At 45.3% G+C, this 58,089-nt stretch overlaps 1 pseudogene; it reads left to right on the plus strand.

Annotated features, from left to right (window-relative positions):
* Positions 1 to 32,263: 32,263 nt before the first annotated feature.
* On the plus strand, positions 32,264 to 32,380 carry LOC146039281 (5S ribosomal RNA; annotated as a pseudogene).
* The last annotated feature ends 25,709 nt before the right edge of the window (positions 32,381 to 58,089 follow it).

Here is a 58,089-nt window from a genome sequence, read left to right on the forward strand (position 1 = left end):
CGAAAAACCTATTGCTACTGGAGTTGTTTCCCATCATAGTCGCACTGGAGCTATGGGCGGACAGGCTTCGCGACTCCAGCATCATATTCTGGTGTAACAACTTGGGAGTTGTGCACTCGATTAACAGGCAGGGTTCAGCTTCCATGCCTGTAGTCCGCCTGCTTGCGCGCCTGGTGCTTAGATGCCTGCTGTTTAATATACAGTTTGTGGCACAACATGTTCCCGGAGTAGAGAACTCCGTGGCAGACGCATTGTCCAGGGCCGACTGGGATAAGTTCCGGGCCCTGGCTCCAGATGCATCCCCTGTTGGTGAACGCTGTCCCTCTTATATTTGGCAGATGATCAGGCCGGAATGGAGGGGCTAGCCATGCGGGCTATTGCACCACGGACGCTCCATTGCTATCAGGCAGGATGGCAGGAGTGGGAGCAGTTCCGGCTGTCCGCCTCACAGACAGGTAAGACACCTGAAGCGGCCATGGCGGCCTTTGTTTGGAGTTTGTACTCTGCTGGTCGCTCTGTCGCCTCCGTGCGCAGGTCTTTGGCAGGGGTGTCTTTTTTCTCCTCACTGCAGGGTAGGGCGGACCCGTCCCGGTCATTCTTGGTGTCCAGGGCATTGCGCGGTTGGTGGAGGGCTACGCCGGCTCTCCCGGACTGCAGGCGCCCTATTGATATGTCGTTGCTCCCAGCATTACTGGGCGCCCTGGGGGACATTTGCTAGCCTTATTATGAGGTCCTTTTGTTCCGCACGGCATACGCGATGGCCTATCATGGGGCCTTCAGGATTGGGGAGCTGGTGGCTCCGTCAAAGCGAACTACCTCACCACTGTCCGTGGACGATCTGGTGGTCCAAGCTGACTCGGTGCTATGTCACCTGCGACGCTCTAAGACGGACCAGGCTGGGAGGGGGCGGTGGCTGTCCTTGATCCCGTGCACAGTGGAAGGGGCGTGCCCTGTGACGTTGGTCTCGGCCTTCGCTCAGGTGCGCCCTGACCTACCCGGCGCATGGCTGATGCATGAGGATGGGTCGCCGCTCACCAAGTACCAATTTTGTCACGTCTTGGGGCGGGCGCTGGAGGCCATGGGCCTCGATCCAAAGGAATTTGGGTCTTATTCCTTTAGGATTGGGCTGCTACCTCGGCGGCTGCGGAGGGCCGCTCCGACGCAGAGATTCTGTCTCTGGGTCGATGGCGCTCGGCAGCATTCCGAAGGTACATTCGGCCTACCATATCTGTCATTTTTCACCATGGCCGACTGGACGCATAAGCGCTCGCCAACTTCCCGTGGGGGCCTTGAGGTGTGTTTTCACATCCATCTGGGGGCACAATTTGGCTTAATTTCAATCTGGCATGGCGTACTTGTTAGTTTACTCCAGGCGGTGTGTTTTGTGCCTCAAGAGCTGGTCGGCCACGGTTTTTTCATTCCTCTCTCTAACAAGTGTGATGTGTGTGCGGTGTGTCAGTTTGTCGACAGCTTCCTAACCTCTCTATACATATTTCAGGTCGACAGGACGTTAAGTCCGTATGGATGATGGGATATTCGTTTGTCTTTTGGGCTTCTAGGGCGGCCATCGCCTCTGATGTATGTGTGTTCCGTCAGGCTGGGGAGGTTAGGTGGCTGGGTGAGAGAGGTATGTTATGGAAGGGACTGCAGGCTGGGCTGATTCGAGCCCTGCAGAATTTTGGGGTCCCGAGAGTCATCATATTCCACCTGGGTGGCAATGACTTAGGGCGGGTATCCGCTCTTGAGCTACGCTCTGTGATTGTACGGGACCTCTATCTTATTTCGCAGTGTTTGCCAACGTGTAAGTTGGTGTGGTCCTCCATTATATCGACGATTGTGTGGAGAAATGCTGTGTCCTGCCCCCGCCTGGAGCATTCACGGAAGAAGGTGAACGCTGCAGTTGAGAAGTACCTGCTGACCAATGGCGGGGTGTTATTCGCCATGACGCCATCAGCTTTCAGCGGAGTGCGCTATATAGAAGCGATGGCGTTCATCTGAGCCCGGAGGGCGTGGCTCTGTTTTTGGGCGATGTTTTTAGCTGGTTAGATACACAGTGCTGAGCGTTTTCCTAGTTGGTGGCGGTGCTGCGGCTTAGGGCCTAGCTGTGGCGATAAAGAACGGTCATCCTTGTAAGATCTTAAGGTGTGTGTGTAGATAGTGGGGTGGCGCTCTCCCCTGGCATCTATGGTCATCGGCCATGCTTCCGCCCGGGGGATGGTCACCACTAGCACGAGTGGATGAACGGGGAGAGTGATCACCAGCGATGGTGTGTATGGTAGACATCTTTAACCCCACTTTCCTATAGTGACCGTTCTTTGGTGCCGCCACCATTATATATAGTTTAGTTTTAATTGACAAATAAATTTGACATTCATTTTAAAACGCCAGCACTTGTGTCTGTGTCTTTTTTATTAGATAAGTTTAGTCGTTAAGGTTTAGGTTAAGGATATGGTGAGTTGAAAGTGTGGACCTGGGGGATACCTGATGGGGAGTTTATGTCACCTCTGCAGAACTGTCTCAGCATCAGTCACACTCACACCTGGAGACACCTGGTGGTAGCTGCACACATGTTGTGGGGTCTCTCTCAGTACATGTATGTAATAGGGGCATGTCACTGATCATTATACAGTGCGTGACTGTTACACAGCATGTGTGACATACACAGCAATGACACACACTGTGACACTGTCACCTCTGCAGAACTGTCACAGTGTCAGTCACACTCACACCTGGAGACACCTGGTGGTAGCTGCACACAAGTTGTGGGGTCTCTCAGTACATGTATGTAATAGGGCCATGTCACTGATCATTATACAGTGTGTGACTGTTACACAGCATGTGTGACATACACAGCAATGACACACACTGTGACACTGTCACCTCTGCAGAACTGTCACAGCATCAGTCACACTCACAACTGGAGACACCTTGTGGTAGCTGCACACATGTTGTGGGGTCTCTCAGTACATGTATGTAATAGGCAGCATGTCACTGATCATTATACAGTGTGTGACTGTTACACAGCGTGTGTGATATACACAGCAATGACACACACTGTGACACTGTCACCTCTGCAGAACTGTCACAGCATCAGTCACACTCACAACTGGAGACACCTGGTGGTAGCTGCACACATGTTGTGGGGTCTCTCAGTACATGTATGTAATAGGTGGCATGTCACTGATCATTATACAGTGTGTGATTGTTACACAGCATGTGTGACATACACAGCAATGACACACACTGTGACACTGTCACCTCTGCAGAACTGTCACAGCATCAGTCACACTCACACCTGGAGACACCTGGTGGTAGCTGCACACATGTTGTGGGGTCGCTCAGTACATGTATGTAATAGGGTCATGTCACTGATCATTATACAGTGTGTGACTGTTACACAGCATGTGTAATATACACAGCAATGACACACACTGTGACACTGTCACCTCTGCAGAACTGTCACAGCATCAGTCACACTCACACCTGGAGACATTGGTGGTAGCTGCACACATGTTGTGGGGTCTCTCAGTACATGTATGTAATAGGGGGCATGTCACTGATCATTATACAGTGTGTGACTGTTACACAGCATGTGTGACATACACAGCAATGACACACACTGTGACACTGTCACCTCTGCAGAACTGTCACAGCATCAGTCACACTCACAACTGGAGACACCTGGTGGTAGCTGCACACATGTTGTGGGGTCTCTCTCAGTACATGTATGTAATAGGCAGCATGTCACTGATCATTATACAGTGTGTGACTGTTACACAGCGTGTGTGATATACACAGCAATGACACACACTGTGACACTGTCACCTCTGCAGAACTGTCACAGCATCAGTCACACTCACACCTGGAGACATTGGTGGTAGCTGCACACATGTTGTGGGGTCTCTCAGTACATGTATGTAATAGGGGGCATGTCACTGATCATTATACAGTGTGTGACTGTTACACAGCATGTGTGACATACACAGCAATGACACACACTGTGACACTGTCACCTCTGCAGAACTGTCACAGCGTCAGTCACACTCACACCTGGAGACACCAGGTGGTAGCTGCACACATGTTGTGGGGTCTCTCAGTACATGTATGTAATAGGGGTCATGTCACTGATCATTATACAGTGTGTGACTGTTACACAACATGTCTGACATACACAGCAATGACACACACTGTGACACTGTCACCTCTGCAGAACTGTCACAGCATCAGTCACACTCACAACTGGAGACACCTGGTGGTAGCTGCACACATGTTGTGGGGTCTCTCAGTACATGTATGTAATAGGCAGCATGTCACTGATCATTATACAGTGTGTGACTGTTACACAGCGTGTGTGATATACACAGCAATGACACACACTGTGACACTGTCACCTCTGCAGAACTGTCACAGCGTCAGTCACACTCACACCTGGAGACATTGGTGGTAGCTGCACACATGTTGTGGGGTCTCTCAGTACATGTATGTAATAGGGGGCATGTCACTGATCATTATACAGTGTGTGACTGTTACACAGCATGTGTGACATACACAGCAATGACACACACTGTGACACTGTCACCTCTGCAGAACTGTCACAGCGTCAGTCACACTCACACCTGGAGACACCAGGTGGTAGCTGCACACATGTTGTGGGGTCTCTCAGTACATGTATGTAATAGGGGTCATGTCACTGATCATTATACAGTGTGTGACTGTTACACAGCATGTCTGACATACACAGCAATGACACACACTGTGACACTGTCACCTCTGCAGAATTGTCACAGCGTCAGTCACACTCACACCTGGAGACACCTGGTGGTAGCTGCACACATGTTGTGGGGTCTCTCAGTACATGTATGTAATAGGGGGCATGTCACTGATCATTATACAGTGTATGACTGTTACACAGCATGTGTGACATACACAGCAATGACACACACTGTGACACTGTCACCTCTGCAGAACTGTCACAGCGTCAGTTACACTCACACCTGGAGACACCTGGTGGTAGCTGCACATAGGTTGTGGGGTCTCTCAGTACATGTATGTAATATGTTGCATGTCACTGATCATTATACAGTGTGTGACTGTTACACAGCATGTGTGATATACACAGCAATGACACACACTGTGACACTGTCACCTCTGCAGAACTGTCACAGTGTCAGTCACACTCACACCTGGAGACACCTGGTGGTAGCTGCACACATGTTGTGGGGTCTCTCAGTACATGTATGTAATAGGGCTATGTCACTGATCATTATACAGTGTGTGACTGTTACACAGCATGTGTGACATACACAGCAATGACACACACTGTGACACTGTCACCTCTGCAGAACTGTCACAGCATCAGTCACACTCACAACTGGAGACACCTGGTGGTAGCTTCACACATGTTGTGGGGTCTCTCAGTACATGTATGTAATAGGCAGCATGTCACTGATCATTATACAGTGTGTGACTGTTACACAGCGTGTGTGATATACACAGCAATGACACACACTGTGACACTGTCACCTCTGCAGAACTGTCACAGCGTCAGTCACACTCACACCTGGAGACACCTGGTGGTAGCTGCACACATGTTGTGGGGTCTCTCAGTACATGTATGTAATAGGGGCATGTCACTGATCATTATACAGTGTGTGACTGTTACACAGCATGTGTGATATACACAGCAATGACACACACTGTGACACTGTCACCTCTGCAGAACTGTCACAACGTCAGTCACACTCACACCTGGAAACACCTGGTGGGAGCTGCACACATGTTGTGGGGTCTCTCTCAGTACATGTATGTAATAGGGATATGTTTTGTCAGGGAAGTCTGTTTCTCTTTGGTTAAATTCTTATTTAACAAAAAAATAAGTATCCACCCTGAAAACAAAATATATACAATATTATTCAATGAAATATAACTTACTCTGTGACAATACAATATATAAAAAAAGAGAAACTTACTATGTGCACATAGAAAATAAAAATTTTAGACTGCTTTTGGTGCTCTCCATAGTTCTGGAATGAGCAGATATTAGTCCTCCGATAATGATGTCTCCATCTTGGTAATACTTATACTCAAACACAGACTTATGTGCAGTCAGGTGACACTGGGCGGCTGAGACCGGCATTACACCCCCATAGCATGTTACCGGCAGGATAAGGAGGAACAGATAAGAGGCAGAGTGTACAGGAGACCAGTCCATGGTATACGCAGGATCTTCTCATACTGTGATGTCACTGGCAGAGATGCAGGTCCTCAGTACAGGAGAGGAATACAGAAACCAGCAGCTTATATACTGTATCTGGGACTGATATAGACTTCAGTATCACAGTAAATAACAATTGACATAATTACAATTCTCAAAAATACAATCTATATTTGTTTATGGTAACTGTACAATCAGCCGTCGTTCTTTCTTTAATATCTCTGTTCTGTTCCAGATGCATTTTAGACATTTCACTTAAAAAAAATTAAAAGGCTACAGGCAAAATGTAGACAATCAGGTGACCCAATGTCTCAATACAATAATTCAATGCAATAATTCAATGCAGCTACTTGGCCTGCACAGCGTGACCTCTGGGCCTCATCACGCTGCGCAGAGCCACAATGCTGGGACGGGAGTAGCCGGGCAGCGTCTGAGCACTTGCTCAGACGCTGCCCGGCATTACACTGCGCATGCGCAGTCTAATCCCGAAATCCTATTGAAATCCCGGCGTTTTAGGGGCCAAATCCTGGGATCCCGCCGATCCTGATCCCGGGATTGGCCACCCTAGTACGGACGATCCAGTGGCCCATGCTCCCCTTTGTCCAGGGGGGGGGGGTATCTGTATCTGTGCTGCACACTGGCTTCCTATCCTCTCGGTGGAGGGTATTGCTCTCTCATCTGGGTGGTGTGATCGAGTGGTGGATTTTCACCAGCACCGCCATCTTCCCACCCAGCAGACCAATCCTCTGCAGTAGACCTCAGCAGCTAATTAGTGCAGGTCCCTCACAAGCAGAAGACTCCAGTTCCACTCTTTAAAATTCTCTGCATTGGACATGTCCTGTGCTCCTTCCAAGTGTCTTTACATCTGATGCAGCTTGTTTCTTCAGTACTTGTCCACTTGTCTTGTAATCCTCAGGATTAATACTCCTCAGTCTTCAGTTCCAGTTCACTCATCTTTTAATTCTCCAGATATTATTCTCCAGTCTACACTCTTCACCCGGATCCAGTTTTCATCTCATACCTACAGTACATATACTCCGATGGTTTGTTCCAGCTTAGTCAGAGAGCCCAGGCAGGAGGCCATGACCTGCAAATTTGGGCCTCTAAGGATCACACCTTTTTGGTGTAGGCCAGCCAGCATGTTAGACTCTTTGCCCCTGTCCTGTGTCATGTCAATCTCTTTCACTAGTTCTGTTAGGAACCATGATTAATGGTTCAGTTATGTTTTGTGTTCTGTTCAGTTTGTGTTTGTTATTTGATTCCCTGGTGGCCTAGAGTGGTAGGTCTGTGCCATTACAGCTCCATATTCTGTGAGCTTAATTTATTCACAAGTCAGCGAAGTAAGGATCTCGTTATTACAGCTTGGGAGCTGTCTGGATCTCTCTCAGCTTAATAATCACCTGAGCTGTTCATAGGGCATTCTCTCTAGCTCTGCCCTGCCAGTGATAGCTTCTAGTTTCCTGTTTGCAGTTTCCTGCTACTGTTGCAGGGAGATGCACTCTTTGGACTTCCTTTTGGTCACCTGTCAGTTTATTGTTCCATACAGAGTGTGGGGTGAACTTTGTTGTCTTGGTCCTGCCATGGTCCTGTGGAAGTCCTGTCCTGCTGCAGTCTTGGTCCAGTCTATGCCCAACTTCTGTCCAGACGCTGTCCACCTGCCTGATCCCATCTGCTCCTGTACCTGTCTGCTGCTGGGAATCCTCCTTGGTGGTCACCTCTTGGTTGGCAGTCCATTCCTGGTACTGTAAGTTCCCCCTCTGGGGACTTGGTTTGTTGCTTTTTGCAAGTTGCTCTCCTGGGCATTTTTCCTTTGTTTATTATCCCTCCACTTTGCTATTTAGAGGGAAATCTCCAGAAGTTGCTGTGTTCTCAGTTTCCCCAGCATGGGTGTTCCCAGTCGGGGTTTATTCTGTGTTTGTGGTGTCTGTGTGTGTCGTTCGTTGTTTGCTTTTTGGTGTGGTGTATTTTCAATTGTGTATGGGACATGGTCGCAGTTGGTGGGTGACTAGGTCGCTGGCGCTATTAGACGCGTTAGATAGTTACCGCAAGTTGCCTCTTTTCTTTAAATCACAGTTAGGCTTTTGTAGTTATATAATCCTTTTGGCTGTACCCTGAGGGGGTCCCTGGTTCCTTGTCTGCACATAACACCTGGCTGCACCGGAGCTATGGCGGGCTTAATTCGCCTGTTCAAATGTGGTGGCTACAGGCGAAGCCTAGTTCCTGCATGAAACGGTCACCCTACTTGGGGGGGTCAACAGAGTTAGAGTAGGATCCCGCCGTGGCTGTCCTAAGCAGCAGACCCAGCTGTGGGTGCATACCCGAAACCTAACAAGTTCCAGGCATCCCTACTGTTGATGTACAAGTGCTACACAAAGCCTTCAATACCCCAGCTTCCAAATTTCAATTTTGTTAGAACTCAAGGCTTTTAATCGTGTCCACAAAAAAAAACACCTTACTTTACAATTCAATTATTAAAATTGCTGTTATTTTTTTAACACCTGCATATTCCATTCCATTGCCCTTTACCGTTAACACCAAAGAATAATAAATCCCTACTGTATTGTTCTATGTATTGTACTGCAGCTAAGAATAATAGGCCTTGGCTCACCATGGCTATCCAGAGAAGGCTGGCTGAGGAAGGCGCATAGTCATAAGGTGGCATATTGTCACAGCGTGGCGCATTGTCGTTCAGTGCGGTATAGGAAGTTGCGGGTAAGTTAAATGCTTTTGTTTGTTCCCCAGATGTCGCTTTGGAATATCACCATTACACATGCATGGAGTCTCCAATGAATACAGTATAGTAATATAGTGTAAAATCTACTTTACATCAATTTAAATGCAGTAAACAGGTGTGGCAGCAGACACACAGTGATACCGTGGTATATAGATGAACACTGAGCTGTGGTATCACTGAATACAGACCATGCACAGTAACTAGAAACTTAAATATACAGTATATGCTGTACAAGGGCCAACTGTCAATTTCACCTGCCTTCCACATGATGCCAGGCAGCAGGTCGCATTATAAATGATCTAGGGCAGGGGTGTACGGCTCAGCATTCAAATTGCCCCAGCGCTGCCGGGACATGGCAGTGGGAGCACAAAGAGTGACCCGGCGGCTGGCACATGCGCTGTTGAGCTAGGAAGATGTCTTTCTTCATCCTGTAAATGGTGCTGGAAGACACTGATGCCAGCATCCTCCTCGCGTGACATCGCATGTGCCGGCCCCTGGGTCACTCATTGTGCTCCACCTCCCACTGCCGTGTCCTGGCAGCGCTGGGACAATTTGAACACATACGTCTGCGGCTTCTACACTGCGTGCTGCACCGCTGCCTGCCATTCTGAGCCCTCCGGGCTGTGTCCGTGGTAAGCAGGGCTCTTTCAATTCATTAGAAAGAAAAGGTGTTTGTGTGTGTGTGTGTATATATATGTGTATATATATATATATATATATATATATATATATATATATATATATATATATATTATTATTTTTTTTTTTTACATGTTTAGCCAGTTTCATCTATCTGGCCAGCATGCCATATCTTCCGTCCAGGGATACACAATTGTCTTACATGTACGCGCATCCCATTCTTGGTGAACAGCGCGTGAGACTGAAAGATATGGCACGCTGGCTGGATAGATGAAACTGGCGTATCGGCTCTTTGTCTTACAAGAACAGGTTTTTCGGCTCTTCACCGCAGATTGGTTGGCCACCCCTGATCTTGGGTCATAACTATGAATATCATCATAATAAAATATTTTTTTGTGGAGGGGTTGTAGCGCTCACCTCCAAGGGACTCTATTGAGACTATGAAGCTGCTGGTCTCCCAAGAGGGGGCCAACCCTCTAGAAAATAGAATTGCAAAAGGGATGAGGGGACCTGCGCTAATATAGTCTCTAATAAGTCATGTGCTACTGTATTGTACCTTATGACAAATAAGATGAGACAGGTGTGTGCTGCAAACAATGAGTATGGTTTATTGCACGTATCTAGTCAATCACTAATAGATGCATACATACAAAATTGCTTAGTGGGGCTTGTGCAGGGTGGGAACGGATTATCCAGGCAAAGCCACGTGGCAAACGGGGGTGGGGGTATGCCAAATGCCGGATAGTCTCTCGGTGTATATGGCAGAGATACACTGCTGGGGTCACGGAGCAGTGTGTTAATCCAATGTCTGTGAGTGTCTGGCGGGGTGGGCAGGTGTGGGTAGGCACAGGCTGGTGGTGCGGGGGGCTGGCGTCCAGTCCCCTCCGCAGTACACCTCTCACCTGTGCTTCCCGCTGATTCTTCTTCTGGTCCTCCGTCTGTCCCTCTGCGTCTTAAAGGAATCCAAGCCGCAGCTTGATCGTGCAAGCGCTGCACAGATCTGCCGGGCTCTACAGGGATGTATAAAGACCGCGACTTCCGGGTGCTGGTCTCGCGAGAACCGAGCGCCCGGCATCACAGTCTCTCCTGCAGGCTCTACTCCCAGCCGGGAGGAGACTTAAGGTGGTCGGTGATGCAGTTGTAAATGGGCTGAATGTAGCTTCAATGTAGCTCCAATGCGTATCGACCACTAGGTACTTCTTCAGGGAGAGTCGCCAGCCCCCCGCACCATCAGACTGTGCCTACCCGCACCTGCCCACCCCGCCAGCCACTCACAGACATTGGATTAACACAATGCTCTGTGACCCCAGCAGTGTATCTCTGCCATATACACCGAGAGACTATCCGGCATTTGGCATACCCCCACCCCCGTTTGCCACGTGACTTTACCCACCCACAACCAGGACTGAGCCTGGTTACCTGGATAACCCGTTCCCACCCTGCACAAGCCCCACTAAGCAATTTCGTATGTATGCATCTATTAGTGATTGACTAGATACGTGCAATAAACCATACTCATTGTTTGCAGCACACACCTGTCTCATCTTATTTGTCATAAGGTACAATACAGTAGCACATTACTTATTAGAGACTATATTAGCGCAGGTCCCCTCATCCCTTTTGCAATAATAAAATATTTGCTTTCCCTATTCTGTTTCAGTATCCGGGGTGCCCACAGCCAATAAAAATCACTGATTGTCACTGTAACACTGCAAGTTATCATTACCTGTCTCAGCGGCTGCCTTGGATTAGTGGGTTCTCCATAGTTACCATGACGTTCCTTTGGGTTTATTTCCCACAAAGCAAACAAGCAGGGCTGGATTTGTGACTAGCACGGGCCTAGGGGTGGAACATATTAGGGGCGGCATGGCAGGCTGGCTGTGAGTCTATCATCACCAGTTGAAGTGCACCCTCTTGAAGTTTGTTTTTTTAAGTTTCCCCCCTTCCCCCGGCAGAGACTGTGGTCTCCTACCCTTTCCTACTGCTGGCATTTGTAAATGGAAGATGTACACCGCCACCAGCGCATTGGCTGTAGCGATGATCTTTTTTTTTTTTCAAGGGGCTTGTTTGGGAGCGCGGCAATCAGCACTTCATATACGAAAGTTGTTTAGAATCTGGAGTGGTCTGTCAGTAGGCTTACTGAACAAGGACGTTTCTAAATGATTACCAATTTTTTTAATAGTAACGTCAAGGAAATTGACTTGTGAGCTGTCAATACTGTAGGTGAATTTAACAGGGTGAGACAAGGAATTATGCTCATCAATCACAAGGCTAAATTCTGCTGCGGTTCCACCCCATACAATAAACAAATTGTCTATGAAGCGAAAAAATGCAATAATTTTGTTTGCAATGTTTGGAGAGTTAAAAAACACATCCTGTTCAATGGAGAACATGATGGTGTTGGCGTACGATGGGGCCACGGCCGACCCCATCGCACACCCTTCACATTGTAGGTAGTAACCTCCATCATGGAAAAATTTATTTTTAGTTAGGACCTGCTCTAATAATGTCAAAAACAGTTCAAGAACGGGACCTTTATACAGTGGATTATTGGTTAGCAAAATACTAACTGCACGTAGGCCCATAGAGTGGGGGATACATGTATACAAATTTACAACATCCACTGAACACAGCAAACAATCTGGAGGAAGATCCTGTAACAGACGCAAAGACCGCCTTTGTCGGCCTGTCTTATAACGATATCAGTGTAAGAGGCCAGAGATTTCAAAGCAACTTTTTCAGCAACAGGTAAATTCCAATATTTGGGGCAAGAAGTGTCCACATCATTACTAACACCATTGTCTAACATGCGCGTAAAAGTCTTAATGGATGGATTGTAACTTACGGGTTCAAATGTGGACTTTCTCTGAAAGCGCTGCAATTGTGGGGGCACATCATTGGAAAAAGAGGGGGCATTGGCGAAATGTTCTTTAAGTTTAAGACTCCGATTGAGTTTGTACATTTCAACCCTCCACGTGTGTTTGTCAAAGGGGACTGTTGGCACGAATGACAACCCACGGCTCAGAACAGCTGTTTCTGCAGGAGAGAGAGTCCTATGTGACAAATTGAAGATTGAAGAAGTTCTTTATTTAATTCAATGGGGGCTTGTTGTAATTCTTTTTTCTCCCTCTTGCATTGACCACCACGGCGGGTGGATTTGGGTCTGGCCCCCGTTGTTGGGTGCGGGTACGCACTCCTAAAGGGAGCGGACCTTGGTTGCGGGAATGATTCTTCGGGCGGACGTCACTATCGCTGCCGGTTGTTGCCATCTCGTCAGATGAAGTAAATCTGTTATGCCTGGGTTAGCGTAGAGTCCGTCTGAACAGGGGGCGACAATCATCTTTGTCGTGGGCACCAGTCAACCAGCTGTATACTCTCTGATGTTCATAGTCCAAGTTGACTTTTTTCTTTTTGTCGGCTTTAAACTTTATGAGATCATTTTTTTATTTGTCCAGCTGGGTATTTAGTTTGTTCAGCCAATCTCCCTGTTTATCGGCCAGTAAGTCACCCATGTAGGCAGCATTGAAAGAGACAACTTTGTCTTTCGCCAATCCCATCTTTCTCCTTGATTCCTGGATGACTAATAGAAGGAGATCAAACGAGCATTTATTTAAAATAGAAGTCCATTTTTTACAGAAGTCTACATTAAAACGCCCAATGGTTGGTGCGTTTTTTATGCGGAAGCCGCGTGGAATTTTCTTATCCCTGTAATAATTGGACAAAGTCAGTCCATGGTAGAAAAAGTCCATCTCTCTTTTGCGCAAAGCAGCGATTTCATGAAAACGGTCCAGGAGCGTTGACACAGGTGCATGATCAGTGATGCATTCTGTGAATAGTATGTTGTCAGCTTCTGATTCCGAATAGCTAAACAAAGCTCCAGCTTCCAACACAATGGGTTGGTGAAGACCTTCGGTCATGGTTGACATGGTGTGTCGATACTTCGGAAAGGCACCCGACAAGTACTCCCCCCATGTGTAACTGAGTGTCGGTCATCCACAAGTCTACATTGGTCCTATCTCAATGTTGTTTCCACCTGCAGTGGTCGACACACTAAATGGACATTGACAAGGCACCTACCTCACAAACCGCATTAGCGGTATTATTTGATTTGTTGTCTCGCAGCTACCTATCCCTGTGCATCCCACAGGTGTGAAAGCGTACTCCTCACGCAGTGAGTGGAAGTGCGCTGTACAAATTCCCTTTAAAAAATACAGAATACCTTTAAAAAGAGCGCTTCCATTAACTCAGTTTCTGCGGGCACTTGTCCAGTAGCCGTGAGGAGGGTATTGGGCAGATCGAGGTGATGCGGCAGAAATTTTCAGACCATGGCTATGATAAAATCCTTTTGGATAAAGTTGAAACACAGGTGTTAGACATTCCTGAACAGCAGCTGCATTCTGCAAGACCTGCCAGAAACAAAGTGAACCATCATGTTTGGGTCAATAAATGCAATCATTTTACCCCTAAAGCAGTCAATCTAGGTAGGGAATTATGGCCCATAATCACCACTGATAAAGAGTTGCAAGTGTTAAAACAATCAAAACTGATGCCTTGCTATCAACGAGGGTCCAACATCAAGGACCTCGTTGTTAGAAATGACATCAGAAAACTCACTAAACTTGAGGGTACATCTTTTCTTGGCAAACCCCGTCTAGGATGTATTAAATGTCCCAATTGTACTACGTGCAGCTTTCTACAAACTCAAAGTACTTTCCATCATCCATTCTCTGGCAAGGTGTTCTTCATTCATCATTTTCTAACATGTTCCACCAAATTTGTTGTTTACACAATCACCTGTCCTTGCGCATGTACTTATGTTGGCAAGACAGATGTCACCTTTAAAGAAAGAATGGCGCAGCATCGCTGTGCCATTAGAGCTGCGTTGATCTCAGGGTACAGTGAGCAGCCGGTTGCTAGGCACTTCGCCGTTGCGAAGCACAGCCTGGCGTCCCTTAGATACCGGATCATCGACCACGTACCTCCCTTGGTACGTGGCGGTGATCGGTCCAATCTCTTGCTTAGATTACAATCCAGGTGGATCACTCGCCTTGATTCTCTGGCCCCGACAGGGCTGAATGAATCATTAGGCCTGCAATGTTATCTTTAATGTATTTGATTCTTGCTACAATATGTTCCTAATATTATTGCCTACTTTGCGCTACGGACCTGATTGGTCCAATATATTTGAAAGTTGGATGGTGTGTATATGTATCCTTCTTGATACCAATTTGGTGTCTAGCTCTGTATTATTTTTATGTATCAGCACACCGCATTCTAATGCGGGGTGGTGTTGATCTTTGTTTTTGTATGTGTCCATTTGCGTCTGTTTTTATTTGTATTTTTTATGTTTAGTATGGGTGTTAAACTTTGCAATCAATGTAATTAGATGTAGCTGCTATGATGACTTCACCCCCACCGGCTGCGTTCCGGAAATGGGAGGTGGTTGTCTGAATGCTATTTAATGTCCGATTGATTACCTGTTCATCATTGCTTGACAAAAAGTACAATAAAGTAGTTTAAACGTTGCAGTTCAACAAGGTTTCCAGTGGTCCTTTTTTGATACCTTTGACCAAGTCCGGAGTGACGCCGATATATATATATATATATATATATAGAAGACAGGGGCGGGCACTCCTCGCTTACAGGGTAACAGTGGCCGGGGTGCAGCGCATAAAGAAATTTGTAGACAGCGGGAGGCTGCGGCACTCTCACGGGCTTTGTTCAAAGAAGAAGCTCACACAGACAAGCAGGCGCCCGGCCGCTGGAGTGAAGACAAGAGCAGGCCGAGTAAAAGACAACGACCCCCTAGCCGAGGGGGGCAGTGCCGCAGACTCCAGAGGAAGGGGGCGCGGCAAGAGGACCTGACATTTAATATCTCAAAACGCTCTCTGTCCATTACAGAGGTCAGGGTGTTAAATAAGGGCTTATCTTTTGTGCCCACCACCCAGTTTGACCATCTAAATTGGAAGATAGAGACTGCGAGATTAGATAGAAGCCTCCGCCTACGTGAATTTTTTAGCAGAGAGGACATCATCTGCGTTCCCAAACAACCTTCGATTTATGACACATTTAAAAAGAAATCGACGTTCGATCCAGCCTCCAGTAATCAGGCCATCAGAAGCTTTACAAAAGTGTTAGAGTCTAAAGTTGGCATCACATACGAGATGAATAAGAAAAAATTGCCACTATGTACTCCTAACCTAACTAAAGCTGAACGCACAGCTCTACATGACCTCAGCACCTACGGCGATGTGATGATACTCCCTGCAGATAAAGGGGGAGGGGTCGTCATTTGGGATATTGAGAATTATAAAAATGAAGTCTACTCACAGATCAACAATGATCAACTATATGAAAGATTGAGTAGCAACCCCTCTATCACCTACAAAGTTGAATTTGACAATGTCCTGGCCACTGCCGTCCGTCAGGAACTTCTGCCAAGCACAGTGAGAGATTTCCTGACCACTGAGAATCCACGGGTCCCATTGCTGTATTGTCTGCCGAAGATCCATAAAAATCTAGGATCCCCACCGGGTCGGCTGATCATTTCGGCAAGGGAGTCCTTGTATAGCCCTATATCAAGTTTTCTTGACCACTTTCTCCAGCCGCTTATTCAACAACTTCCCACATATCTCCAAGACACCACTGCACTCCTCCAGAAATTGACCCAGCTGGGTAAGATTCCAGCAGCTACTTGGCTTATCACGCTCGATATCAGCAGCCTATACACGAGCATTCCCCATGAGGCGGGTATCAGTGCCATGAGAGACCTGCTGACAAATGATGTCAATTATATTGGCCCTGACATAGATCTGTTCATATCTCTGCTGACATTGACTCTTAAAAGAAACTTCTTCATATTCAATAAACAGTTTTTTCGCCAACGCACCGGGTGTGCCATGGGTTCTCCCGTGGCTCCATCCTTTGCCAATGTTTACATGTCCTCATTAAAGCAAACTCTGTTCTTTAAAGACTCCATCAAATCCAATATTGCCTTCTATACTAGATATATTGATGACATTCTGCTACTTTGGACCGGTTCTAAGGATGACTTCATTGACACCATGGAGAACATCAATACACTTGACTGTCCAATTAAATTTACATTTACCATGAGTCAAGATAGTGTCAATTATCTAGATGTCAAGATTTCAGTTGAAGAAGGCCGGCTCAACACGTCTGTCTACTCCAAAAAGACAGACAGAAACACCTTGCTACTGGCACAGAGTTTTCACCCACCTGCATTAAAACAAGGCCTGCCATTCTCCCAGCTTTTGCGGGTAAAGAGGATCACCAGCTCACCTGCTGCATTAGAACAGGACCTTACCAATATGCAAAATAAGTTTAAGGAACGTGGTTACTCTGCTGAGATTCTGACAAATGCAAGGAATAGAGTCGATGGAGTCTCAAGACATGATGCTCTTCAAAGGAGCAACAAAAGTAAAAAACTTAATCGCATTGGATGGGTGCGAGCCTTTAATCCAGCTGATCCTATTATCAAGTCCACTGCCAATTCACTTTGGCCTACAGTCCAACATGACAAGCATCTCAAGCAATTGAAAGATACCAGATTGATGTCTTGTTATACTCGTGGGAAGAACATACGAGATTGGGTTGTACGTACTGATATATCGAAGAGATTACCACCAGGCACCATGAGCAGACCTGGAGGATGCTATCGCTACACGGGGTGCACCACCTGCAGCTCCATGATCCAAGCAAAAATATTCAATCACCCCCATTCAGGTTTTGAATATAAAATCCGCTATCCTCTGACATGTACCAGCAGTCACGTGGTTTACATTATTAAGTGCCCTTGTGACCTTTATTATGTAGGGAAAACCATCCGCGCTTTTAAAGAGAGAATTGCTCTGCATAGAACTGCCATACACGCTGCTCTTAACAACAAACCTAACGAGCAACCAGTAGCGAAACACTTCACAACCCAGAAACATAGCCTTGCAAGCCTCAGATATATTATTATAGACCAGGTTCCGGAAGATTTGAGAGGTGGTGATAGAGGAAGGAGACTTTTGCAATTGGAAACAAAGTGGATATTCCACTTGGATACCGTCAGACCCAAGGGTCTGAATGAACAACTGACTTACAATATGTTTCTTTAAGCCTATCCCTCTATTTACCAGTAATTTAATCTGTCTTCATAAAAAGCCTGCTTGTCCCCTCTGGTGCCCTCAGCGATGTTGTCATACTTTTGTATAGTCTGTTTATTTATGCACATGCACTTGATTGTCACTAATTTTGTTTTTGTGTCTCCCCGGCAGCCTTAATGTCCCCTCAGCGTCGGTTTTGCTAGGCAACCGTTACCTCCGAGTGGGAATCCGGATGTGAGACGTCCCTGAGTCCTGTCATGTGACTGACCACTCAGGAAGTCGAACGGAAGCAGAGCCAGCCGGTGGGAGGAGAGTCATGGAGGTGGTCCGGCGTGAACACATAAAGGTATGTTTTGTATTGTGTTTTAATGTCCCTGCCTTGAAAACGGAATTAAATCTGAAACGGCCACCTGCTTGTCTGTGTGAGCTTCTTCTTTGAACAAAGCCCGTGAGAGTGCCGCAGCCTCCCGCTGTCTATATATATATATATATATATATATATATATATATATATATATATATATATATATATATATATATTTATAATTATAATCCAGATGGATTTTCCGTCTGGACACCCTGCGCCCCAAGGAGTTAAATTATACATTGGGCTTAATTAATTTTATCTAAAAAATCAATTATTTACACCTGATCATGTAATTACACATTTTCTGGAAATAGATTATATATGCGGCCCCCGTAGCCGGTCTGGGTGGCCCTTCCACCTGCCCGGCGGCTTTGCCGGTAGTCAAGTACAGAGGAATTCTCACTTGAGGTCGGTATTTCTCGCGAGATTCCTCTTAATCAGCAGCAGCTGGAGACTGTCAGTCCTATTCAGCGGCAGCCGCCGGAGCGTGGGACGGCTGCAGCAGGACAATTTGTAAGAGAAATTTTTACATATGGCCCCCGAAGGATTTTCTCCCTATACAAATGGCCCTTGGCACAAAAAAGATTCCCCACCCCTGATTTAAATCAACAGCAGTTTTCTTAGCTAAGATCTGAATGTAGTTTTTTCATACGTTGTTTATGTCTTTTAAACTTATGTACAACACTGTAAATGTAATATGTTTATTTACAATAGTTCAGCACTAGCACTTTATATCTGCCTCTTTTAGACAGATTCTTATTATTGCGTAGCACAGTTACATGTATAATATATATATATATATATATATAAATGGATAACTCGCAGCTATATATATATATATATATATATATATATATATATATATCAGTGACATGCGGTGGTGGCTGTGAACGAAGAGGCACTGTCACAGCCACCACCGCACCCCCACCCCCCCCCTCCTGGCTGCCGCCGACACCCGCTGCCCCCTCCTCCAGCAGCAGCCAGCACCCCCCCCTGCCGCAAACCTACATCCCCGCCCGCTGTACCCCCCCCCCCAGGAACCAGGACTCGGGAGCCGGCAGTGGCACAGGTCACAGCATAGGGAGCAAACGCGGAACTGTCAGCTTACATGACAGGGGCTGCTGTGATTGGACAGCAGCTGGATCTGCTGTCCAATCACAGCAGCCCCTGTTAAATAGGCACTTCTAGAAGTGCCGCTTTTAGTGTTTTTTTTAATGGATTTTTCAGACCACTGCTTAGCCCTGCCCCAAGCCCCGCCCCCCCGCTTCGTCCCCTTGCACTTCTGTTTGGGAGGTACGCTTATCGCGCCTCCCAAACTAGGTTAAATCATTCAAACTAGTAAAATAATATAAAGAAAATACTTATGAGACAGAACATGTGTCATAGGTATATTCTTTGTATTATTTTAAAACAAATTGACAGGGGAAGCACTGCCTCCCCTGCCTCCCCTGACTGCACGTCCCTGATACATATGTATATATATATATATATATATATATATATATATACATATCTGTACAGAAAAGAGGAACAGAGGGGCGCTCCATAGTGCATAAATCAGTTTAATACTTAAAAAGGCACACAGTACAGAATACAAGCCATAGGAATTGCTCGTACCAAATATTTCATCGGCAGTGGGCTGGATACCACAAGATTTTATAAATGTTACCAGGCTGTAGCAGCACACCAATCCGGGGCACAGTCAGGATACACGCGGCCCACGCTGCTTTCCTTGGGAGATACACAGCGTGCCGGGTGGGTCCTTCTGGGAGCAGACGGAGGGAGGACAGCCTGGCGCAGACAGCGAGTGTCACCGTAGCCACGCCCCTACGCGTTTCGTCATAACACTTTGTCAGAGGGCGTGCAGGAATCTTGGACGTGTTCTTTTTTTGTAACTATACTGTACACCCTCTTTAGGTGAGCTCATTAGTTTGACTTCCAATATAATTTCTATGCTGGTAATTCTTAAACCTGTATTTATTCTATTGACCCCTCCCCCTCACTCCTCACTCAGATCTTCAACCTTCTTCTTGCTATCTCTACTTGGATAGCGCAAGTCTTAAGATTAAGCTTATCAACTTCCCACCCTTATGTATAACCTCACCTTCCACTTTTTCATTATCTATTGATTGTACAGTACAAGTATCTTCTCGAGCCCACAATTATTCTGCCTTATTCTTATTCTACATTTATACTGTACCTCATTAAACAAACATTCCGTTACTCCCGCAGACCCATTTTTCAACCTGGATGCTACTAAGACCCTTGATTACTCACTTGTCATCTTCAGATGCCTATCTTCACTCCAATATACAGTATATCCTCAATGCTGCTGCTCAACTCATCTTACTCTCTAAATGTATTATGTTCACCTCCCCTATCTTAAAAGCCCTCACTAGTTACAGTAGTAACGTAGTAATTAAGGCCCTTATTCTGATCGGTGCGTATTTTCCCGAATTCTTACGGAGCGTGCCGCACGCAACGCTAAGCGGACATCGTCCGTAGAAACGCCCATTAAGCCTCCGCATTCGGACGGACTCACTCTTTAAGAACAGGGCGTGTGTACGGACGACATACAAACCTTGAGTGTGCTGTGGACACATACAGATTCTGCACGGTCTTACAGCGTAAGCACGGTCTTACCGCGTCAGAACGGACGGGAAGCTGGCCGTACGCACCGATGCAGAGTATTTACGCTAAATACAACACTATTTATCTGAGCACACACAGCGATCACATGACCCACTTATGCAATTAGGCAACCTCATTAAAAAGGGATTGTTTTCTATTTAAATCAATTAAATCCTAATACATACTGAAACACATTACTACTACATTCATTACACACATTAACCCTTACAGCATGTGAACATAACATACATCTATATACAGTATGTACATTTTGCTAATTTAAAAGATTACACATATACTTTTCCATATAAAAAAAAACACAGACAACTTCGAACTGTAACAAACTATTTATTTAAGGTACAAATGTTTTCTGGGAAAATAAATTAAATAAATTAAATGGCTCCATCTAGCAGCTGGTCCAATTCCGCCATGACCTGGCGCATGTGTTCCCTGATTCTTAAGAGGGCCCCACGTAGACCCTCTTCTGCTTGGGCTGGCTCTTCTGTGGAAATATTAAAAAGGGTCAAATTACTAATGATAATCATGCATACATTTTACATAGTCATACCTAAATTTTAAACATGCAACGTGACAGGTGTCTGTGTATATATATTTTTATATATATGTATATAGACACATATATAACTATATATATGACACATACATTTATACATACATGCATACATCCTACATGGAAAGCCTGTTTTTTCCCCTCTACCCTTTACTCTGTAGAACACCTCACAGTCATAGTGCTCCTTCTGAATCCAAACCCACCCATGACTAAGCTCTGAGAAGCATGTCATGCGCTGCACCAATCCCAACTCATCAAAAAGCGCTCAGTGTCTGTTATATGATGGAGCGTGGCATGGGACTTAGTCAACTCTCAGGAATGCTCAGTACATTTGTGCAATCAAGCATGGCTTGCCTGCTGATTGTCTGCTCCATAAATCATTGTCATAATGCCAGTTAGGTGAAGCTGCAGCACTAACCCACTCCCATGCACAAAATCATTACTAAGACCAAATCAACACACAATTATGGTGCCAACCATACATGCAGACCGCAGGGGGGGTTTAGCTAGAGAAGGGCTTAGGGGCACTGACCACTTGTTACTCCATTCTAAGCCACGCCTGTCCATACTCCATTTATGTCAGACGTAATCTAGTTTAGAAAGATCAATCACCAGTAAACTCTACTCACCTATATGAGGCTACAGATTGTATGCTTTCAGCAGGGACATGTAACCCTTACATGAGCAAGTCATCCCTTTCTTCCAGGATACAGATTAACTACACAGGTTCAGTGGCTCTTACAATCGACCTGAAAGCCATCCGCACAACCTGTGTCATTAATATGTGTCCAGGATGAAAGGGATGGTTTGGCCACCCCATATAAGTGTGTCTGTTGGTACCCTGTTTGTTATATGAATTTATAGTTATAAAAAACACAATTGAATCACCAGTGCTACATAGCAAATAGTAGATGAGAAAATGAATAATTAATCCTTATGTATACATACCAATTTCGGCCGCCTGCACGACCTCACAGGCCTCCACCTCCTCCTCTTCTTCAGGGGCCTCCTCTGGTGGCACCTCCTCCTCTGCTGGCAGCACCTCCGCCTCCACAGCCCACACCTCCACTTCCTCCGCCATCCCTTCCTCCGAAACCACCTCCTCGGCCCTTGCTTCGGCAACCTCCTCCTGGGCCACCTCTGCCTCCTCCCGGGCCTGTCTTGCTCGATCCCGTGCTGTGTTTGAGAATAAAAAAAATGCCAATTAGGGGTCATTTGGACAGATGTATTAAGCCTTAAAAAACATTTAATCCAAAGGTTATAAGTTGAGATAACTGTACAGCCAATCAGCTCCTTAGTGTCTTTTACACAACACAGCCTGTAACATGGCAGTTATGATGTGACATTTGGGCCATTGTAAACATAACAATCTATAATCCTACACAATCACATATTTGATGACCATTACAGGGTGTCAAACAGGAAGTAGCACACATATAGTGTATGCCATGTTTAACTCATGATCAGGCTGGTTACCTTATTGGCTTAAATAATGTCATGTAAGCAATCATGTACACATGGCCATTTAATGTATAAACACTCACATCTCGCAATCCTGGCCCTGATTTGCTGGAGCAAATCCGGCTGCCGACGCCTCAGGTCTGACCACCGCCGCTCCAGCTGAGCGATGGTCCGCCGCACCTGTGTGCGGGCGTATATGCTCCGGCGGGCCACCGCATAGGCATTCCGCTTATGCCTATTTGTAATAAATGGGCCCGCCCACCCCAGCCTGGTCTCCATAACGGAGACCAGTGTCATCAGCTCCGCTGGCGAAAAAGGTGCTGCTCTGCCATAGGCCGCCATCTTAGCAATGTCACAATTCAAGCAATCATGTCCTGTCATTGGTTGATCAGAGTGATATTTGGTATTAACTTTATTGTTCATTTTGACAGTAACAGCGTGTATGCGCCACAACAGACGGCTAACCCATTGCATCGCAAACCCACACTTGCTGTACCTTTGCATAGTTGAGCAGACCATGCCATTACTTACTATCTCCTAAACAGACAGTGTAAAATAAGTTGGGAACCCATTATATATAATCTATTACATTCACCAAACATGGGTATAAGCAACAGGTGAAATAGTCTGCATCACTAGCCACTTACACCTAACTCAACAAGGTACTAAACAGCTTTTTTATAGTGAAAGCTATGCAGCAGAAACATAGCAAATAGTGCCAGACCTTTTCCCAATATTAGGCCATGGTGCCATGTGTACACTTACCTTCTACTGGCCCACACTAGAGATGTGGAATGAAAAGTAGCTAGCATCAAGGCTGAATTTGGAGACCTTTCACATGTGATTTGGATGCTAGCACTGATTACTATTGCCTAAGTGGTGGACTGGATTTACATATGGAATGGGTATTGTCATTTGTACTACATACCAAACACGTGGTCAGTACAGATGTACATTCACATATACATTTCATGTCTGACCTTTATGTGGTCATTGGAGTACAAATCTGCAATTACCTACTAAATCAGACTTACTAAGTTTGCCAGGTTTTTTTTTTTTTTTCGCAGCTAGGGGCGTGGCCTATGTGCCACACGGTCGACGCTGCCGTACGGAACGCGGCTGTACGGAACGCAGGGTGTCGCTGATGTACGCCAATTACAGAAATAGGATATAAAGGTGTGTTAGACAAATGCAATGTTGTTGCAAACATGGCTGGCTCAGATTCACAGGAAGACCAGGTGTTGCAGGACCTGTTTTCCAACATGGACTCCAGCACCACCTATGTCCCCATCAACCCAGACCAGCCATTGGGAGAACAGCAGCCAGATGGGCCATCTACATCAGGCCAATCGGCAGCTGGCCCATCTTCAGCCTCAGCAGAATCATTGGGAACACAGCAGGTGGCTTCCCAACAGAGTAGCCTGCCCAGCACTTCGAGTACAGCGACAGGTGGCCGTGGCCGTGGCAGTGGCGGTGCCAGTGGCCGTGGCCGTGCCAGTGGCCGTGGCCGTGGCCAAAATAGGGCAACAGAGGAACCAACCACCAGAAACATGGCATTCGAAGCGCAGGAGCTTGCCATCCTGGTGCCCCGCGCACGGGATTGGATCGAGTGTCCACAGGACCGGTTGACACACACAAGGAGATGGAAGATCTGGGAGGACATAACGGCGGAGATTAATGCGGTGGCTCCACAAGTTTGTGAGACGGAGCACGTTAAGATGAGGCAAGTTCATGTGTGTTACATTTGAGCAGTACAAGACCAGTAATGTTTACATTAGATGTGAGATGGAGTTGGTCAATGGCTGGTCACGTTGCTTGGAGGCACAGACATGTTTGCCATGTAATTTAATTGATAGTTATTGTAGGGTGAGTGTGAGTGTATCTTCTAAGGGTTGGTTTTCAAATTTAATATAATGTAAGTTTGGTGTCATGAGGCACATGTTGTATTATGTTGCAGATTGCAATGGGTGCTACAGCAAACATGAGGAGTGACATGTATTAATATGTAAACTTTGATTGCAGGTGGCACGACTTCAAAACAAACCTCAAGAAGATATTGACCCAGCGGTGGGAACACAGCCACACCTCTGGGGCTGGCCCCATGCCAACAAAGCTGAAGCTCACCCCCCTGGAAGAGATGGCAGAGTGCTGCATTGCAGTCGAGGAGGTCCGGGGGGTGAGCACCATGGACAGCGAGTCCAAAACGGAAGTCATGGCTTCTTTGCTTGAAGGTAATTATTTGCCATGCCATAAGTAGCTGGTTCTAATTTTGCATGGAATGTGTTGTAATTGTAATTTTCTCTTTCACCAGCATCCCCACCGCTTGGTCAAGAATCTCTTGAGGAGGTTGAGGAGTCTGTGCCACCTGCCCCCAGTACCAGGCCCGTGCAGCAGCAGCAGCCACTGACCGCGGCTGAATGTAGCAGCTGGGGGCAGGTGCTTGGCCATATTCAGCAGCAGGGAGAGTCGGCATCAGAGCGGGTGCGTAGGACCGAGGAGGTCTTGCAGGGTTTGGTCAGCAGCCACCAGAGTATCGCTGGGAGCCTGCAGGCTATGGCTGCCACCCAGCAATCAATTGCTGCTAGCCTGCAGGTGCTGGCTGATCAAGCCCTGCGGCAAAATGACCTCCTCCTCCACCATAATGAGCTTATGGTGGAGCTAGTTGCCAGCAATAGGGTCCTATTGACATCCGTTTCTGGTGCATTCCCACCATCAGCACTGCCTGCTGCCAGAGGGGGAAGACCATCCACCCCCTCACCAGCATCTGCTCCACCTGGGCCACCATCTGACCGTGGCCGTGGCCGAAGAGCTGCTGCACGTGGCAAGGAGCCTGGCAGGGGCAAATGTGCCCGCAAATGAACTTGTGTCCGCATTAATCTCCACCCTTATGTCTTCCCAAATCTTTCATTGAGCTGTGTGTGTCAGCTTCCTGTGTCCAATTCCGTGCAGAGGGTACCCACATTTGCCCTCGTTTCGAATGTCATGTTTGGTTCCCCTGTTGCCCTCTTTCGGCTACCATTACTGTCTGTTGTACTTGAAGTGTTGGTGCTATACTTTGGTTGTGAAGCCACCTGATGTGTTCCTAATGATTCTGCTGTGGCTATGTATGTCTACAATACATGTATTTATTATATATTATTTACTTTTATTCCTGCAATGGTACCTTTAAATTTGTGTTGGTTTCTAATTTATTTTAGAAGTTCATTTAATAAATGTTTTTTTGTTTCCCCCAAATGTGTGGTTTAATTGATGCATGTAGAAGTGACATGTGTATTTGTATTATTAATATTAAGTTGTGTCCATTATTTGCAGTGTAAAAGTGTGTGAAAAGTGCAGCATATATGTGTGTGCTTAGTAATGTTCCATTTAAGCTGCAATGCTTCCAATTGAAGCAGTGACAAGCGTGTAATTAATGAGTAATGAGTAAAGGAGTGGATTGTACTGTGTTTAGCTGACATTGGTTGAGGTGCGGCCATCCTGATTAGGCGTTCCGATTGACTAGCGCATGACCGAGTGGTGTCCGCAAAGCAATACTTGCTTATGGACACCGCATATTTCTTGCCTTTTTGTTCGCGAGCATTCGGTGTGCTGTCCGAATGCACGCCTACCAAAATAAGTGCACTCCCCCGTGTCCGCCCATGTTTCCGCCCAGTTTAGCCCACTTTGAAAGTACACCCCTGTGTATTTCCGAATGACGCCCATAATACGCCCATATTTCACGAGTGATTGCGGTGCACATTTCTGTACGGTATTAGTGAGAACAAGTACGTAGACCATGCGTGGCACATGCACATAGCGTTCCCCACGCATGCGCAGACAGTTAAAAAAACGCCATCCGAAAGTATACGGAAATGTACGCACCAGAATAAGGCCCTAAGGCTGAAAAAAGATGTTAGTCCATCAAGTTCAACCTATCTGACTTGTAACTACTGACTTGAGTTAGGATAAGTGTCTAAAGAAAGACGTAGGGAGAACAATAGGGTTTTTGGGGCACACTTTAAGTAATAGATAAGTAAGTGAAAAGAATGTGAGGAAATGGGTGAAGTAAAATCTAACCTTTATTTCTTCATATTTAAAATACATACATGCACACGTCAATTTTAATGCAACGGACAAAATTTTATGCAAAAAAATGCAAGTAAGATAACGCATAAAATATTAGGCGTAGTAATTAATCAATTAGAATAAATATACAACACCAATGTTCTAAAATGGTTGTTACACAACGTCCATCTGGTAGGCGAAAATGATTGCAGGGAATTTACCAGTCGCAAATTATTTATAAGCAAGAAAAAGCAATGACATGAGTATCAAATGTACCAATAAAGATGATTTGTTTAATTGAATCTTGCTATGGACCCTCAATTGATATCATACAATATATTATCCCATATAAGTTACAGATTAGGTTATTTTCATAGTATAACAGAGTTTATAGGTGAGAGAGGGGAATGCTTTTCGTATGCATCCGCTACTTCTGCTGTCTGGATGTAAATACAGCACTGGATATTCCCTGGTGGTCTCCCAAGAGGTATTGATCCAGCCAGTCACTGCTTAGCTGCTGAGTTCGGATGGGATCAGGCGGCACAGCGAGGCCTAAAACAAAGACCATAAAACCTAGCAAGAAAATCATTAGGGGCAAAAGGGGTGGGAATAATGCAAATAAGAACAAAAAGAAAAAAACTGAGATCTAGATTAAAATTAGAAGAACTCAAAAATTTAACAGGAAATGAGGACGCAAGTAAGGATCCTGAGGATATTACAAATAAGACTAAAATATATAATCTCAGTGATCATATTTTTACAGAACAGGAGACCAGCGCCTTAGAACGTAGTCTGAAATTTGCACCCTCTAGCAGACTTAGAGACTTTGAAGTCTATATAGACCTACAAAAATGTATTAGACGCCTGACCCTCAAAAGGTTTTTTAAAGAAAAAGAGACCCCTGGAGATAAAGATGACGCTTGTGACCTGATAGGACCAGTTAGTGTCTTTAAACGTAAATCAACCTTCTATCCTAAACATAAGAGAGGTTGTTATGTAGAGATGTTTGAGAAGTTGGTTAAGGACGACTTAGAGAACATCACCCTTAAACCTATTAAAAATAACAATCTAAACAAAGAAGAGAGACAGGCTATGAAAGATTTGAGGGAAAATGAAAATATAGTGATTAAGCCGTCAGACAAGGGCGGCAGCATAGTCGTCCTTAATAAGGACGACTATAATGCCGAAATAATGCGACAATTGGCAGACAGCTCAACTTATAAGAAAATGAGGGGTAACCCTACCAGTGGTATCCTTAAAAAACTTGATGTTCTTCTCGAACTTTTCCTGTCAAAAGGTGTATAACGGGGGAGGTTAGGGAGTACATACGGACCAAGTATCCATCTATACCGGTTATATATGTGCTCCCTAAAATCCACAAGAATCAGGAGAAACCACCGGGCCGACCCATAGTGGCCGGCACCGGGTCAGTATTATCTAACCTTTCCCATTACCTGGATTCTATTCTGCAGCCAGTAGTACACAAAACTTTATCCTATCTAAAGGACACTATATCAGTTATTAAATTATTAATGGGTATAACATGGAAACCCACATACAGGTTGGTCACAGCAGATGTGACCTCTCTGTATACTATTATACAGCATGAAGCAGGTATACGGGCAACCAAATACCATATGGAGAAAGAGGAGATGTCAGAAGATTTAATTAAATTTGTTCTGGAAGGTCTTGAGATGATACTCAAGAACAATTACTTTTGGTTCAGTGATACTTTCTATGTGCAAATCAGGGGCACCGCCATGGGCACCAGGGTGGCCCCGAGCTATGCCAATCTCTTCATGGCATGGTGGGAAACCAACCATGTATGGAGTGGGCATGGCTTCGGGGCAAACCTGGTGACATGGCGGCGTTATATCGATGATGTGGTATTTATCTGGGACGTGATGAAGAGTCTCTTAAACTTTTCTGTGATCATCTTAACACAAATGAACTGGGTATAATACTCACCTTTGACATCAGCCAGGTCTCAGTTAACTTTCTGGATCTTACTGTATACATTGAAGATAATACCATCAAAACCAGTAATTATATCAAAAAAACTGACTGCAATTCATATATTGAATCCACCAGTAATCACCACCATAACTGGCTCAAAAGTATTCCCAGTAGCCAGTTTCAGCGCATTAGGCGCAATTGCTCGGAGATAAAAACATATACGAGGAACAAGCGGATATCCTAGAGAAAAAACTACACACAAAGGGATATGATAAAATGGTGGTCGAGAAAGCCAGAACACAAAGTAAAAACAGAGACAGAATGACCATGATATACAATGGGGGAATACCGACTACGGAGCCTAAACATAATATTCCCTTTGTAACACAATATAGCAACGACCACAAACAAATTGAGGCCATTATTAAGAGGCATTGGGGATTGTTAATTAAAGACCCACTCTTAAAAGAGCAGATAGAGGCCAAACCTAGGTTTATATTTAGGAAAGCCAATAATATTAAGGATGCGGTGGTACGGAGCGCAATTGATGACCCGAAAACCAAAGGGAACATTAAATCGAAGGGCTTCTACAGATGCAGCTCCTGCAATTTGTGTAAATTATGTAAAAGTGAAACTACGAAAATAACACACTATAAATCTAATCAAACTGGCAAGAAATACGAAATTAGGGATTTTATAACTTGCAGCTCTAAATACTGTATTTACTTGCTGTAATTTACGTGTGGTAGCCAATATGTAGGAAAGACCACCCGCATGCTCAAGGTAAGACTTGCGGAGCATGCTAGGAACATTAAGTTGGGTCTAGAAACACATAATGTATCAATGCACTTTAAAAACATGCACAGCCAGGACCCTAAACACTTGGTGTCCTTTTGTGGTATAAAGACCGTCCCCACACAATGGAGGAATGGGGATCGGGACACCTCTTTGGCCAGGACTGAGATGAGGACGATACATGCATTGAGGACCTTGGTTCCACGAGGGCTCAATGCAGACTTCGAACTCAAATGGTTCCTGTAGAGTGTCTTAAACCCTGCTATTTGTTCTTAAAATCCCCTAGTTCCCAAAATATCTCCAGGAAACTTATAATTGTCTTAATAGATTGTTTTAAGAATTTGTATATCTTATATATGCATTGGTCTTCTGTTATCTATATATGAATTGTATATTTATATCTTTATATTTTTAGATACTTATCCTGTATTTTAGCATCATATTTAACATATATAAAATGGTCTTCAGTCTTCAATTTTTATTAATATATGTGTATTTTTATCGATTGAGTATTTTTATCGATTGAGTGTTTTAATATACATGTGGTTGGCGCATATTCTTTGTGATTAATGTGTATCTTTCTCTCTATGTTTTATGTCAAAACGAGCGTTTTAGAGATGGGATATGCGTTCCAAAACACACTTCGGTGTGCGTATCAAATACCGGACTCAATACAATGCAGCTTCTTGCCTGTCACCAAAGGAGGAAGTATGCGCTCCAGCTATATGCGCTCCGGCGCTATGCGGGTCAAAGACCGGAAGCGACTTCTAAACCACGCTGTGAGAATCAGAGCGTCAACACTCTGGGACCGGAAGTCGGAGGTCCTTGATACGAGCGACCTGTACGTTTATAAACTACCTGGTTTGCGTGTCACTGAGAGAAAGTGACGTTAACGGACATGAACGATCTCACTGAATGGACATTGGGGAGCGGGAATTTGTAAATAAGAAACCACTACTATCAGGAATAGAATAGGTCATAGAATATGTGCAATAACTTATAAAATGTTCATTCTTTCTGTATTATGTAACCAGTGGACGTTATGTATTGGGACAGGGACTTGTGCAATGTATTTGATAAATAGGAATATGCGATGGATATGTTGTGTTTTCCGGGTTTTATATGTAACCATGATGAGGGGAGGGCTAACCCCTCCTCTTGAACAAACCCCTTTGGGTATATATATCCCTAAGGGACATGTGTTTAGTACACCCTGAGGAAGGACGGTGACGTCAGAAACGCGTTGGTGTACAGGGACGCTGGACACAGGAGAGGCCGATATCCACCCTACCATCAGGGCATCACAGATTGTTCCAACTCATTCCGGGTGAGGAGGAATAATATAGTGTTATTGGTCTATACCTGTGAAAAGCTCCCATTTTTTACTACATTTTATTGTATGTCTTTTATCTACTTGGAAATTAAAACGTGCTTTGGAGAAAATCCGATTATCGTGTATACTTTGGTCTAAAGAAAGGAGTGAGCGACTAAAGAACACGCTACGTGAACATAGGGACCTATATACAGGTCAGTTTGGTTCCTTATGCCATTGATGTGCATTGCTGGTTGACTCTGGAGTCTTTTGAAGAACATACTTTGTCCAAAGATACCTTTATGTGAATATAGGGACCATTTCCCAGGTCAGTTTTTGGAATCAATTGTGACGTGTGGATTGGTGACTAAAGGAATTTTGTACAAAGAAAGCGCTATGTGTACATAGGGACCCACACTCAGGTCAGTGTGGTCCAAATAGTGAAACCCATTGGGATTCCAGTAGGACTTGTGGAGACTAAGGAGGAAATCTACTCACAAGTCATTATTTATAATCAGCGCCGGTTATTGTTCTTTTGTATTTGTGACTACGTATGTTAAGGAGTGGTGCTCCTTGAACAAATAACCAGGCAGCGATTATAGGGAGCGCTGTGAGGCCGAAAAAGACCCGTTGTTCGATACCCTTAACGAGCAGCCATCAGTGCTCAGTGTTGGCGCTACGTTCTAGCGCTGTTCGTACATCTACTTTTCTTACAGGTTAGTTTAATATTGTCTTTTTGAGTTTGTTTCTGTACATACAGGGAATTCCTCCTGTACGTTGGCAGCAACCGTCCTGCGCCTCATACACATTATATAGGCATAAATCTTATACCTCTTGAGATTTATTTATCCATTCACAGGCGCTCTAAATTGTTGCCATTTATTGCCATTTATTGCTATCATCTAAACTGGCCTCACTTAATCTCATTAATACAACTCTCTCTACTTATACTGAATCCTATTGTCTGTTTTATACAAGTGGTGGTTTCTTTGGTCTAATTTTGAGAAACAATGTTCTGATTTAATATTGTGACAAATGTACATATTTTCGTTGCATCTGTTTCTATTTATTTAAAACCTGTGATACACCTGGTCTTGTATGATGCCGCTATTGATTCTGTAATCATTGCGCACATACACCAATCTATCAATCATAAAGACCCCACTCACCCCTGCATGTACTACGGTGCACAGTATCCTCCATTACTAGTACGTTAGTTACAAACCAGAATATCTGAGCAGTGGGCACACACACATATATATATTCAGTTTATCTGTGCACTATTCTCTCTTCTCCTGCCCATTCCATCCTGATCACCATCTATCATCTGGACTCGTTTACTCTCTCATTTACCTGGGTGACACCAGGTGAAAAGCAGAAGTGACATCTGGCTCCTAGTAACATTTTGAGGCTCTCTCATCTGACGATATATACTGCCATACATCGCTGTGCCGCCTGATCCCATCCGAACTCAGCAGCTAAGCAGTGACTGGCTGGATCAGTACCTCCTGGGAGACCACCAGGGAATATCCAGTGCTGTATTTACATCCAGACAGCAGAAGTAGCGGATGCATACGAAGAGCATTCCCCTCTCTCCCCTATAAACTCTGTTATACTATGAAAATAACCTAACCTGTAACTTATATGGGATAATATATTGTATGATATCAATAGAGGGTCCATAGCAAGATTCAATTAAACAAATCATCTTTATTGGTACATTTGATACTCATGTCATTGCTTTTTCTTGCTTATAAATAATTTGCGACTGGTAAATTCCCTGCAATCATTTTCGCCTACCAGATGGACGTTGTGTAACAACCATTTTAGAACATTGGTGTTGTATATTTATTCTAATTGATTAATTACTACGCCTAATATTTTATGCGTTATCTCACTTGCATTTTTTTTTTGCATAAAATTCTGTCCGTTGCATTAAAATTGACGTGGGCATGTATGTATTTTAAATATGAAGAAATAAAGGTTAGATTTTACTTCACCCATTTCCTCACATTCTTTTCACTTACTTATTTATATACTAAGTGTGCCCCAAAAACCCTTTTGTTCTCCCTACGTCTTTCTTTAGACACTTATCCTAACTCAGTCACTTTGCTGAACCTTTTTTGGGAGAACTGCCAACCTAGTACACTGTACGATCTTTCGAATAATAGGTCTAATGTTGGTTCTCTGTAATTCTTCATCTATACCTCTCTTTGAATAAAATTTGCCTGTGACACTTCTCTCAGTTATCATCAATAACTACTGACTTGAGTAAGTCATTTCTGTAACCACACCCACCATCAATGAGTTCCAGAATTTTACTGCTCTAATGGTGAAGAATCCTCGGTACTTGTGTATTATCACAGCACCCAATTAGCATACGTACACTAGCGTAGTGAAATCACAACACATCGCATCGCATGGCCCGTATTTGTGCCATGCGATGCGATGCAATCTCCCTAATTAATATGGTACTTGTATAATATCACAGCGGCGTTAGGCAGTTATCGTAGCTGTGCTTTCAAAATCGATGTAGGCAACGTAAATAGAGTAGTCAGTCAGAAGTAAGGTAGTGTTCCCGCTCCCTATCAGAGTCTGTCAGAGGTTACTAAGTGACAGTAATGGCTGCATCAGTGAGAGGTGAAGGAGAAGTGACAGTAATGGCTGCAAAACCTGTCACAATGTTCACCTTGCCACAGACAGAGGAGGAGGCCGTTGTTTTCTTCCAGCAGCACAATATGCTGCCAGTAAGATGAATTTGTGTTAACGTGCACCCAATGCGCTTAACTATCAATGAGTGCATGTGGCACTGCCATATAGAATTGTGTGGGAAGAAAGTGAGCATCAGAGCGGCACATTGGTTCCCGAGGTGCCATTTATCATTTATAACACTGCTACCCTTTATTTATCCCTGGGCAGAGGAGCTGACAACTATCAGTTACTGTGAGCGACAACTTCAGTTGTCAAATAAAATGGTCCTGACACACTTGAGGGTGTATTAACACCTTGGATCCCAAAACGGGTCTTAGACATCCTCTCCCACATGAAGGAGGGCCCGAAGGTGTGACCAGGACAACAAGGTGAATGAAATAAAAAGTCCTTACTGGAGTAATACAGAGGCAGTGGTGCTTTAACGAACTGAAGAAAGCCTGAGGCCTATAACAAAAGTAGTAATGAGTGCAGCTGTAGTGAGCTGAGGCCTTAGGCAAGATTGCAGGTTTTGCTGCACAGCTGCAGCATCAATTAATCACTGGAGAGACTGTGGAGAATCTGTGCTGTGATCTTAACACAAACAATTCTGAGGATATCCAGACTTGGAGCACAGTGACAATCTGGAGAGACACTTTAAAGGTAAAAATAGTGTTTGTTTTACCTGCATCGTGACAGTACCCCTCCTTTAAGGAGTGGCCCAAGGACACTTTTATAACAAATTGAGAGTCCTGAAAACACAAAAAACAACAAAGAACAAACCAGAAGAACTCAAACCGTTTTAGAGGTCCTCCCAATCTTCATCCTCAGAGGCGAAACTTTTGCTATTGGATAGCGTGGACCATTCAGCATCACTGAAAACTGGACTATTCTCTTGGGAGAAGACGTGACTAGGGAGGATAGAACCTTCCATAACATAACTTGAATCATCTGTCAGGCGCCGGAGGTGCGCCATGGCAGGGAAGGGGTGCACGGCCGCCCGGCCGCCCAACAGCGTAGCGTCTGGTTGCTCAGCAACCAGAGACGCTAGCTATCCCCAAGCCGGGACACAACCTCCGGCGGAAGCCGTCGGGGTTGCCCGGCAACAGAGGACGCCAGAGACAGACGGCGGAAGTGTCTCCCCCCGCTCTGGCATTGCTGGGCAGCGTGCAGGATGCTGTCCAGCGTGCGCTATCCAAGCTTTGGGCAATTAGGGGAGTCAGCTGTTTGGCCACACTCCCTTTTTAAGGGAGTCAGTCCAGCCAGACCCCGCCGGTGATAGCTTCAGTTCAGCTGTCACCTGCCTGATCCCATCTGCACCAGTTTCTTTGCCTGTCTGTGCTGCTGCTGCGTGGAGACCACCTGGGCTACCAGCCTGTTCCTGGAGCTGTAAGTTCCCCTTGTTGGGGACCTGGTTCTTTGCCTCCTTGCAAGTTGCTCTCCTGGGAATTTCCTTATCTTTATTTACCCTCCATTCTGGTATTTAGAGGGTTGTTTCAGCAGTTGCTGGGTTCTCGGTTTCCCCTATCTAGGTTTGCCAGTAGGGGTTTTTCTTCTGTGTTCTATGTTCGTACGTTACGTTTCGTCGTGTGTTTTTGGTGTGGTGTATTTTGATTGTGTATGCGACGCGGTCGCAGTGGGTGGCGACTAGGTCCTGGCGCTTATAGCCGCGTTAGTTAGTTACGGCAAGTTGCCTTTTTTCCTTAATTTCAGTGAGGGGCCTTTAGCTAGATTGTCCTTTTGACTGTACCCTGAGGGGGTCCCCGGTTCTTTGTACTTACATAACTCCTGGCTGCACCGGAGCTAGGGCGGGCTTAACTCGCCCTCCCAAACGTTGCGGCTACAGGCGAAGCCTAGCTCTTGCAGGAACCGGTCACCCTATTCCGGGGTTCAAAAGAGGTAGCGTAGGACTCTGCCGTGGCTGTCCTGAACAGCAGTCCCGGCTACGGGTGTATACCCGAAACCTAACATCATCGATAAACTCGCTCTCTGACTTAGAGTCCAAGTCCAAAGTGAGCATCAAACTAATACTTTTCGAACCAGGCTGTGAATCCATGAATTTAGGACTTAATTAAAGACTGGAAGAAAGATCACAGGAGACATATCCAACACTTAAATAATGGGGCTGTTGTTATTGGCCTGTTTCTGTGTTATCTTTGGATGTAATACATGAGGTGTAGGCCACTTTGATATCCTCTGACTGAGAATTTTGAAAAGCTCTAGAAACCCTTTGTTCTCTGGCAACTTATAGGTTTCTGATATACTGGTACAGAAAACGTTGATCTTGCTCGGAGAGTCCTGACCCGGAGAATGGATTTGTAGACAGAGGAGCATCCCTATATAGATCACGATGAGCTGGTTTAAGAGCGAATCTCCTTTTAACGACATTCAAATACACCGGAAGATCATCGATGATTGATTCCTTGGATTCTATGAGGGGATTAGCCCATTCTAAGGCTTTGCCTTTGAAAGACAGAAGTAAATATTTAACTGCCTTGGCAGGGATAATGTCCAATGAAGGATCAGAATCCATCCAGAGAGGATTTGATTAACAATTTGACGAAATTGTTCTACGTCTCCCTCAAAGTAGATAGGCTCTAGAGTAACAGCTCTTTGTTTAGATGACTAGATGTTGTTGGATGGCCCGGAAGAATGAGCAGAATTATTATGATCAGTCAAAACTTTGAATTGAGAGTCTTGTATAACGTTCATATTTATATTTCTAGCGTTTGTCTTGAGCTCAGCAACTTTACCAGACATATCTTGACCCAGATGAGAGGAAACGTCCAAGTCAAATTTAACCAGAAGAGAGTAACTCTTCCCTGGAAATGGAGGAAGTTCACAAGGACTTACGGCCAAGGTAGAGAAATCTGCACATAATTTTATTGGATCAGATAGAATGCTTGTAGCCTCTACTTGGGTTGAAGCACCTTAGTTACACACTGAACTTGATGAACCAGAGCATGTAGTGGAGACAGCGGAATGGCAGCTCCCACTTGGATTTCCAGATTGAAGACCTAACTTAGAAGATAACGAATCAGTATTAGTACATGCTGATATAAATTCTTGACCCAAACTATCAGAAGGACCAGGAATGTACTTGCAGTCATTTTAATCAGTTCAAACTGATGAAGTCACTGAGTTGACAGTGGGCACAGAATTGATTCTTGATAAACCTGGACTGGCTGGAACCAGCGAAGTCTGGACCGGACATACGGGTGATTCCGGATTAGGACCAAAGTCTGGAGGCTGAGAACCCTCACTTGGGGCTGGAGACTGCAGACCCCCACTTGGGGCTGGAGACTGCGGACCCCCACTTGGGGCTGGAGACTGCGGACCCCTACTTGGGGCAGAAGACTGGAGACCCCCACTTGGGGCTGAAGACTGGAGACCCCCACTTGGGGCTGAAGACTGGAGACCCCCACTTGGGGCTGACAACTGAGAACTCCCACTTGGGGCTGATGACTGAGAACCCCCACTTGGGGCTGACAACTGGAGACCCCCACTTGGGGCTGACTGGAGACCCCCACTTGGGGCTGATGACTGAGAACCCCCACTTGGGGCTGACGACTGGAGACCCCCACTTGGGGCTGACTGGAGACCCCCACTTGGGGCTGAAGACTGAGGACCCCTACTTGGGGTTGAAGGCTGAGAACCCCTACTTGGGGCTGAAGGCTGAGAACCCCTACTTGGTGTAAGGATTCTGGGAGTATCCCCGACACCCTAACTCCGTTGCTTCTAGCTGGGTTTGACGGATGTGTGCGGGGCTAGGCTTCACCTGGGCCCGTCTCGGCTGAAGGGCGAATTAGGTCCTCCCCACTCCGCTACAGGCAGGTCTTAGGAAAGTACAACACATCCACCAAGGCCAGGAGAGAGCAAGGGGAAGCCTAACTAGACCCTAGAACCGGGGAACTCCCAGAAACCCCCTGGAAGCAAGACTGCTCAGTAAGAGCCACGAAATGGCAACAATGCTTGTGAGATGTTATATAAAGAAATGGGCAACAATGCTTGTGAGATGTTATATAAAGAAATGGGCAACAATGCTTGTGAGATGTTATATAAAGAAATGGGCAACAATGCTTATGAGATGTAATATAAAGAAATGAGCAACAATGCTTATGAGATGGTATGAACGAAAGGGCAATATTGCTGACTGATAAGCCCAATACGAAATGATACCAAACAACGGGAGAAGAAGCACAGGGTAACCCCTGACTTATCTGGTGAGATGATGAGAAACCAGACAAGCCTCGGCAGACTTCTGCGACCGCTGAGTGACAGCTGGGCACAGCGACGGAACTCCAGATACAGCAGGACAAGACAGGCATGGCAAGGCAGGTAGTAACAGCAAGGGAACTTCCAACCAGGACCAGGACCAGGAACACGAACGTAAGCGATAGCTAACAGAACGCTATAACCGGCGTCAGTGAGAGAAAGACGCCGGCTTATATTTGAAATAGCCGCCCCCTGTGGTGACATCACTTCCTGTCCGCTCTGCACAGTCTTCCCCGTGCAGGAGCGACTAGAGCGGAAGTTTGGGATGTTGCCTAGCAACATCCCCTGCAACCTCCTGACGACGTGTGTTGGAAAATGGCCGCCGTTCTAGCAGCGCAGATGCTGCTGAGGGACCAGGACGGCGGCAACGCCAGGTGCGGCGCTTAACAGTACCCCCCCCTTGAGGAGGGGTCAAGGGACCCCCAACCCTGGGTTTATGGGGAAATTCTTCAAAAAATTTTCTCTTGAGAAAAGGAGCGTGGAGCTCGTTGTCCGGAATCCAGGATCTCTCCTCCGGGCCATATCCTTTCCAGTGCACAAGAAACTTGAGCTGATTACGAGACACCTTAGAATCAAGGATCCTTTCTATAACAAACTCCTTGCGACCTTGAACAAGGATGGGTGCGGGTCCTTTGCGCCTGGGCTGAGCAGCCTGCTTGAAAAGAGAACAATGAAATGTATTATGGATTCTCATGGCCCGAGGCAGTTGGAGCCTAAAAGCTACTGGGTTGATTTGACTGATGATTTTAAAAGGACCGATAAATCGGGGACCCAGTTTCTGAGAGGCTTGGCGAATCTTAATGGTCTGGGTTGAAAGAAAAACCCAGTCTCCTACTCTAAAAGAGCAGGGCCTCCTGTTACGATCGGCAAATCGCTTGGCAGATGCAGAAGCCGTGAGAAGAGCCTTATGAACTTTGTTCCAGATGATCCTCTTTTGTGACAACCAAGAACCACCTCCGGAAGATCCGGAATCAAAAGAGTTGGCTCTGGGGTGTTGCCCAGAGACACAGAAAAACTGAGAAATCTTAGAAGCAGAGTGCCATGCATTATTGTATGCAAACTCTGCGAAGGGCAGATGCTCTGACCATTTGTTCTGACACTTGGAAGCATAACATCTTAAAAATTGTTCAAGGTTTTGGTTGACTCTCTCAGTCTGTCCATTCGACTGAGGATTATACCCAGAAGATGGACTGAGGTTGATGCCTAAAGCTGCACAAAGGGATTTCCAAAATCTGGCAACAAATTGTACCCCCCTATCAGAGACAATATCTGTGGGAAGTCCATGGAGACGAAAAACATGCAACAGAAATAATGAAGCCAATTTTTGAGCGGAGGGAAGACCAACCAGGGGGACAAAATGCGCCATCTTGCTGAAGCGGTCCACAATTACCCATATGGTATCATAACCAAAGGAAGAGGGCAATTCAACAATAAAATCCATAGAGATATGGGTCCATGGTCTCTCCGGACAGGACAAGGGAAAAAGTTGACCCGCGGGAGGGGTGCGGAGAGACTTATTCCTGGCACAGACCTCGCAGGACTTGACAAAAGATTCCACATCCCCTCTCATAGATGGCCACCATACTGAACGGGAAATTAAATCCAACGTCTTGGCACAACCTGGATGACCTGCCGTCTTGGCCGTATGAAACTCAGTAAGAACTGCCCCCCGGAGTCTAGAGGGAACAAACAGTCTCCCTGGAGGGGTGAGGTCGGGTGCTTCCGCTTGTGCCCGTAAGACCTTGTCTAAAAGTGTCTGTGCCATACCGACATGAACCCGAGAAGATGGAATAATGGTCTCCAGTACTGACTCCTTGTCCTGAAGACCTAAAAAACTCCTGGACAAGGCATCTGCCTTGACATTTCGGGAACCCGGCCTAAAGGTGATACGAAAATTGAAACGAGCAAAGAATAGCGCCCACCTTGCCTGACGGGCATTAAGTCGCTTGGCATCCTGAAGATAGGAGAGGTTTTTATGATCCGTAAAAATGGTCACCTGAAATTTGGCCCCCTCTAGCCAATGCCTCCATTCCTCCAGAGCGCATTTTATGGCCAGTAATTCTCTATTCCCCACATCGTAGTTACATTCTGCGGGAGAAAATTTACGAGAATGGAAGGAGCAGGGATGTAACAGACCATCCTTGGGATCTACCTGCGAAAGAACAGCCCCAATGCCGATCTCAGAGGCATCTACCTCTAGAATAAAGGGACGGTCAGGATCGGGATGACGTAAGATACGAGCAGAAATAAACGCCTCCTTGAGACGACGGAAAGAGTTATGGACCTCTGAAGACCAGAGAGCGGGGTCTGCACCCTTCTTAGTGAGTGCAACGATGGGTGCGACAATATCAGAGAACGCCGGAATAAACTTGCGATAGTAGTTCGCAAACCCCAAAAACCTCTGGACTGCCTTCAGGGTAGTGGGTTGCACCCAATCTGTGATAGCCTGGACCTTGGCAGGATCCATACAGAAGCCCTCCGGGGAAATAATATAACCAAGGAAGGAAATACTATGGACCGTAAACTCACACTTTTCGAGTTTCGCATAAAGACAGTTTTCTCTGAGCTTCTGTAAGACTTTTTTAACATGCACTCTATGTTGCTCCAAAGATGAGGAAAAAATCAAGATATCGTCCAGGTAAACGACCACAAAAATCCCCAAAAAGTCCCGAAGGACGTCATTAATGAAGTCTTGGAAGACCGCCGGAGCATTGGCCAATCCAAAGGGCATCACGAGGTACTCATAATGACCCGTATGAGTGTTAAAAGCGGTTTTCCACTCGTCTCCCGCTTTAATCCTAATCAAATTATACGCGCCCCGGAGATCAATCTTAGAAAACACAGTAGCAGAGCGCAATTGGTCAAATAAAACAGAGATCAGAGGCAACGGGTTTGAATTCTTTACAGAAATTAAGTTTAACTGTCTATAATCAATACAAGGACGTAATGTACCATCTTTCTTGCCGACAAAGAAAAACCCCGCCCCTACAGGAGATCTTGAGGGCCTAATAAAGCCTTTCTTTAAGTTGTCAGCAATATACTCCTCCATCGCCTTAGTTTCGGGTAAGGACAATGCGTACAAACGACCCTTGGGTAATTTGGCCTGAGGAAGGAGGCTGATGGCACAGTCATAAGGCCGATGGGGAGGTAATGTGTCTGCCTCTTTCTTGGAAAAGACATCAGAAAAAGAAACATAAGGAGCAGGAAGTAGAGGATTGGCAAAACTTGAGACCCTGACAGGAAGGTGCAGACATGAATCAGCGCATGACTCACCCCACCGCAACAGTTCCCCTGTCCGCCAATCAAAATGGGGGTTATGTACCCTTAACCAAGGTAACCCCAGTACCACAGGCGCTAAGGGACTATGAATAACGAGAAATTCTATGCTTTCAGAATGGGTAGAACCTATGCTTAAGTCTAAGGGCACAGTACGATGTGAAATTAGACCCTTGGGAAGGAGACTGCCATCCAAACCAAAAACAGACAACTCAGAAGGAAGAGGGACTAATGGGATGGCAAGATCCTGAACCAAACGAGCATCTATGAAGTTCCCGGCTGCTCCGCTGTCCACAAAGGCCTGGGACTCCCATCGTTGAGCCCCCAGACCTAGAAGCACCAACAACAAAAGGGAATTATTGGGAGATAAACGGGACTGGCCTAAGAGGATTCCTCCCCTAACCCCTAGGCCCTGGCGTTTCCCGGACGCTCTGGACATGTGCCCACAAGGTGCCCCTTACCCCCACAATATAAACATAAGCTGAGGGAGCGACGACGTGCCTTCTCCTGGTTAGATAAGCGGGACGCACCAATTTGCATTGGTTCTTCAGACCCGCCCACCATCTCTCCTCCAGTCTCAGCCGGAGGATAGGAAGGCAACTCTCGTTCAGAGCGTCTCTCTCTGATGCGCCTGTCAATACGAACCACTAACTGCATCAATTCATCGAGAGAAGCTGCCGCCGGATATTGTACCAGGAAATCTTTGATCTGATCTGCGAGGCCAAGGCGGAATTGGCTCCGCAGTGCAGGATCATTCCAAGTGGTATCCCCAGCGTAGCGACGGAATTCGGAGCAATAGGCCTCTGCAGTTCGGCGACCCTGCCTCAGAGCCCGAATATGAGACTCTGCGGAGGCTGCTTTATCGGGATCATCATACAGCACCCCCATAGCTGTAAAAAATGCATCCACAGTACTGAGCTCAGAACTATCTGCCCCTAACCCAAAGGCCCATGTCTGTGGATCCCCCTGAGAGACTATCAAGCCGACTTTCTGGGCTTCGGAGCCTGAGGAGGCAGGACGAAGACGGAAATACAATTTGCAGCTCTCCCTAAAATTGAAGAACAATCTCCTGTCGCCAGAAAAACGATCGGGTAGATTCATTTTAGGTTCTTTGACAAACTGAAGGCTAGCAGGAACTACTCTCCTAACCTCCTCCTGTGTCTCCACCCGCAGAGACAAATCCACCATCTGCTGCGTGAGGAGACGGACCTGATCAGAGAGTACTTGAGTTGGACCCCCTGCAGAGGGATCCATGATGGTAGAAAAGACAAAAGATACCTGAGCACAACAAGTGAGTACAGGAAGATTCTCCAGCACCGCTGGGGAATCTTAGTCTTTCTTTTTTGGGCCGGTTATAATGTAAGGATTCTGGGAGTATCCCCGACACCCTAACTCCGTTGCTTCTAGCTGGGTTTGACGGATGTGTGCGGGGCTAGGCTTCACCTGGGCCCGTCTCGGCTGAAGGGCGAATTAGGTCCTCCCCACTCCGCTACAGGCAGGTCTTAGGAAAGTACAACACATCCACCAAGGCCAGGAGAGAGCAAGGGGAAGCCTAACTAGACCCTAGAACTGGGGAACTCCCAGAAACCCCCTGGAAGCAAGACTGCTCAGTAAGAGCCACGAAATGGCAACAATGCTTGTGAGATGTTATATAAAGAAATGGGCAACAATGCTTGTGAGATGTTATATAAAGAAATGGGCAACAATGCTTGTGAGATGTTATATAAAGAAATGGGCAACAATGCTTGTGAGATGTTATATAAAGAAATGGGCAACAATGCTTATGAGATGTAATATAAAGAAATGAGCAACAATGCTTATGAGATGGTATGAACGAAAGGGCAATAATGCTGACTGATAAGCCCAATACGAAATGATACCAAACAACGGGAGAAGAAGCACAGGGTAACCCCTGACTTATCTGGTGAGATGATGAGAAACCAGACAAGCCTCGGCAGACTTCTGCGACCGCTGAGTGACAGCTGGGCACAGCGATGGAACTCCAGATACAGCAGGACAAGACAGGCACGGCAAGGCAGGTAGTAACAGCAAGGGAACTTCCAACCAGGACCAGGACCAGGAACACGAACGTAAGCGATAGCTAACAGAACGCTATAACCGGCGTCAGTGAGAGAAAGACGCCGGCTTATATTTGAAATAGCCGCCTCCTGTGGTGACATCACTTCCTGTCCGCTCTGCACAGTCTTCCCCGTGCAGGAGCGACTGGAGCGGAAGTTTGGGATGTTGCCTAGCAACATCCCCTGCAACCTCCTGACGACGTGTGTTGGAAAATGGCCGCCGTTCTAGCAGCGCAGATGCTGCTGAGGGACCAGGACGGCGGCGACACCAGGTGCGGCGCTTAACACTTGGGGTTGACAACTAAGGACCCCTACTTGGGGCTGAAGACTGAGGACCCCATCTTGGGGCTGAAGACAGGAGACGTCTGCATGTACTTGTGTACTTGATCCAGCTGGGACTAGCGGAAACTCAGAACTGACAAGTAGACCAGAGTTACCACCAAATCAGGATGTACCGGTAGCCCATCTGGAAGCTGGACTGTGCTGGATGCACTCAGATGAGTTAACTGAAAAACATCCATGTCTTTCTGTACAGCTTTATAACTCACATTTGGGGTTTTAGCCCTGGATACTTCCATTGGGGATGAAATAATGGAGGTCCCTTTTGGAGCTTGTAGATCCAGTACCCCTACTGGAGATAGCAGACTAGACGATTTAGGGGCCAGTTCTTGAATCTGAACCCTGAACACCCCAACAGGGCTTGGCACAACGGACACTTCTTTAGAAGCTAGGATACTAGATGCCATTTTTGGGCTGGAGGCTTGGATCTCTCTCTGGAAGATACAGAAACTGCGGCATCACAAGAAACACAATTCTTCAATAACTTCTGGTGGCGACAAACTTGAAAATTGAGGCTCCCAGTTGCAGGGCCCCAATTATGTCTCTGAGTCTCTTTGTTAGTAACACTCTTGTCATGAAGAGAAGAGTACCTTACACTTGACCTCTTTGCGAGGATTGCGGAGTGAGCAGCTTTCAATCTGATGGTCCGCACTGCCACAGTAAAAGCACAAATGTTCGCTTCTGCGATGTTCACGTTTCTTTTCTGATAACCTCCGCTGCGGGGTAATTGGGAAACTTTCACCTGATGCAGGAGCCGAAGGCCTAATTTCTTTATGGTTGGAAGTAGCTGCTCCACTGGTCAAGATGGACAGAGATGATGTTTCCAGGGAAATGGGTGGAATGGAGGGCCTTAGTGTCATAGGAGCGTCACCCAGAAGTTTTTAGGTACACTGAAGCATTTTAGAGAGAAGGTATTGTAGCTGTTCTAGGAGAGAGATAAAAGTCTTAAACTGATCTGAATTACCAGAAGGCAGGATCGGATTAACCGGGGGCACGAGGAGTGTCAATTCCACTGGAGATTCAGGGAGAGTGGACTGAATACCATCCCGCCTTGCAAAGAGGTCTTGCAGACACTGAATTACTTAACCCTGGATGGCTTCTTACTGGGCCAGAGAGAGTAAACTGGAGTTGGATTTGAAGGATAAACTGGAGTTTGCTGATAACTGGCAGTAGGTGAAAATGACTGCCACTGGAGTTTGCTGATAACTGGCAGCAGTTGCAAATGACTGTCACTGGTGTTCACTGTGGCAGGAACACAGGTGCCTGGAAGCACGGAGTCGCTGTGGCAGGAACACAGGTGCCTGAAAGCATGGAGTAGCTGTGGCTGGAACACAGGTACCTGGAAGCATGGAGTAGCAGTGGCTGGAACACAGGTGCCTGAAAGCAGCTGGAGGTAATGCAAAAGCACTGTAGAGAGTCAGGCTGTGCTGGAGCTGGTGTTAGCACTTGTAGACAGGACCATCCAACTGAACAGTTGACAATTGAAGCTCTGACAAAGTGCAGGAGTCCTCCCAGCACTTTTATACCTGCAGATGGAAGAAGACTTGGCTGGCCAATAACCAGGAGAGAAGCTGCAATGGATTGGCTGGGAAAGTCTGTTTGTTTGCTGCTTGGCTGAGGACTATAACAAAAGTAGTAACAAGTGCAGTTGTAGTGAGCTGAGGCCTTAGGCAAGATTGCAGCATCAGGTAATCACTGGAGAGACTGTGGGGAATCTGTGCTGTGATCTGCAGACTTGGAGCACAGAGACAATCTGGAGAGATAGTTTAAAGGTAAAAATAGTGATTGTTTTACCTGGATCTGGACAGGTCCTCTATAACAATTTGATGCGGGAGGCCTGCACCGTGGACCTAATGGCACATCCCCAACAACGTATTGGCGGTCCAGGTAAAATCCTCTTCGTCCAGAGGAAAAGCCACATGGGACAGATGCTGCCTCCACTGTGGATATTCTGAGGCACATGAAGAGACACTGGTGGGCGCTTTGTTATTCCTGTCAAAAAACATGACGCCAGTACACTGATGGCTGCCATCAATCAATTTATTGAACCGGGGACAACAATCTACTCCAATTGCTGGCATGTCTATAATACAGGATATCACCATGCTCGGGTGAATCATAGCTTTCATTTTGTCGAACCGGAGACTGGTGTTCACACAGAGAACATTGAGCACCCTTGGGGGTCATGTAAATGGCGCAACAAGCATCAAAGAGGCAGCGCACGCCAGCAGTTAGACTCCTACCTGCAGGAATTTATCTGGCGAAAGACTGTGTGTGCTGAAAATGCAGACTGTGAAGAACGACTCTTTTATTAAAGTGTTTTTTCTTGATTCATTATTATTACTATTATTCTAATTAGTTAATGTGATATTTTATTCTAAATTAATAAGTAAATTCAAGTTAACAGTTAACAAATGTCGTTATTACTGTCTCAGATGTATGATATGGCAGGTGTGAATGTGTTCCTAAAACACCCCCACTACCCACGCCAGACCGTAGCCTGGCGAGCGCAGTGAGCCCCACAACGGGACACGGGATGCGTCCTACTGACCTTTTCATACCCCCAATATCAACGTCGGCGTGAAGTCAATATTACATAGTGTGGCAAACGCAGCGAGCCACCGAGCCCGAAGCGTGGCGAGCGGACGCAGATTACTTTACATGTATTCCGTGTCCCATTGCGGGCTCGGTGGCTCTCAGCGCTCGCCACACTTTATAAAATCAACTCCACGCCGACATGGATAGTGGGGATATGAAAAGGGCGGGAGGACGCGTTCCTCATCCCCTCGCAGAGCTCGCCACGCTTCTGGGGCGACGTGGATAGTGGGGGCGAGCTAAATCCCATTGCATCACATACACATGTACACTGGGGGTGTTGTGCTAAATCGCAACAAACAAAAAATCGCATGCGATTGCATTCGATTTTGCGGGGAATGCAAAGCGATCGGCGGTCAGGGTGCAGTGAATAAATTAACCAGTGAGATCGCATTCATCGCACAACATGAAAACGTGCCATGCAATGCGATGCAATGTGATTTCACTATGCAGAATAGCCCACTAAGCAAATAGCGTACTGGGCGCAGTGCTAAGACACAAGTACCAAACCCTCTTCTTAATTCAGTACCGAATTTCTGTTCCTCAATCCTCAGTACATGCCCGCGTGTCCTAAGTATAGGCCTGTTAGTGAACAAATCATCTCCGAGTTCCATATGATTCCTAATCCTGTATTTGAACATACTAATCATATCACCTCTCAACCTCTGTATCTCCAGTGAAAACATAATCAGCCCGGTTAACCTATCTTTGTATTTTAGTGATTCAAGACCTCTTACTAGCTTAGCCGACCGGTTCCAATTCATTTATGTCCTTTTTAAGGTGTGGTGCCCAGAACTGAACACAGTATACCAAGTGTGATCGCACCAATGCCTTGTAAAGGGGCATCACATTGGCATCTCTTGAATCCATACCCCTTTAAATGCATGTTCAGTTTGCTTTTTATGCTGCTCTTAAACACTGTGCACTATTACCCAATTTTTCATCTATGATGACCCCCAAGTCCTTCTCTACAGCAGAATTCCCTATAATAACTCCATTTAGCCTATAAGTAGCTTGTTCATTTTTTTTCCCATAATGAATTGCGTTACATTTATTAATCTTAAACTGCATTTTACACCTTTTCAGTTCAATTATTTAATTCATTTAATTAATTTGTAGTGTATCCACATCCTCTCCTGAGTTAATTTTCTTACTCAATTTCGTGTTGTCTGCAAAAATTGCAATTTTACTCACTATGTCACATCCTATATCATTAATGAAAATATTAAACAAGGTGGGTTCCAATAGTGAACCTTGCGGGACTGTACGCCATTTACCACCACTCTCTGGGCCTTATTCTGGTTGGTGCGGCCGGGCCGTACGCGTACGTTCCGGGGTTTTTAATGATCTGCGCATGCGTACAATCGCCAATGCGCAGGCGCGAACACTCCACAACGCTTACGGACGGGTCTCTCCGTGCGAAAAAACCTGTACGCGAGAGTACGGGCATTGGGGGCAGCATAGGGGCGTGTTGAGGGGAGCGGCCGAAATAATGAGGGAAAATGGGCGTAAATATGGGCGTACACGGGGGTGTGCACCAAAAATGAACGGTGCTACTACCGCACGATCGGCTAAAGCACCGTTCATTTCGGACACAAAACAGGCGGCCGCCAACCGCCACCTCAGACCACCCCTACAGATACCGCATGCCAGCGTGCGCCTGGGTTTGCTAATTTACGCTGATTACTACTCAAACACATACACCTGAATGTAATAAGCAATGCTGCAGTCTATTAAGTCCAAACCATGATTTCACTACCTGCAAGCCACACACAGCACTCAAACACATTGGAAGCTTATCTTTCTATACTTCTCGACATTTAAAGGTTTGTTTAATTTAAGGTAAGAATCTTTTTAAGACCTGCTTATATATGCTAAGGTAGCTATTTGTTAAACAGTTATACACATTCACTACGTGCTTTCATAGACTTTACACAGTAGCACACTCAATCTACACAAGTCGACATGTGTCAACGTGTTCACTCTAATACAAACATAGGTTTTGTATTTATGATACAATAACATAAACCACATCTTACACCTACAAAGGATGTTTCAGCAATGTTTTAAGCCCATGACCACTATTTTGCACACAATCTTTGTATAGTACCCAAAATACAGACCTGTACCACTATCTGATCTGCTATGAATTGGATTTTACTACACTCTGCATGTAAGATGCCACCAATCACATTATTGCATTCACATCTCTCTAACAAAGGATTCCTACATCTGCTTATGACACTGTAAAATCATATATATGTACAAAGTTAAACATGTTTGTCCACAAGCAATTTTATCATGTTTGGCCGATTCACACATCTTTTTTTAGGGAGGACACATATGCATTCCTACACAAATGTACCTTTTGACCCTTGTTTGTCTACCTCACCCACTCCATGAGGAAAGCATTGTTCTGGACCTGCTTTTACCTACTAATGTAGGAGCTACCTCACCTGCACACAAACTGCTTTCTCACCTATTAAGTTGCTCTGCACATGTGCTGACACAAACTAATTAGCAGGGAAAAGTTGGATAGGAACATGGGAATGGCCATGGAGAGGGTTACACATGGGAAACTTCTCCCACACTTCAACAAATGCTCAAAAATACCCTGGTCAGTAAGTACACATAAATGTAGTATTTTTTTCACACAAGAAATTACACATACAACAATTGTGTTTGAATTGGTAAAATATATTTATTTGCTGTTCAGCATCACAGCTTCTTTGACACTTTAATGTCATAAATCAAATAAACAAATAAAATATACACAAAAATAAAAAAAACAGCCAGAACAAGAGGTTGCATATCTCCAAACATGTGTTACCCTGCAAATGCAATGGTAAAAGAAATGGGGACACCAGAATACGTACTGCAACAACCAGGGTGAATACTAATCAAGATACACACCACCAAAAATTTATCCTGCATTTGTAGAGGTCAAAATAAGAACTTTAATGCCCATGGCACGAAAATGGATCGATGGCCAACTCAGGAAGTGGATGTCCAGTGCAATTTAAACATTTGGGGTCCAACCACAGAGGAAGTGAACCAGGTCTCATTATTTGGGCCCTTTTTTCCCCTTTTTAGATGGGGCCTTGGGGACAGGGGCCTTTGGCTCAGATGGCTTGCGGCGTCTTCCCCTAGTGGACACAGGAGGGTCAGCAGAGGTGGAAGGTTGGGGAGCAGCTTGGGGTGGGCCAGCAGATGGGGGATTGTCGCTTAGGGACCTGGCGGTGGTCAGCAGCTCCGCAAGAATTTCATTCTGGCGGCTGAGGTGTTGGCCAATGCTTTGCATGCCAGCCGCCAGAGTGTCATTCATGCGGTTGAAGGCCTCACACTGCTGCCTGTTTGTGGCCTTCCAATCCGCCAGAATTTCCACAACCTGCTGCTGACGCACCGCAGCATCCTCCCCTTGCTTCTCGATCCTCTCCAGCGTCACCATCAAGCTGGCATCCCATGTGTCCTGTGTCTGGGGGTGTTGTCTTGGTGGAGGCTGGACCACTTGCTCCACCTGTGGCTCTGCAGAGGAAGATGCTGCCGGTTCATCCTGGGTTTCTGCTTCTTCTAGGATAATAATTGAAAACAATGTCACCATCACATACGCACTAAAAAATATCTTACAAAATACAATGCATTACTGTGACTTACCATCAAAAGCAGCAGCAAAGACCTCCACCGGGAGCTCACTATCCATATTGGATATCCCCCTGACCTCGGCCACATCAATGACATCCAAGGCGTCCTGCTCCAGGGGGGTATACTCCAAATTATCTGGCATAGGCCCCCTCCCGGTGGACATGCTGTGGTTGTACCGGTCAGTCATCTTCCTCTTCAGTGTCGTTTTGAAGTCTGTCCACCTACAAGTTTAAAAATACAAATATCACCATGAGATATGTGCACCACTGTGCTAGTGAACATCATGACTACGTGACATTTCCTAGTGTGGGTGATCTTATGTTTTTTTGCCATATGTGTCCCACACACACATTAATGTCTCCATTAGGAGGCATTTCAGTGTCTCATCTCATTCATTAGGCCACTAAATGCACATACATAGATCACTATGCAGAAATGACATCATCCATGGCCAAATTATGCACCTCCACCTGTTGTGAAACTACACATTCCACCATAGCTTGACAGTGTGGTTATTATGGAGTAATTTAACTATGGGATGGCATACTGGGATGTGTAGTTTCTCACCAGCTACATGTGCACAGTTTGGTCATACTTGTTTCAGTAGCATCATATGGAACATGTTACAACAACTCTTTCAAAAACACACTTTCTCTTGTCCCATCACATACTTCACATACTTCACATGAGCAGAACTGTGCCCATAACCTCATATCACACCAATGGTGCATGTTTCATATATAAATGTGGGTTATTAGACATGGTTGTGTTCACATGTGACATTGAAGTGTAGCACTATCTACAAACACACCTTTCTATTATTCTTTAAAACATACATGTAACATATGTACACACATATGAAATTATCAGGGGAACAAACACACTTGCCTTTTCTTCACCGCTAGCCAATCTCTGACCACTGGTGACACCTGGTTCACTTCCTCTGTGATCTTGTCCCAAAGGTTTCTCCTTGCACTGGCACCCGGCTTCCTGGTTGCCAATTCTATCCATTCGCGTGCCCTGGGCACTAAAATTCGCAATTCTGCCTCTACAAATGCAGGGTTTCTCTTTTTGGTGGTGGTATCCTGCTCAGTCCTCACCCTAGATGTTGCAGCTCGTTTTCTGGTGGCCCCAGTTCTCTCACCATGCACCTGCTGGGTCACACCTGTTTGGAGAGATGCAACCTCTTGTTCTGGCTGGTTGCTTGGCCCTAGGGGAGCTGGTGCAGTTTGGACAGGGCCTGTTAGTGAGGGGCCCGCTTGGTCTTGCAGGCTACTTCTCTCTTGGGCCCTCCTTCTCCGCTCCTGTTTCCTCTTCTGCAAAGCTTCAAGCAGGGATTCTGCTGTAGCTCTCTGTAGAGCGTCCTCAGCTGCGGAATCATCTGAGCTAGACATGTTTGCAGCAATTCTGGCCTGCATCTGACTGAATATTTATATGGTAATCTCCCGCCATGAACAAGGGGGCGTATATTTTTCCCTGCAATGTAGTTGCTAATTTACGCCGATATTTCCCGGCGATAATTCCCGCTTAAATTACGCAGGTCTCAAAGCACCTGATCAATCACTTGTATATGCACATACACAGGTTGTGGAGCATTGTGTGCTACATGGTGAAATGTGTGCACCTGTCATTCCAAAGATGAGTGTTGTCAGCTGGTATCTGTTGGAGTTCGTCTATGCTTTCTGAGTCACATTTCAAAACATCACGTTATAATGCTTTCCTTACATATGTAATGAGTATGAAATTGTCATACGCCAACATGTAGCATTGTGCCTTTTTTATCAGCGTATTTATTAGTAGACGGTTGCGTGTATTATTTTCTGCACACTGTATATACAGTACGTCTCTCCATGGAAATCGGTGTATTGTGCCCTTTTATCAGCGTATTTATTAGTAGACGGTTGCGTGTATTATTTTCAGCACACTGTATATACAGTACGTCTCTCCATGGAAATCGGTGTATTGTGCCCTTTTATCAGCGTATTTATTAGTAGATGGTTGCGTGTATTATTTTCAGCACACTGTATATACAGTACGTCTCTATACATTGAAAGCATGCTGTTGGTTATGGTGTGTGTATATCGGAACGGTCCGCGTAAGTTTCTATTCGCATCCAGTTTGTTAATGTAAGAAGGATTAATAAAGTTAATACTAAACAAACAATTTTTTCGACCAATCAGCAAGCACCAAAAGTGATATATGTACCTGCAATTAATAACTGCGCCATTGCCACTATGACTTCAACCAGGGCTAGCGCGTTTTCTACCCAGGAGCTGGTGGCCTTGGTTGAGGTCATGGACCGTCGCCTGGGGCCCAGGGGCCCATATGTGTCCAACATGGACAAGCGGCGGGCATATAATGCTGTCCGCAGCCTAATCTACGCCCGGACTGGCGTCCGCAGAAGCCTGGCACAGGTGGAGCGCCGCTGGTCTGACCTGCGCCGGCGGCAGCCAGTGTTGCTTTCAACAATTCGCCGCCATATTGCCCGATGTAAGTTTTTCTTTACTAGTATGTCTGCGTTTTTTTGCAATGTTTTCTGTACTTTTTATAAATATGTTCATGAGTATGTGGGTGTATATGGGGTGTATAGGGGGTGTATATGGGTGTATATGGGGTGTATAGGGGGTGTATAGGGGGTGTATAGGGGGTGTATATGGGGTGTATAGGGGGTGTATAGGGGGTGTATATGGGGTGTATAGGGGGTGTATAGGGGGTGTATAGGTGGTGTATAGGGGGTGTATAGGGGGTGTATAGGGGGTGTATAGGGGGTGTATAGGGGGTGTATATGGGGTGTATAGGGGGTGTATAGGGGGTGTATATGGGGTGTACAGGGGGTGTATAGGGGGTGTATAGGGGGTGTATATGGGTGTATAGGGGGTGTATATGGGTGTATAGGGGGTGTATAGGGGGTGTATATGGGGTGTATATGGGGTGTATAGGGGGGGTTTAAGTAGTCGCTCTGTTTTTGGGTGTAGCATATCAATTAGTTCGCATGATAAATGTCTGAAATATAACAGCAATGATAATTTGTAAGGTTATGAGCATGACTAATGTGAATTTTTCTTTCCCCCATTTTTATGAAACCCAACCTTCGATTTCTATGCCATCAACATGAACATTTCAGCACGGGCAATGGCACGTATGGAAGCCCGGGAGGAGGCAGCCCGGGAGCAGGCAGCCCAGGAGCAGGCAGCCCAGGAGCAGGCAGCCCAGGAGGAGGAAGAGGAGGAGGAAGAGGAGGAGGAAGAGGAGGAGGAGGAGGAAGAGGAGGAGGAGACATTGGGTCCTGCTGGTGACCACCCCATTTCCTATCCCATCCCCCTTGCTCCTGACCCCCCCAACCACCGGACACCCAACCAGCGGCGACCAGGATGGCTCAACTAGCCGTAAGTAAATAATGTGTCTAATGTTTACCTACACATTTCTACACATAAACAATCACAACAACCACATATGTGTATCCAACATCAACATTAGTTGCAACATATCACTGCAGGGCGACCATGAGGTGTGGCCTGTCCTTCTCCAGGAACAAGGGTCCCCTTGGTGGTTTTTTGGAGTGTGGCCATGGCTCACCCCTTGAATAATTGACATAACAGTACATCCAATGAGATATCCGACATTAGTGGTGTTGTAGTTATGTGGATCCAGGTGTTGGGTAACTCCACTTCCCAGCATGATGTGCAACATTAATTTATAGATTGTTTTGTTCATAGTGTGTGAGGCCATGCGGATGCATGCTTTACAAACATAGCTTTAGGCCTATAATTTGTACAGCAATGTCCTAAATTTAAAATAGTAGGGAGTGCTTAAGCCGCAACAATGTCATAACCCTTAAATAGCACAGCCTAATTGTGAGGTTAGAGGTGAGTCCCCCAAAACAAAACTACCAATTGGGATACAGCATACATTTATCCAAGAAGGAGGAATTTATTTAATGTTATGTAATATGTACAGTATGTGTGTGTAAACATATAAATTTTTAGTACTGTGTTTACAGCAGACCCATCTTCAATGTAGTTGAAAAATGTATGTGGCCTTCACACTTAACTCACAACTTGGTATTATGTTAAAATACAACAAACATTTGTGTATATTATATATTAATTATTTTTTTTTTCCCTTCACTACAGACACTGAACAGCACCAGGAGGAGGTGGCACACATTATTAGGGAGATCTTCCTGACCCTCCTCTATTTACAGATACTTTTTGCGCAACTGGAGGCCCGCATTTAATAAAAAAAAAAAAGTTTTTATGTTTGTTCCAAAAAATAAAAGTTTATGTACAGTTAGAAGTTGCCTGTGTTGTTAATCATAAATATGTTATAGGGTTTGTAAGGGCAGGTACATACAGATGTGTAATGTAAGTTATATTTGTAATTTGAGGTGAGGGGTAACGATTGCTGTGTGAATGTGTTTGTTTTTGAGTTAAATAACACATAGTGAAAATGCATGAATGTTCGATTAAAACATCACACATAACATGAGGGTAGGTATACATGGTAAAAAAATCAGATCAAACTAATTAGGGACATAATTTAGTACATACACACAAACACCAACATGAATTTATTTACAAGTAAAAGCAATGTGGGGACACATAGATAGTGATTAAAATGCCACATTAGAACATAACAAATATACATGTAATGAGGGTTAAAATGTTGTTTTATTAGGGTCTTTATTAAGGTAGACAATTGAGTTAATAGAAAACAATAATTGAATAACAAATAGAATAATTAATTAATTGTCAGAATTCTAGTTGAAAGGCAAGATTTGCAGGTCCATATATGTGAAGGGTATGCCAGCGTACACGGACGTACGCTCACTCTCACGAGCGGTGACATAAGCTGAGTTTTCCATTGAAAACAATAGCGACCCGTCCGTGCAAGCTGGCGTACGCTCAGATTTCCGCAAGAAGTCGGCGGGAAGACGGACGAGAGACGTCCGTAAACGGTGGCGTACGCTCTGTTGTACGCCAGTTGTCGGAGTCTAAGGGCTGATCCGTCCGTGTACGTTGGCGTACGCTCAATTGTACGCCACTCCCCTTCGACGTTGTTTCTGGCCGTACGTATGCGGCTGATTTGTGGGTGGACTTAACCCCAACGGCCGCGTACGGAGAGCGTACGTTAATATGGAACGTACGCACGTTTGGCCGCACCGATCAGAATAACCTCCAAAGTCACTGGTTGTGCAAGCAGTTTTTATTTCAATAACAATTTAATTTCCTAATCCTAAATAACCTAGTCTCATTAATAACCTTTTATGAGGCACCATGTCAAAAGTTTTATTGAATCAAGCAGTTATTACATCAACAGATGTCCCCAAGTCCAGCCCCCTACTGACTCCCTCATAGAAGCTAATTGTATGAGTCTGACATGATCTATTTTTGACGAATCCATGCTGAGCCCTACTTATCACTTTCTCCTGTTCTAAGAAATTTTGTATACTATCTCTTATTATTCCTTCTAATATTTCCTCACAATGGATGTAAGGCTAAACAGTCTATAATTTTCAGGGTTAGTTTTGCTACCTTTCTTCCATATTGGTACGATGTTAGCTAAGCGCCAGTCCCTTGGTACCATCCCGAAGTTTATTGATTCCTCGAATAGCAAATATAATGGTAGTACTATGACAGAGCTCAATTCGTTTAGTATCCTAGGGTGTATTTGTCCAGGCCAGGAGATATGTATTTAGATTCTGTAATCTATTTTTAACTGTGTCCTCACTCAAACATTCAATTTGGGAGCAATCAAGAGCCGAGCATTTAATCTGTGGGAGATCTTCTAAAGATTTTTCCGTTGTAAATACCAAAGCAAAAAATGTATTGAATAATTCCTCTCTCTCTTTTCCTTCTATTACCCTGCTTATTTTTTAGTGGGCCAATATTTTCCTTCCGTAACCGTTTCCCGTTGATATAACTGTAGAATTTTTGGGATTAGATTAAATTCTATTTTTAAATTTCTTATTACATTCTTTATATGCGGCAAATGATTTGGGTGTCCCATCTTGTTTAAACTCTTGAATGCCCTTCTTTTTTTTGGCTATTACATATTTGACTTTGCTGTTAAGCCACATAATTTTACTTTTGATATTTGTTCTTTTATTTACCCTACGAATAAATTTGCAGCATTTTTTTTAAAGTTTGACACCTTTTATTAGTATCCATACATCTAAATAATTCCTTCCAGTTTATGGCCCTTATTCAGATCTGATCACAGTACAAATTTGTTCTCAAAATGGGAAAAACCATGTGCACTGCAGGTGGGGCAGATGTAACATGTTCCGAGAGAGTTACATTTGTACTGTGATCAGATAAGGGCCTATATCCTTTAAGGACTCCTCAAACTTACCAAGGTTTGCTTTTCTGAAATGTAAGAACCTAGTTGTTCCAATATAATCAAATACGTCTTTGTTAAAATTTTAATAAAATGTGATCATATTGTGATCACTGTTCCCCAATGTCTCCCTTATGGTTATGTTAGTAACAATGTCCCTGTTGTTGCTTAGCAAGAGATCCAGGATATTGTTATTTCCGGTTGGACTTTCAATAAATTGATACAAATAGTTATAATTTATGGCATCCAATAAAACATTTCGGTACTTATGTAATATCTGGGCTCCCGTTTTACTTATGAGACCGCGTCCCCTCGCCACACTTCGGGCACGGTGGCTCGCTGCGCTCGCCACGCTATATAAAATCAACTCCATGCGTAGTTGGATAGTAGGGGTATGAAAAAATGGGGTGCATTTAACATGGGAGCCCAGATAATACATAAGTACCAACATTTCCTTTAGCGGTACTACTTGACCTACAGTATTAATGTATTTCTGGGTAGTAAAGTCACCCATAATAATAATAATGTCCCCTAAGCTGGTACGCTCTTCCCACCTGTAGAAATAGGTATTTTTCCTACTCAATATTTATGTTGGTGGCTTATAACATGTTTATTTAGCCCATTTAATATTACCTGTGATTTCTACCCATACCGATTTTAATGACTCCATGTAAGGCGTGTATGCCTGTTTGTGTTTTCTTGTTTCCCACCACTAGGGGTCATCAGGCACCTGTTGGACTTATTGCTCTGCCTCTAGTATCTGAGGAATCAGGTGCCTGGATATTTAGCAATTAGCTCATAATGGACACCTGTGAGCTGACTATATATTACCTCTGATACCAGCACTCAGAGCTGGTCATTGTTTTGTCTGTCCTTGGTGTTTGAGGAAGTGTTTCCAGCTGTTGTCCTGTACCCCAGCCTGAGTCCAAGATTCCTGTACCTCTGTAAAGATTCCTGTACCTCTGCCAAGTTCCTGCCAAAGATTCATGCACCTCTGTCAAGATTCCTGTACCTCTGCCAAGTTCCTGCCAAAGATTCCTGTACCTCTGCCAGGATTCCTGTACCTCTTGCAAGATTCCTGTACCTCTGCCAAGTTCCTGCCATTCTGCCAAGTTCAGGCCAAAGTTCCGGTACCTCTGCCAAAGTCCTGCACTCCCGCCACATCTCATTATGTTTTGCACCCAGTCTGTTACCTGCATTGATTTTTGGTGAGCACTAAAGTCTGTCCCAGTTGTTTCCTGCATTGTTCCTGTGTACCACATATTCTTTATTAAACATCCTGCATTTCCCTGCCATCTGTTTGTTTTGTGGATGTTTGCTTGGAGCTCCAAGGATTAACCTTAACACTCCATTGTGCTCTCTGTATGGTTTGGGCATGGTTTAACATATAAACATACCCCCTTCCCCTTATATCTAATCTATTTTTCCTAAACAGACTATAACCTTCTATGTTAGCCTCCTACTCATGGTATTCATTCCAACAAGTTGCGGTAACTAGGGTCTCTAGTTCCCCCCATGTTACCGGTTAAACTCCTTGCATTTCAGATCTTGTTTTTTATTTGCCCTTGTAAGGTTACCAGTTACAGAAGGTTCCTGAAACAATAAATCAGTATCATGGACAATATTTGTATTTGTCTGTGTGTCTCTCATACATCTTTCATATACCTTGTTCCCTTCTTCCTCCCTTTCCCTTTGCTTTCTATTCTACACTCATTTATTGGTTTAAGGTTTCGTACTATACCCACCCCCCCCCCCCCACCTGCCTAGTTTAAAATCTCCTCAAGCCTTCCCACCATTCTACCCTTGAGCTCCCATACCCCCTCCTCGTTCAGGTGCAATCCATCATGGGAAAAGAGATGGCATGTGCCCTATAAGTCGCCCAGTTTTCTAGGAACTGAATTCCCTCCCTCCTGCACCACCAATCTTTGAGCCACATGTTAACATCCCTAATCTCGCTCTGTCTCCCTGGGCAAGATCTTGGCACAGGTAATATTTATAAGTTTATTACCTTAGATGTCCTCA

The sequence above is a fragment of the Crinia signifera genome, chromosome 1, assembly GCF_055691185.1.
Source record: "Crinia signifera chromosome 1, ASM5569118v1, whole genome shotgun sequence".
Lineage (NCBI taxonomy): Eukaryota > Metazoa > Chordata > Amphibia > Anura > Myobatrachidae > Crinia > Crinia signifera.